The 61,273-nt window shown below is 37.0% G+C and overlaps 1 protein-coding gene, 1 long non-coding RNA gene and 1 pseudogene across 2 annotated transcripts; 1 reads left to right on the top strand and 2 right to left on the bottom strand.

Moving 5' to 3' along the window:
* Positions 1-2,342: 2,342 nt before the first annotated feature.
* On the bottom strand, positions 2,343-4,405 carry LOC126968510 (uncharacterized). The gene is made up of 2 exons (XR_007730216.1): positions 4,037-4,405; positions 2,343-2,761 (listed from the first exon to the last, which is right to left on the bottom strand). It is a non-coding gene; the product is annotated as an uncharacterized LOC126968510 (long non-coding RNA).
* A 179-nt stretch (positions 4,406-4,584) lies between these two features.
* LOC126968478 (uncharacterized) lies at positions 4,585-29,186 on the top strand. Its single transcript, XM_050813543.1, has 11 exons — positions 4,585-4,713; positions 6,860-6,923; positions 17,073-17,169; positions 18,219-18,312; positions 19,816-19,938; positions 21,748-21,873; positions 23,207-23,293; positions 23,811-23,890; positions 24,890-24,998; positions 27,173-27,311; positions 28,945-29,186. Exons 1-11 carry the CDS (start codon positions 4,674-4,676, stop codon positions 29,105-29,107), a joined length of 1,122 nt encoding a protein of 373 aa, XP_050669500.1. The 5' UTR covers positions 4,585-4,673; the 3' UTR covers positions 29,108-29,186.
* Positions 29,187-47,913: 18,727 nt separating this feature from the next.
* On the bottom strand, positions 47,914-50,754 carry LOC126968196 (uncharacterized; annotated as a pseudogene).
* Between the last annotated feature and the right edge of the window lie 10,519 nt (positions 50,755-61,273).

The following is a 61,273-nucleotide window of genomic DNA, read 5'->3' as shown; positions in this document are numbered from 1 at the left end:
GGTGAAACCGGGAACTGTAGCAATATCGATAATGACATCAGCGGCGGCGGTGAGCGTACTGACCCTAATATGTATTCTCCATTTATAAAACCCAACTACATAAGAATGTATCCAGAAAACTCCACAAATACAGAGTTCAAAGTATTTGTTGAAATTTCGAACAGGAATGAAAAATTGGGAAATAAAAGTCCAGTGTACCTACCTAAATCATCTTTTCTGCACTGGGGTAAAAGGTGTGACGGCTATTCGGCAATTGAACGCCAATAAAATTGCAGTAATATTCAAGCAATATAACACGGCCAATAACTTTATTACCAACACGGCTTTTCTGGATAAAAATGGCATGCGGGCCTATATTGCAACAACGCAAATTGAAAAGACCGGAGTCATGTCCCACACAATTTATCAAATAAAGAACTTTATACAGAATTATCTTCAATTTACGAAATAGTAGCAATACGTAGATTCACTAAGAAAGTTGGTCAAGAACGAGTGCCACTACAAACGGTGAGCATCACTTTTCTGTCCAATGTTTTACCGGATGATGTCCAATATGATTTATTTTCACTTCGAGTATTTGAATACGTACCTCCATTGCAACAATGTTTTAAATGTTTTAAATTTAATCATTCTGCCAAAGTCTGTAACGGTAAGCAACGCTGTTCAGTCTGTTCTGGTGAACACTTGTATAAGGATTGTGACAAACCCAATGATATAAGCTGTTGCAATTGCAGTGGCCCTCATCTTGCAATTTCAAAACTATGTCCCGTAAAAATAAATAAAATGAACGAAAAGAAAAACAAGATTTCTTATGCAAGTGTTACACAAACAATTACTAAAACTCCCAGATTCCCCCCACTACCACCGCCTCGCCCTGTGCGTGTTGTAAATAAACCTATAATTGTAAATAAGCCTGTGCCTCAGGCTGTAAATAAAGACGTCCCTCCTATGGACATCAAAGCCCAAATTGTCTCCAACAATGACGTACTTCTGGCCCTGATACGTTGCTTGGTGGAGCTGGGCAATAAAGGTGACGCTACTCCGGTTACTACTACATCCATAAAAGAAGTACTTATCAAACATTTGATATAATTATGGATTTGGACTCTCCTCGAACATCTGAGATACGTATTGCGCTGTATAATATTCAAAGTGCCAACAGTAAAAAACCCTTATTAATTAAATTTTTGAGAGAAAATAACATAGATATTTGCTTACTTAATGAAACTTGGTTTAAGGATAATAGTTTTAGAATACCTGGATATAACATGTTCAATAGAAATTCTAAAAACGTTCACAATGGCGTCGCTATACTTATTAGACCGTATTTAAAATACAGGGTTTTAAATACTACTTTTTTTGAGGACATACAAACTGTTGCTTTATCAGTATCCACTGGAAATGGTAACTTGAGTATTTTATGTGTGTACTGTCCGCCCTCTAGTGACCATATTTAATTAAATAGACTGCGCAATATTATTAGAGACCTTCCGAAGCCCATTTTTGTAAGTGGTGATTTTAACGCACACCACATAGCTTTCGGCTGTTTATCAACAAAAGGTAGGGGTCAGCATCTGTATGACGTGATTGATGTTTGCGAGCTCTGTATCTTAAATGATGGTTCTTTTACAACACTAAACTCACCTAGATGTCAGCCTTCTGCTATCGACGTTAGCTTTGCTAGTGCATGTCTAGGACCTCTATGTGACTGGTCAGTTCATGATGACTCTATGGGAAGTTACCATTATCCTACTATTACCAAAATTGTTATAGGGGTTGAAAAATATCAATTTAATTCACAAGTTGATAAGTTCTTGTAGGGTAGGGCTAACTGGGAAACAGAAACACTACTTAGTGGAATTGTGATAAATGTAAATGATCCCATCTCTTCATACTTAGAATTTTGTAACCGGCTTGATACACTTAAGCAATTGTGCATCCCTAAATTCACAAAACCTAATGGTTTTAGGAATAGACCTCCAACACCACGGTGAAATCAACTCTGTGAACAGAATGTAATAGCTTCTTATGATGCACTAAAATTGTATAGATCAGATCCTACTATGGAAAACTACATAAATTATAAAAAAATAGATGCACTGAAGAAGCAGACTATATCTCAGCAAAAGAAAGAGAGTTGGAATAATTTGTGTAGAAAATTCATTAGGACCACCCCTATAAGCAAGATTTGCAACTATATTAAAATGTTTAAGGGTGTCAAGTCTACTAATAAATCTTATAGTGATGAATTTTTGTTCCATTTTTAGACAAGTTAGCTGATAATAGTAATTTAGAGGAAATTGATGATTTGGACACTTACTTTGGAATTAATAACAACAAACGAAATTCAAAAAATTTATTAGATAACTTTACATGGACCGAATTTACAATGAGTTTGAGATCTAGGCGCAATTCTACTCCCGGCTTAGATGATTACCCATATATTTTGATTAAAAAACTACATGAATCAGTGCAGGCAGTGTTTTTAAATATTCTTAATGCTTTATGGGACAAGAAATTAATACCCAACTCATGGAAAACACAATGTGTTATTCCCATACTTAAGCCAGATAAATCTCCTGATTTAGCTAGCTCCTACTGTCCAATTTCTTTATCCTCATGTTTTGGCAAACTGTTTAAAAACATGATTAAAGCTCGTCTTGATTGGTTTGTTGACGCTAATGGTATCATTCCCAATGTACAATATGGCTTCCGTCGTGGGTGTAGTTGCATTGACAGTTTCATATCACTGATTACAGACCTGAAATGTTCCAAAACCATGAATTCACACACTGTTTGTATCTTCTTAGATGTTCAAGGAGCTTTTGATAATGTTGATCCCGGCATACTTGTAAAAATTTTAACCAACTTAGGTGTCCCTGGACAACTATGTAAGTGGCTTTACAGTTTTCTTCACAGTAGAGTCTTATATGTGAGACATAATAATATTCTTTATGGCCCAAGAATTACATCAAAGGTCACTATGCAAGGCGCCACTTTATCACCTTTGTTATATAATTTGTATGTTTGTGAGATATGTAAATATGTAAATACTACAAATGTAAATATCCTTCAGTTTGCAGATGATATTGTGCTATACTGCTCCAACCAAAATATCCAAATAGCAATAGATAACATTAATTTAGCTTTAAGCCAATTATCAAAATATTATAACAAATTACATTTAAATATTAATACATCCAAAGCAGTCTAAGATTTTTGGCAATGATGTACAAAATGGCAATGTTCTTTATAATGGTAAAGTCATTAATAGAGTCAGTTCAAAGAAATTTTTGGGTGTCATCATTGACCAGAAGATGACTTTTGAAGAACATATTAAATACACTAGCTGACCCGGCAAACGTTGTTTTGCCATATAAAGTATAATTCACGCGATAGTTTTATAAGTAATAAAATATTGCCTATATTATAGCCTGTACATCATTTTGTTCTATTGTGAATAGTTTTTGCAGTGCACGCAAAAATAGGTTTTCGATTTTACACCTTGTGTTACAAAATAGCAATTTTATTACAGATCCCTAATTTTGAAAAAAAAAAATAGCCTATAGCCTTCCTCGATAAATGGACTACCCAACACTGAAAGAATCATTCAAATCGGACCAGTAGTACCAGAGATTAGCGCGTTCAAACAAACAAACACTGCAGCTTTATAATATTAGTATAGATAACAAACAATGCTATGAAAGGTTTAAATATAATAAAATGTCTGGCAGGTGTGTCCTGGGGAGCTGACCCCAAAATTTTGTCCATGTTATTTAAATCAATAGTATGAAGTCATTTTGATTACAGCACTTTAGCTTACTTTGATAGTAAACATACAAAGAAACTAGACTTTGTGCAGAATAAAGCATTGAGACTAATATCTGGTGCTATGTGCTCTACTCCCATAAGGGCCATGGAAGTAGAGACCAAAATAATGCCTTTGATTCTGAGACGATTACTACTCATTGAGAGGTATTGTCTCAGACTTTTATCTTCTAATAATATGCAAATCATAAACAAAATTGTAACTCACCGTATTAATGTTTCTGGGCCTTTAACCACAGGATTTGCACTGTTGAATGGATATCCCCCAAATTTGTACAATATTTTCCTGGAAGTAGAAAAACAATATACCACCATTAATAGATTGCGTTTTGGCCATAATACTGCACCGTCACACCTAGCAAGACTTGGCATTATTCGAAATAGTGAATGTTCGCACTGTGGATGTAGCAACGCAGACATGAAACACCTGATTTTCGATTGTCAAAGGTTTTAATTGACAGATTAGTGCTTGCAAGTGAGTTGAGTGAAGTCAATGATTATGATCTTTCTTCCCGCCCGCCGCCGCTTGAAAAATTGTTAAGTGATGTACATAATTTCAAGCCTTTGTGCAAATACATTAAGAGTACAGTAAATAACATTTCGAAGTTAGTGAACAGTCGTGAAGTGCTCTCAAAGCGAAAGTGACCGAAAAAAGACATGGCTTAAAGGTCACGTTACCAGGCCATAAAATCCAAAAAAAAAAAAAAAAAAAAAAAAAGAAAAAAAAAAGGCCGCGCTTTTACAAAAGTAGTAAAACTTTACGATAGTAGGTACTTACTTAGAAACCTAATAATCTTTTGAATTAAGTATCAGAATAAAATTATAATTATTATTTAAAAATCGCCATGGATAAATATGTGACAAGAGAAAGACGATTGGATGCAGGTAAATTTTTATACTAATAAAATATCTACAAATTTTTACTACAAGATTTTTAAAAGAAAACTTTTTAAAATTATTAATAAACTTTTAATAATAAATTCCTTTGAACATTAGTTCAGTACCTATAATATCTAATTACAAAAAAGTATGATTAATTATTCCGAGGTTTTTTGTTTTCCGACCATGCAGTAGGTTTTCCGACCTACAGAACGATAGGCAATGATCGAAAGTCTTTTTGATGTAAGTCCACCAACTATTTAAAATGTATATGGTACATAGGTGTCTATTCACCTTAGAATGTGTGATTTGGCCTTCTCGGTAAAACATTCGCCAATAAGATGCCTCTAGCTGTTGTCCTCCACGAAAATAAATTTATTCGTGTATGCTTTGGTAATTCTCAGTTTAAACATTTGTCAATAAGGTAATTTTAGTCGCCCTCCACAACAATAAATTAATTCGTAAGTAATCGAGGGAGCAATTACTGTCTAATATGGCGCGGCCCCGAGTAAGTAGAACATGTTCTCTATTAGAACTCTTCCCACTCGCGTAAGTAATGTAAAGTATGAGGGTTAAAACAATTTTACTTTTTTTCATCCAACAACTTGTTACTTTTTTATTACATTTTGACCCGACTGAATCAGACTCCTTTCAGAAACGTTCTAGTTTATTAGTTCACTACCAGTCAGTAGGTATATTTAGGTCGGAAAATTGAGTGTTTTTTGTGTTATGTTTATATCGCTGGCATGTGACAAAAATTTCAGTGTATAGGTCAATAAAAAGTATTTTAGCGTAGGATTCTAAAGTACACTGACCTTAAACAATAGTACCTACAATGCTCTCTTTTAGAGTACGGTTATCTCACTTCCCATCAAGTGAACCTTATAAATCTAGGCTCATTCGTAGTTGGCTGATATTGCAAGATTTTTTTTTAAAGAACATAATCGTTATTACTAGCTTACATCTGTAAACAATTCGGCCCGTGTTTCGCCTCTACACGAGGCATCCTCAGGACGTGTTGTCTCGCCTAAATCTGGCACGAGGAGTCTCGTACACTAAAGAAAACTTAAATCATTTGTATAATTATGGATTTCCGCAAAGTAACGCCTATAAAATTTTCTCATTCCATTTCATTTCATCTCATAAATAATATACTATCTCCCTAGACAATAATAATACATTACGTATTGGTCTCCGCTGCGCTTCAACTAGATACCGCAGTACCTAAGAACAGTAGCTTTTTTATTACGGCAACTATTTAAATAACGTGGCATCTTGAGACTCAATGGCATCTTTAAAATTTTGTAACATACGCTTCGTGTTATTTTACATTTAAATTAATAAAAAACAAAATACTTACTGATGATATTACATGATACCAGTCTCTTTTTTATTTCTTGTAGTATTATTTTTACAAAGAATTACCACGCAACCCGGCATTTTAGTTTCAATTATTAACAAAGTATATCAGAACATGTGGCACGTCAACGTCACGCAGTGTTCAGTGTTAAATTCGAATAAATTGTCTGTTCAAAAAACAGCTCGCCGCGTTCTCCTAACGAGTCTACTAATCACACAAATACTCACCTTAACATTCATACAAACAATACGTTTGCACCTACTGTGATTGGGACCCAGGATCCATAGTGAGCTATTTTCCAGTGGGAGGCTCCTTTTCACAGGATGCCCGACTATTATGGTTATAACAACGGCGCCTATGTCTGCAGAAGTAGTAATGTGTAAACATTACTATGTTTGGGTCTGAAGGGCGCCGTAGCTAGTGAAATTACTGGGTAAATGTAACTAAACATCTTATGTCTCAAGGTGACGAGCACAATTGTAGTGCCGCTCAGAATTTTTAAGTTTTTCTAGAATCCTGAGCGGCACTGTATTGTAATGGGCATGGCGTTTCAATTACCATCAGCTGAACGTCCTGCTTGTCCCGTCCTTGTTTCGATTTTATTTTATGAAAATAAGTTCATTAAAAAAATGAAAGCATCATCAAGATCATCAAAAACTGGGCTAACAGACTTATCCTAATTGTACAACTGGTACTAATAATACGTTTGTTAAAAGCATCATAAACGGCTGTTTGTAAATTATATAAAAAGTAATATGAACAGTATTTGTATGATAAAATCCTCGTTTTCAGAGTACCCCAAGGGAAATCAGATGATTGCGTTTTCAGCAACTAGCGCAGGAAATAATATTACTATGTAAGTACCTGCGTATTGAGGCGGACTGATCCCGTCCCAGGAGATCTAGCTTAGTGTTATCTTTTATAATGTTATTTAAGGTTTTAGAATTATAAATTGTTATCTCTCATTATATTATTATCTTCTATTATATATATAAAATTGGAGGTGTGTGTCCCTATATTTCACCTTGCAGCCAAAACTACGCATCGCAGACCAAAAGTGTTTGTATGTGGCAATAGGTACAAGGTTCCCATTGTGCACTATGGTGGTTGCAAGTCGATAATTATAAGGGTGTAAAAGATACGGGGGTTGAAAGATGTTAACTTTGAAAATGTGACTATTATTGATCTAAAATGGTCTGGATTGTTCAGGAAATTTCTGGAATGTTCTAGAAAGCTTTAATATGTATACCAATGTTCTGATCGATCGAAAATGTTCTAGAAAATTCTAGAATGATCTAGAAAATTCTAGAATGATCTAGAAAATTCCAAAATGATCTGGGAAGTTCTAAAATGATATGGGAAGTTCTAAAATCGATGTTTAGATTCTGATCGAATGAGAATGTTCTAGAAAATTCTAGAATGATCCAGAAATGTTTAGAATGATCTGGGAAATTCTGGAATGATGTAGGGAGTTCTAAAATCTATGTTTAGATTCTGATTAAATAAGAATGTTCTAGAAAATTCTAAAATGATCTGGGAAGTTCTAAAATCTACATTTAGATTCTAATCGAATGAGAATGTTCTAGAAAATTCTAGAATGATCCAGAAATGTCTAGAATGATCTGGAAAATTCTAGAATTATATAAAGAGTTCTAAAATCTACGTTTAGATTCTGATTGAATAAAAATGATTTAGAAAATTCTAGAATGATCTAGAAATTTATCGAATAATCTAGAACATCCAAGAATAATTTGGATATCTTTGGAATGTATTCCAAGGCTCTGATTGATCAAATATATTTCAAATGTTCGAAAAAATTCTAGAATCACCTAGAAATTTCTAGAATGATCTAGAATATTCCAGAATGTTTTAGAAATGATTTATATGCCACGGTTTTGAACGATTAAGAATGTTCTAGATTGTATGCTAATTTTCTGATCAATATAGAATGTTCTGGAAATTCCTCCAATGATCTAGAAAGCTCCAAAATGTATCTCAACTTTTTGATAGATTAGAAATATGCTGGATCGTTCTAGAAACTTTTAAAATTTCTTGAGATACTTAAAAGTCGAAATTATTAGAACATTCCGGAAAATTTGGTCGGTAGTGGGGATAATTTTTGCGACTATATAAGCCGAAATGTCAAACCCGTGCTTCAGTCGATTTTTTATAAGAATTGTATAACGAAAAAATAAATATTAAAAATTAAATAATCATAAATAACGGCGTATAGTGTTTTTTAAAGTGAAGAATCAAAAGTTTTAACGTGCAGTGTAATACACAATATTGTTTCTTTTTTTTTTAGTTTTTTTATTTTAGTGCAGTGTGAAAAAGGTGAAAAAAAAAATTAAAATATTACTAACGATGCCGAAACGTAAATGCGTATTCTCTCGTTCTCCAATTGTATCGAAAAGGCAAAAAATGTCACGGAGAAATGAAACTACAGACGAAAGAGAACAACGTCTCACATTACTTCGAGAAAATTATCATCAAAGTCGAAATAATCAGACTGAAGAGCAGCTTAATGATTCTAAAGAAACGGACCGAATCAGAAAAAGATTGCAAAGAAAAAGAAAGACAAATGAACAGGCAGTAGATAGAAGAATACAAAATGCAAAAAGAATGCGTGATCTTCGACAAAATGAACAAATGGAGGCTCAAGTTTCTAAAACAACTGTATATTCTGTTCGTCAAAAACGTCGGGAAAAATACAGTCTTGAACTAGAGGCGTTTCATTATAATCCTACTAGAAATTATTTTGAACATTCAAGTATAGTGATCGGAAGAATGAATGAAGTATGCAAATTTTGTGAAGCTAAAAAATTCAAAGGAGAAACGCAAAGTATATGCTGTTCAAGTGGCAAAATTAAATTACCAGAGTTAAAATCACTGCCACCGGAATTTCTAGAATATATGAAAGGAGAAACACAAAATTCTAAAGAATTCTTACAACAAATTAGAAATTACAATGCATGCTTTCAAATGACTTCATTTGGAGCAACTGCAGTAATTGAAGAAAAAGGATTTAATCCAGTATTTAAAATACAGGGACAAGTATATCATAAAATTGGATCATTATTGTCACTCCCAAATAATACTCCGAAGTTTTTACAAATTTACTTTGTAGGAAATGAAGAAGACGAACTGGATCAAAGGCTTTCAAATTATACAGAATTGCGTCGAGATATTATTCTTCATTTACAGCGCTTTCTACATGAAAATAATGAGTTGATAAAGATATTTAAGACTGCGATGGAAAAAATGGTTTCGGATAATTATAAAATAATAATTCGGGCAGATAAAAAGCCAATTGGCGAACACGAAAGACGATTTAATGCACCTCAAGTAAATGAAATAGCCGTAGTTATGGTGGACAATGAAAGTAGTTATAGGGATATTGTGGTATAACGAAGAAGTAATAAGTTGGAACGCATCGCTGAAACTCATCACATATATGACGCCTTACAGTATCCACTAATATTTTGTCATGGTGAAAACGGTTACCATTTTAATATTCAGCATGTTGATCCACAAACAAATAGCCCTACAAACAAAAAAGTTTCTTACAAGGAATTTTACGCATATCGGATAATGGAGAGAGTGAATAAATACAATCATATACTCAATTGTCGGAAATTGTTTTTACAGTTTATTGTTGATATGCAAGCAAAAATAGAAGCAGAAAGATTGTTATTTATCCGTCTAAATCAAAATAAATTACGAACGGATGAATATATTCACTTACGAGATGCTGTAGCCAATGATGGGGATGTTGAAAATTTGGGACGAATAGTAATTTTGCCTTCTACATTCATTGGTAGCCCTAGGCATATGCTTCAATATGCACAAGACGCAATGGCGTATGTGAGAAAATATGGTCGTCCTGACTTATTCATAACGTTTACGTGCAATTCGTCATGGAAGGAAATTAAAGATGAGTTACAATTTGGACAAAAGTCACATGACAGACATGATTTAATTGCGCGCGTGTTTAAACAGAAACGAGTAAAATTCATTAATGCAATTGTGAAGAGTTGTATTTTCGGAAATGTTAATAGCTGGATGTTCTCCACTGAGTGGCAAAAGAGAGGGTTGCCACACTCACACAATTTAATTTGGCTGAAAGAAAAAATTCACTCAAATCAAATCGATGACGTTATTAAAGCAAAATTCCCAAATCCGGTTGAAGATCCTGTTCTATATGAAATAATCGTGAAACAAATGATACATGGACCTTGCGGGGCACTTAATATGCAATCACCCTGTATAAAAGATAATAAATGCTCAAAATGATATCCAAGATCATTTTTGAGTGAGACGCAAACGGGAGATGATGGATATCCGCAATACCGACGTCGACCACCGAGTGAAGGAGGATTTACAGCAAAAATTAGAGTACGGGGTGAAGAAATCGAAATTGATAATCGATGGGTTGTCCCTTATAATCCGTTATTATCGAAAATGTTTAATGCACATATAAATGTAGAATATTGCAGTTCAGTTCAGTCAATTAAATATGTGTGTAACTATATTAACAAAGGAAGTGATTTGGCTGTCTTTGAAATTACAAATGAAAATAGATATGATGAAATTTTAAGTTATCAAATGGGACGATATATAAATAGTAATGAGGCAGCTTGGCGTATATTGGGGTTTCCGATTCATGGCAGGGATCCAGCTGTTTTTCACTTAGCAGTTCACCTTGAGAATGGGCAACGGGTATATTTTACTAATCAAACAGCACAAAAAGTTGCAAACCAACCTGTTAATACTACGTTAACTGCATTTTTCGAATTGTGTCGAAGTGATCTGTTTGCTAGAACTCTTCTTTATGGAGATGTTCCCAGTTATTACACATGGGATTCATCGCGAAAAGTATTTAATCGACGAAAGAAAGGAGTTTCGGTTGAAGGATTTAAAGGTCTGTCTTCAAAGATAAAGATAAAGTATATACGGTACATCCAAAGAATGCTGAATGTTTCTATTTACGTCTACTACTTCATGAAGTACGTGGACCAACTTCTTTTGAAGATCTTCGAACAGTTGATGGTTACATTTGCGAAACGTATCGTGAAGCATGCCAGCGTCGTGGTTTATTAGAAAATGATAATCAATGGGAGCAGGCAATGAAAGAGGCAGCAGAAACAGAAACAGCGAATCAACTGCGAGAACTCTTTGCTATAATTCTAACATCGTGTAATCTTTCAAATTCGAATAGACTATGGCTGAAATATCGTGATAGTATGAGTGATGATATTCTAGCAAGACTACGTAGAGAAAATCAAGATATGAATATTACATTCAACGATAATATTTATAATGAAGCTTTGATAATTTTAGAAGATCAATGTTTCGCAATATGTAATCAAACTTTAGTTACTCTCGGAGTGCAATCTCCTAAAAGAAACGAATTAAGCGTGACTAATTCTGAATTATCAAAAGAACTTAATTATAATAAAGATGAATTGCAACGTTACATTGAAGAAAATGAACCAAAATTAACACGAACACAACGAATAGTATATAACACAATAATAAATCGTATTGAGACGAATGCAGGAGGAATAATCTTTTTAGATGCACCCGGAGGTACTGGAAAAACTTTCCTCATTAATTTGGTCCTAGCTACAATTCGGGTGAAAAATGAAATAGCATTAGCATTGGCATCCTCTGGAATTGCCGCGACATTAATGGAAGGTGGAAAAACGGCACATTCTGCACTAAATTTGCCATTAAATGTAGCTGAACAAGAATTCCCAGTCTGTAATATCACAAAATTTTCTGTACGTGGCCAAATTTTAATAAGATGCAAACTTATAATATGGGATGAGTGCACGATGGCTCATCGAAAATCACTGGAAGCGCTGGATAGAACATTACAGGATCTTCGGAAAAATACAAAACTAATGGGAAATGCTTTATTGCTAGTAGTATCAGGGGATTTTAGACAAACGTTACCAGTTATTCCAAAATCAACACCAGCTGACGAAATAAATGCATGTTTAAAGCGATCAATTTTTTGGAACAATGTTGAAAAGTTATCACTGACAGAAAATATGCGAGCGTTAATTACTGGAGATCCAAAAGCACAAGAGTTTGCCGACAATCTTTTGAAAATTGGGAATGGCACCTACCCACTAGATCCACAGTCTGGTAAAATAATTTTAACTGAAGAGATATGTCATGTGGTAGACACCGAAGAACACCTTATAGACAAAATTTATCCATCCATACAACAAAATTATTTAAATAAAACATGGTTGTCTGAGCGAACAATTTTGGTTACAAAAAATGATGCAGTAAAACGAATAAATGAAAAAATACAGGAAATGATACCGGGAGAGGAAAAACTCTATAAATCAATAGATACAATGATGAATCAAGATGAAAGTTTAAACTTTCCAACGGAATTTTTAAATTCATTAAACCCACCTGGTATGTCTTCTCATGAATTAAAGCTAAAAATTGGATCACCAGTCATATTAATGCGAAATCTTAATACGCCAAAATTGTGCAATGGTACAAGATTATGCGTAAAACAAATTTTGAACAACATCATTGAGGCAGAAGTTCTCACTGGCAAAGAAAAAGGAAACTTGGTTTTTATACCAAGAATTCCAATAATTTCGAATGATTTACCATTCTATTTTAAACGGTTACAATTTCCTGTACGACTAGCTTATAGTATGACTATCAATAAGGCGCAAGGTCAGACGTTCCGATTTTGTGGAGTTAATTTAAAAGAATCCTGTTTTTCACATGGTCAACTCTATGTAGCTTTTTCACGCGTAGGACAGAAAGAAAATTTATTTGTTTATGCACCAGAATGCAAAACTGTAAACGTAGTATATAAGAATGTATTTTAATAAAAATGTTTAGGATATCAGTTAATGTTAGATGATAAAAGATATTAATGTCAACTTAGTCGTAAGATTTTAATGTAAAAATAAGTAAGATCAATAAATTAATAAGAAAAAAGAAAATGTGTCTTTTATGTGAAAAAATTGTGAAGTAAGTAGTGATAGATTATTAACATTAACAAATAAGTATACAATTAAAAATGACCCAGCGAAGCGGGTATTCATAGCTAGTATCAATATAAAAATATAGGTACCTATCTATAATGACTACGCAAACTTTAAGCAAATGTTTTATTGGATATAGCACTATAGTTTTTATAAAAAAATGCAATGGTTTGATTTATGGAAGAGGAGGAGAAATTAGCTTACGAGTCTCTTGCAACAACAGAAGACTCACAGGAGCGTTGCCGGCCTATAAGAAAGGTGTACGCGCTTTTTTGAAGGTACCGATGTCGTATTGTCCCGAAAACACTGCACAAGGAAGCTCATTCCATATGGTGTGACGCGCTCATGTTGATGGTTGGATAGTATTTACTGCCTAGGCCTACGCATTATATGTATGAGTAATGACGACGTCGCCTGAGCCGTATCCAGCGATGGCGACTCTTGCCTCTTGTTTCTGGCGTGTGCTGGACCGTGGATAGTAAACACAATCTAAGTCTGGAACATTCGGTCACTTGTCGCGCATTACATCTAGTCTGTGCTATTCATATATATATTAATATTCATATTCACATGTGGATCTTGGGAGTTTGCTTTAGATCTAAGAAACTCCGAAAGTCGAGTATCCTCAACCATTGTTACGCCTTTGAGCTATATTTGAGCGCTAAATGGGTTGATTATGAGCTTCTTCCCATTTATCCGTTGGTATAGTGGTTGCATATTTAAGCAGGCAACGACAAATGATAATATTAAAGTATTTTTTCTTCACTTATCCGTCAGTCCTTTCCAGCTCACTTTCAAAATGTCTTGACTATTATATATTTTATACTTATCTTATAATAATAATAATATGTCATTTATTTCAGGCATTTTAAACCCATTACAGTAAATTGAATAAAATAGAATAAGATGTACTTTAAAATAAAATTGTATACATCACAGTACTTAATAATTAAGTAACTTAAAACTAAAATTGCCCCAAGGGGGGGTTCGTACAAAAAGTAATGTACTGATAATACTTTTTCCGGTTAATGTCACGATGTACCGAAAGCCAGTAATGGAGTATAGGATTCTCTGGGTGCTCAGAACATGCACTGAGCATTTCGTTTTCGGATTCGCGAATGCGAGACCAAAAAGCAGCAACTCGTGATCTTATCACTGTGAAATAATCGGGGACTGTGGCGTCGGCAAACATGCCTGACGCACTGCAATATTTGGGCAGTCTCATCAGAATACGATATGCATTATTATACTGCACTCTGATGCTGCTTCATGCAGTTTTAGTGCAGTTGACCCAAACTGACACGTGTAGAAGCATTGACAATATGCTCTAAACAGTGTCAGCTTCGCCTCAGGACTGCACCGTGCAAACCGGCGTGCGAGCATATTGCATCGAACAGCCAGAGCCCTCCGCTCGCTTTCTATATCTTTGCTATCACACAAATTCTCAGTTAGGATACGCCCCAAGTACCTGAATCGGTCCACTCTATCTATGGATACACCGTCTAAAAAGACCATCGGAATTTTCTCCAGACCTTTCTTAGCCGGAAACACCATCATTTGTGTTTTTTTACATTATATTTGAGGCCATGCTGCCCTGCATATTTTTCACAGGTAGCCAGCAGTTTCCTGAGGCCTCTGATTGAGGGACTTAGAAGCACCATATCGTTAGCGTAGCTGAAGTTATTCACGTACGTTTTCCCTATGTGACAGCCAACTACGGCATTTCTAAGTTCCACAATTAGATCATTGGCATAAAGGCTAAAGCGGTCCTCTCCTTGACGCACGCCGCACTCTAATCTAAAGTCATTAGAGATGGCGTCGCCCCATTTTACATAATTTTTTTGGTTTTCATACCAGTATCTCAACAAATCTACAGTTTTTTGCGGTACATTCGACAAGGTGAGTTTTTGCCATAGTAATTGATACTTTACCAGATCAATAGCTCGGCTCAGGTCTAAGAAGCATGCGTATACAGCGGTGTCGCTACATGTGTAGTATAAATATAGCAGATTCCGTTGAGAGACCGGGACGAAAACCAAACTGCGCATCATCAATCTTTAAATTACGGTTTACATCCGGGTAAATAAATCTCTCCAGTATTTTTCCTATAATAGTACCTAACGAAATTGGCCTATAGTTTTTGAGATTGGAGAGATCGACAGTTTTATTTTTAGGAATAGGAACCACCACAGTTTTCATGAGATTTTTTGGCAAGTAACCTGTATTTATGCAAATCGTAAAGACTATAAATTTTATCACCTGCATAAAGAATATGTTCCAGGCTTAATCCATCAAAACCTGGAGCCTTTCCCCTTTTCATTTTAGTGGTAACACTGGCTATATGGTGCGATGAATAACGAAGAGGTTTGCATTCAGTACTACTATCATCACCAGGCGATGAGGCATATTCTGCTTTACGAGTAGACAATGGGTCCACTTTGAAGTGGTGCGAAAATAAGTCGGCAATGAGTTTTGGTTCATGCTCTTTATCAACGCTCGCAGGTAAATTTGATCTATAGTTCAGACGTTTCGTGGCCTTCCAGAATTTTACGAAGTTTTTATCTGCCTAATGAGAGGCTAGAATATGCATCTTTATCTGGTCCTCGTTATCTATCTGTCAAATATAACATTCATTCATTTCACTTGTAGCTGTACCTACAACCAATAATATCAATTAATACAAATGTCTAATATTTAACTTGTAACGTAATACCTTCGTAGCATTATAGATCGTAGAAATTTTAATCGTGCATAATAACTGTAATAAGCATATGCCGAAAGATTCGTTCTGAAAAGAAAAATTTATTTTATATAACGTAATATTAGCTCTGATAAGAACCATTTCATAATGCTGTACATCAACTCATAGAATCATACAGATCACCAGTAGTCATCTCATCGAAGCATCGTCACGTTCTCCCGACGACCGCAGATATACTCACGTGATCAGTCATACGCTCCGCGTTACACAACCGCACAGCAAGGCCGAGCGTACTCGTCTGACGCATCGGGGCGTCGATCACTATTCATGCAATTTCAATCAATGAGCGACACAGTAGGTGCTAAATGCTCATTGACATCGTATGATCGAGGTTCGACGCGAGTTTACACAAGCCCGCGCTCGCTGGCCGGTTTACTGCGATAGCATTAGTTTTAGAGCGAGATAGAACACATAATATTAATCTCAATTCTTATTGAATGAAACGTTTTACTATTGGTCAAAATGTAAGCTTTAGTATTGGTGTGTATTTTCTAAACTTGTAAATATTTTTTAAGTAACAATTGTAATTGGTTAACTAGTTTTAAGGATTTTGTATATATATCATGCAACTTTCTAATAAATCATCTTCCACATATTCCTCACAGTCAAGCAGTTGTTTTATTTAATCTCCAAACGCTCAGTCTCTAAACACTCTTCTACTTCAACGACTTGCACACGACACCTCAACTACACAAGAACTAATTTATCTAATCCTGTTAAGACAGACGAAATATAAATCTTTAAGAAGATATCAATCTTTCTTTTGTTCATCGCGAACAGCACCAGTTTGCGGTTTACACCGTAGCCAATATTTGAAATAATATCTCGCTTTTTGGTGACTCTCACGAACGTGGTAGTTCTATCCCAAAACTTTCTTATGTCTTACGGGTACATCGTGACACACACTCTTTTTGGCAGCGTCTTGTAAAACCTTAACAATACTGTCATAATAGCGGTCTAATAAAAATAATTGGGCATTACATATTGCGAATTACATTATGCGAATAATATTACGAAAATGCGTTAAAGAATTAAAATCCATCAATTGAGAACAAATTACGATGCGATAGAAATATTTGCATCATTAGCCAGCTATTGAAATCTACGTAGACAGCCGCACGTTATTGCGTAAATAGTGTTCAAACCACTATGTAGTTTTGAACTACATACTTAGTTTATCATAGTATTATAATATACATATTACTTTGTAAAATTTCAGGTATCCAGTGCAAAACCCAGGACATCGTATTGCTCCCAATGTGCAACATTATTATGGTGCTCCTATAAATACGCCGATTGCAACATATGGGCAAAACGTAATTATATTTTTTTAAATACTACAATTATTTATGAAGTGAAAACTGAAAACTTTAGTGGCGTTGAGCACTTTTAATGAGATTGGTATAAAATATTAAATTCCGCGTCAGGGCACGTGACCCCATCGAAAATATATAAGACAGTCGTTGAAATAATGGATGAAAGTTAAATTTTTTTAGGTATATGAATTGTCATATTTGTGTACGATAAACGATATTGTATTTAACCACGTGAATGGTACTTTGATACTGATAAATAAAGCAATTCGTGCGAAATTATTCTCTAACCATTCCAAAATAATCAAAAATGCCAACCGTTAATGTTCAAGTTTTCATTTCTGCCGGCAATCCCGTAGTGCAACCCGTTATTTTTTTAAAGTGTTTTTCAAAGAGGCAAATCTTCAGAATGAAAGACCCATTTCAACGATATCATAGCTTTTCCTTTCAGATTTAAAGCAATGTACCCAATTTTCGTCACCGAGGTAAATATTATACGCAGCCAATGCATGTTCTCTGTTATATTTCTATTATTTTAACAGCACCACTATACACGGAGTCATTTCAGGACATCCATTAAATCCGTTATCCAGTATTCATGGAGTACATGTACACTTGGATCATACCAATATGCAAAACAGTACAAATTTTCGATAACAGCAGGAGCAATGAAAATCGACCACGTCTGAATTCACTGCACAAGGAATACATAAAGTTGGAGATGGAGCTTCTTACTAAATGCCAATTGAAATCTCTGACAACATTCTTGTTGGCACAAACTAAAGTGAAAATTATAAGAACCATGGCACCAATATTTTCATTTTACAATTAACGGCACTGCCACTTTTAAAACGACGCCGCATATTAAATACAAATGACAATAACACAAACTAATACAAATACTCTCGGAGTGCTAAATTTGCAAATTATGTAGTTGTTTTTAAATAGTTGGTCAGTACAGAATCTTTACAGTGCGGCCCATGTATAAACCTTGGTTAAATCGAGAAAAAAAATCAAAAGTGCAATACTTTATTCAGGCTTATAATTTTCAGGTTCATAATCAAGGACAATTTGTTTCTGGAATAGATCCAAATTATCTTGCAGCGTATAATGACAATAATGGACGTTATGTGGCAGCTGCACCGGGTAAGTTACTATTGTATCCCAGTACGAACATGGTACAGTTGCAAATATTGTGACGATTGAGATTTCCTTTAGAAAAAAAATACGTCTGAGTCTTTTAATCTCATCTTTTTCTAATTCTCGTCTTTCAAGAATTTCAAGTGGCTTATCATCTCTTCTTCATTCTTAAATATTTCAAAAATAAATTGCGGTACTACCGGTTACAAATAAAAGACATCTTTTAAAATTTAACTTATAAGCTTCTGTTGAAAAATAAAAACGTTAAATATTTTTTTACCTTACACCTACTACTTTGGAATCGTTTCTTTTGAGATTATAAATAGATAATATTATCCTTACTTATAACTGAAAATGTTAGTTAATTTGTTTATCACGGTGAAAGCGTGATAAACAAATTTTAAATATTATTATATTTTATTTTAAATAATTTTAAAAACCTTAAGTAATTACTCAACCGATCATAATGCATTTTTGCGCACAAGTTAGCAGATATACGGAAAAAGACATAGGATTATTCCGAATTATAACGTATGACAGCGAAAGAAAGCTATGAAAGGTCGCCGCACAAAATCCTCACTATTATATTATTAAAATTGTGACAACATAGGTATCGTTTCTAAGGTTCTCAGGGTTGTAGTGAACGAGTTTGGCATCAATTTTGAAATCCAAGATGGCGACCGAGCAAAATTATCATTATTGCACAAAAATGGATAATGTTTTCAAGGATCATTTTGTTAATCCAAAATCGCCGCTGCGCAATATAAGCATAGCAGCTATGTGGATATCGAGCAGTTCCGACTAAAATTCTTGAGTAAAAAACTATATTATATATTTATACCATGGTATTTATTATATATATATATATTATATATATGACCAATATACATCCCATGTTCGGATTGATTTGTATACAAGGCCTCTGTTTACAACCTAAATGCTTAAGCCATTTTAGGCACTTTTTGCAGTACTCTAGCACTCACCGAAACATGTACATATATCAAAGCAAAAGAGAGAGATAGATATTGAAGATTTTGATTTTATTTGAAAATAATTTAGGCATAAGCCTTAAAAGCAAGGTAAAAAGAGTCGAGATGTTTTCCATGGAAAAATTGTCACTATTGTTCCCTCTTAACCTCTTCAATCTTACAAGATGACGAGCGCATCTTAGTACTGCTCAGATTTATTTTTCAAAAATAATAAAGGCAGGATTAGGCCTTAATAAAATTTACTCGAACGTTTTCCTAGTCTCGTTAAGGTTGCCTTTAATTGTTTCCGTAGAATCATCATCATCATCAGCAGCTGGAAGACGTCCTGTAGACGACTGCTGGACAAAGGCCTCCCCCAAAGATTTCCACGAAGATCGGACCAGCGCTGCTCTCGTCCAACGTATTCCGGCGATCTTGACCAGATCGTAGTTCAATCTTGTGGGGGGCCTACGATTATTATTATCAGCATACGAGTAGTAAATTTGTTGTTAATGGTATTATATTTATTTAAAAAAAACAGGTAAGCAAAATCCATCAGAGATGAGCTCATATCGAGGGAGTGCGTTTCACGATTATCATAATCGTTATATCGACGATGAAAAGTTTGAAGCTTATAATCGGTCCCCCGCGGCAGTGCCGGCTGGTGAGTAAACAATATTTCAATAAGTATTTAACAGTATTTAACTTGTAAATATATTCTAAAATAGAGGATTTTAATCTATACGAGACAAAGCTAAAAATATACAATAGACATAAGTAGCTAGATAGCATAATAAAGAGTTAGAAAATATAATAAGTATAATAAGTTTCAGTTCGTAAAAAATTTTTTTTTTTATAATTTATTCATTTCATGTTTTCACCTTTTTTGTTATGAGTGAAAGGGCAACCGCCACAATATACCGTCATCTCAGAGTCATGTAGGTAATAAAAAAGCGTTAATGAATCAACGTTTATAGGCTCAGAATGCTTTTATTTCCTACATAAATAAAATGATAGAGGTTTTCATTACAACGCAGCCTAGCGAAACTCTAATAAAAAAGCAATTCACTCGATTGTATGAAACGTGCAGTCATTTATAGATGTACAGATGACGGCTATAATCTTGTAAAAAACGGAGATCACCGAAATCCACTACGTTTTAAGCAACTGTTTACCTTCAAATTTATCGCCTTAATGCAGTTACTACTATTTCAAACTTATGTTCAAACCACTGCACGTTTCATACTAAACAAAATTTCAATTTTTACTTAGGCAGTTCCGCCTATTATAACGTAGTATTTACATCCTCTTTAGTTTTCATTTGTGTGCACATCAGGGAAAAGCTACTGGATATCTTCATTTAATATAATGTTAATAAAGTTTTAAGAAACAACGATTTTAATAAGCATTACTTGTTCAGTTATCTGTGGACGCTGATGAAGTCATGAGTATCAGCTATTTCCTTAATATTATATCAACGCATTTGTTTAAATGACTTCAACGTTCGTGACTAGCCGCATTCTAATTGCGGCAAAGGTTCTCTTCATTACTCCGAATGTAACGAATTCGGCGAAAAAAAGTTAGTTAGCAAAACTGAAAGATTAGTAGTAGAGTAATGGGCGGGGATTTGCAAAGGATGGAAAAGCTAATCTTGTTTATAGCGCTTAGCATTGACCTGTCACTGACATGAAACTTTTAGTGGGTATCCGTCATATTATGCTATGTCACCTAGATAAAATGTTATAAAATAATTAATAAATAAAATCAACGTATCTCTTCAACTAATATGGTTACACTTGCAAGATGCGAACGAACTCGCGTTCATAAATATTGAATATGTCTATATAACTATTATTGTTAATATTTGTTGTATACTAACTTCACTGTCCGTCTGTTCGAAATAAACTCAAAAACTACTGCACCAATTTTCGTGCTGTTTTCCCGAGGAAGATTTTAATATATAATTTGTTGAGTTTTTGTATAAGTACATTGGCTAATATAGAACGATATTTGTTGGAGGTGTCGGAAAAAATAAGCCGTCCGGGAGTTTTCAACGAAGACGCTGTCTGCACAATTTGCGATATAACAAAATAATGTACTGTCGAACTATGTATCTTATATTGGCCTACAGAAAAGTCCACGATGACATATGTGTATCTCTTAAGGATAACATACTATATCCATTTTAATACTTTAAAAAAAATAGCAATTATAAAGCGCTAATGTAAAAGCTGTTTACACAAATACGACATTGATCCTAATCATTTTATTACTATATAATCAACTTAGATTACACATTCCCGATGGTTTTAGACTACATTATTCCCGAATTCTTACATCATTTTTTGTCTATTGACAGAACAGTGTCTGTCGGGTCAGCTAGTGAGTAAACAAAGAGGTTAATAAATATGTAAACACTATTTTGAAAATTATCATATAATTAATTGATTAATAATGCTATCGTTTTAATTAGGAATACAAAATAAACATAAACCAACAGAGACAAGTCCATATCCAGTGAATGCGTATAACGATTACCAGAATCGTTTTACCGACGATGCAAAATTCGAAGCTTATAGTAGCCCAACCGGTACGGCTGGTGAGTATAATATAACAGTATTTAATGAATGAATAAGCCTTTATTGGAAACAATGTATAAATTAGTATAATTATAATATTATAATCTACGTATTATCTACTAGGATTAATACTAGGTACTTACTTATATCCAACTTAGTCCCTAGAATTAAATTCACTTTTTGCATATCTACTATTTCGTACTATGTTATACACCAATAGCCAATTTAATATATCAATAATACTATTATTTTGTCTAATGAGTCTCAGTAATATTCTATTCTGAGTGATATTATTAATTCTCATCATCATCATCTTCCGACATAGGGCTCCTCCAGAATTTTCCATTGTGAAAATATGTCCAAAGCAGATAGTCTCCACGTTGGTCCAGTTACTTTTATAAAATCATCTTCCCATCTAATGGGTTGTCTTTCTTGATTCCTTTTCCCTTGTCTTGGATACCAATTTATAATATATTTTGTACATTTTTCTATATTGCTTGGTATGTTCTACCCATCGCTATCATCAATTCTTTTACAGTGTTATCTATCCTTCCTTTTGTTTTCTTTTCATTTTGTGTTTTTTTATGAAAATAAGGGACGAGACGAGCAGGACGTTCAGCTGATTATCAGCTGATTTATTAATCATTATTATTAAGTAAGTGATACGCTCTGTCAATTTATAATTAGCTAGCATTAGTAATTTCACAAGCTACGGCGCCCTTTAGACCGAAACACATACATTAATGCTTCACGGCAGGAATAGGCACCGTTGTGGTACCCATAATCTAGCCGGCAAACCTGTGCAAAGGAGTCTCCCACTAGTTTTGTTAGTGTTACCTTGTCTATCCTTTTGATATTTAACGCGCAAAGAAAAAAAAAGGAAATAATACTATTAATGATAAACTAAATTGGCCATAAGTGTCAGGAATATAACTTGGTACGAAATATTAGATATACAAAAAGTGAATTTAATTCTAGGGACTAAATTGTATACAAGTGCCTAACGCTGAAATTCAGAGTAATATACTTGTTTGACTTGACTTTTGACCAAATTAGAAAAGACTTGTGTAATTACAAATAAATAATTGTATAGATATCATTATGGTTAAGCTCTGTTTAGTCAGCTATTAGGTACTTTTAGCACGTTTATATTTTATGTATATAATTTGTACGTACCTTTCGTTGTTCCAAATTCAAGAGTCCTTATTAAGTAGGTTTTAGTTCCGGATAATAGTCAGTATCGTTAGAGAATAAGGATAATTACTATCACCAACATCCCAATTGTTAAGTCCACTGAGACGACGTCTCGTATGAAATAAAACTTTTTACTATCTTCTTAAAATTCTGTCACAGGTATGAATGTTCCTGAAATATCAAAGAAAGTAAGTTATGAGGACATTAATATACGTGACAACAGGCCTCAAAATACCAATGCCAAGGGTGAGTTGACATAATATTTAAAATTAAAATATGAACCTTTTATAATAATCATACAAACACTTCTAAAAACAGTAGAAAATTGCATTCAATTTCTTGGGCGTAGGTCGTATATTCGTAAATGCATTTTGTAGTACTTCTAATAATTGTATCAAAGTATCATCATCATCACCATGATGATACTTTCATCATCAGCCGGAAGACGTGCCCTGCTGGACAAAGGCCTTCCCCATAAATGTAATAAAGTTTATAGTATTTTTTAATTTAATTTTTACTTTGTTGATTATCTATAGATATCTACTTCAATAGATTACTTATTGCAAAAACCATTGACTTATTATTTACTTAAGTTTCAGATTATTTATGTATTTTAAGAATGCTATGATTTTAAAACATGTCAAACACGACTCATCTCCGTGAGTTTCCACACCAAGCAGAGCTCGGTCATAAATCTAATTGTTTCTCTGCTTCGACGTGTTGTGCTTGAGACATTTAATGTCAACTGTTAATAATTTTACAGTGATGACTAAGCCAAAAGATCAGCATGAAAAGTTGAATACAACATCTATTCTTATTAAATCTCGATCTGAAAAACTTAAGGTAAGATTCAACAAAATTGATTATTAAGAAAAATACCAATCGAATTGAGAATCTCCTCCTTTTCGTAGTCGATTAAAAAAATAAGTAATTAATTACTATGTGATACATCAAAACTGTATCCTTTACTGTCTAAATACATTGGACCTGGTAAAATTAAAATTTTTCGAATTAATTAATTAACATTCAAAGTTTGATTACAACATGTTATATGTGGTTATATGCCATTTCCAGTAAAGGATATCGCAATACGACGTACCATTTCTGTTTGAAATAAATATACAATAATTATATTAAACGCCGACGACCTTAACTATTTTCAACTAAGTATGTATTTTTCGAAAAATAGTATTTTTATTTTTTAGTTTTTATATTCATCATGTAAACGAAGAGATAAGTGTAATTTCAGCTTTTAAAAATAAGTGGCTGCATATTATATTTGGCTTGTATTTTTCTGGATTATTCAAATTTTATATTTTGTTGCGTATTAGGAATCTTCAAGGTTCGGCCATACTCCTATTTCTCCTCCGGCCGGCAATGCATTTCTTGACCTCTAGTATTGTGGATTTCCATGTGTGGCTGGTTTTTACCTTACATCATATATCTCATTGCCCTCTCTAAGAGTCTTCAGACTTTTTTTTTGTAATTTGGAACAACAATCTATGCTTAAATGTCGGTCTCAGTGAGTCTTACATCTTTTGGTGTCAAGACACTTGGCCCGTGGGCCCCAGAGGTGCAGAGAATGTACGAAGTACCATCCTTCTCGCCTCAAAAGGGCTACTGGCAACCCAAGCGCTGGCAGCTGTTTCGGTCAACGGATCAGCCTAGCTGTCCAACGTGGAAATGCTGCCAGCATTCTTGGAACGCTTCCCCGTAATAATAGTTTTAATGTAAATTAATCATAGTATTGTGAATATAGTTATTAGATTTGTTTTGTTTGAATAAATGTAAATCTACTCGTATACTTCCCCTATTTATTCAACCTGTATTTCCTACTTCTAGGAACTTCATAAGAGTGGGCCACGGGTATTTTCTGGGCCGGTCGAAAAGGTTATGAAGTGGCACAAGTCATTACAAGATATAGGAATTCTTGTACTCTATGAAGTTGTTGGTAAGATATAGAAGTATATCAATATTGCCTGCATTTTAATTTAATAATACACACACATACACCTACACACTCACGCCTCTTTCACGTCGTGGTAGGCAGTGACAACAGAATGCCGCTTGCTTCTGTCATTACAAATCTCACGCGCTTCCTCTACATTCATTACTCTTTTATATTATACAAGCTTGCCGATTTCAGGTGCTTCGGACCTTTCCTTTTTTCAAAACGTTCCCAATTTGGTCCAATATTTACAAATGTAAATAAAATTTACATTTGTAAATTTGTAATATCATTTATATTAATTAATTTCTAAGCCTTTATTCACTCAAAGTGCATAGGTATGTCAACTTTTTTGTTATTGATGACATGCTGGCTGGTTGTAAAAAAAATCGATTATGTTTTGTTTTTTTCATAAAATTAAATGAAAGAGAATTTGTTTGAATTTAAGTGCGTTTTTATTACTACGTTTTAGTCTTGATTTTATAATTTTTCTAACCATTTAAATAAAGTTAGCGACAAAATTGAAGTGTTAGATATTCTTTACGTCATGGAGCTGTAGGGATGTTGCAAGCGGGAAGTCAATCTTAGGTATCTCGGCATTTTGGCATTCATAGAAGTGTTATTTGTCGTCTTCGGCAGCGCTACAATAATACAAGGGAACCCGCTGAACAGTATTCAGGTCGTAAAAGGAGTACAACCACTCGGCAAGACCGGTACATACAACTGACTGCAAGACGCCAGCCGATGTTAACCGCTCGAAAGATAAGTTTGAGGCTACAAAATTCAAGTGGTGTTGATGTAAGTCCCCAAACTGTGCGAAATCGACTGCATGAGTACGGCCTACCAATTAGGTGCCCACCGATACGTCACGGGAATCGCGCTCGTCGAAATGAATGGTATAGAGAAAGCAGAACATAGACCCAGGAACAATGGGATAAAATTATGTTTTCCGATGAGTCGCGATTCGGGTTTAGGCCTGATACAAGAAGGGTGCGAGTGTACCGTCGGCCCGGAAATACTGAAAGGCTCAGTTGAATTCAGGAAGTTCATCCATACAGCGGCTCAACAGTTATGGTATGGGCGGGTATTATGAAAAACAGGCGAACTGAGCTCGTTTTTTTAATGGAAACATGAACGCTGAAAATTACGTTGATGATATTCTCAGACCTTATGTCCATTTGCACAAACCTTTGGCTCCGATTTTACGTTAATGCATGACAATACGCGTTCACATACAGCTCGGCGAACCAGTCAATACTTGGCAACGGAGAACGTCCAGGTATTGCCCTGGCCTGCACAATCGCCAGACCTCCACCCCATCGAGCACGCATGGGACATGCACCATAGGCGTGTTTTGAAGGACTTGGACGGAGTGACAACAACCCAACTGCTGAAGGATTTGCTACAATTCCATTGGGAGCGAATATCGCAATATGACATAAACTGTCTCATTAATTCAATGAATAATCATTGCCGATAAGTTCTGAATAGCAGAGGCCATACTTTAAATTATCCTATTCTTTCACAGTAAATTCATTTTCTTTAGAAATTTCATTTTGTTAAAAAAATGTTTAGTTGCTTATGTACCTTAGTTTCTGCAGTATATTCTAATATTGTTAATTTCTGTTATTAAAAGAATTTATAAAGCCAACAGCTGTAATTTTTACTTCATAGGACCCTAAAAATATTATTTTAAATATAAAATACAATGTTATAATGTGAAAAACCATCCTAACATTTAAATTAGTACATGTTGATTAGACTTTTTTGATGTGTGTTTATTTGATTTGTCATTCTTTCTTTACTCATTCATTAAAAATTCATAATTTGATAATACTACTTACTATTGTAATATTCCATTAAAATATTAATATTTATATCAAAAGATCTCAAGCACAAAATATTTCCAGATTGTTTTAGTGCAATAACACGTTACTACCATGACTTCTTAATAAACCAGAACTTAACTTTTATAAAAGTAAAAAATTAATCATTACGTTCTACGATGAAATATTATTAATAAAAATATGCATTCAATATACAATCTTGGCCTAAACTTGTAAACGAAACTCCGAATCTTTATTAGTTGATCTACCTGCTGAAAACAACTCCTACAATAAAATTTGAAGATATAAGATATTCGTACAAAATTAATTCCTTTATTTTACATACTGTAGCCAAATGTGTATCCGTAAGAAGCGGGGAGTCCTGTTCTAAAAACTTGGTTATTAGAGATGATAACGGTCCAGCCATGCAAGTGGTTTACTACGAAATAGACTATCTCATGCCAGAACTGAAGCCACCGTGCACCGTTCGGTTTGTATATTTCACGAAACATTTATAAAGTTTGCCACTCGAAATTTAAAATAATTTTAATTTTATTCCTATGTTGTTGAATGTGAACAACGCGTGTGGAAATATGTTTACAGAAAAAAGATACATAGATAATATCATAAAATGATAATTCTGTTGTATCTATTCAATAAATATAAAAAAAAACATATAATAGGTGGTGTACCTATGCGATGCCAATTAATTATTTTTATAATTATCCTTTGTTTTTACTGAACTGTCGCTGTACTGGGTGGGTCAAGTTCATGTAGTAGGTCATATTTTAGTTTTTATTTCATCCCAATCAAATGAAAAAGAAAAGTAAATTTAAATGATATGACAAAATCCACGCGAGGTTGCGGGCGCCTGCTCGTAATATTAATAATGTATTTGGTTTTAATTAAATTATATCCCACCATCGTGCATCGGTCGAAATTAAATTATCTCCCAGTTGTCATATAGAGTTGTTGCCACGTGGTTTCCACTATAATCCTTGTATTCCCTCCACGAAGTGATACTCTTTCAATATATTATTATATTGTTTTTACGACAGCGCTGCTTCCAATAGCTACAATAAAGTCATTATTATGCAGCATGCGAATAGCATAATATTTTGTGTTTGCCAATTTGAAAGCGGAATAGTTTTAAAAATTGGCAAAGCGTGCATCAGTAAGCGTTTTCGATAAATTGCTGTGATTCAGCAATTGTGCCTCATAACTGTCCTTAATATTCAGTTTCGGCACTAAATTGCACTCGATGCGATTAAATCGTTATTTATAACAGCCCAATCAAACGGGTAAATTATAATTATTAAAATATATGCTTTTGTGTCCTTTATGCAATTTTGTTATTTTAACGAACTTTATGGTGATGCCATCTATCTAATACTGATACTCTGTGCCAAGACTTTCTCATTGGATTTCTACTGTGTTTGTTCTTATACTGCTATATGCCAAACATTTAAGATTCTAGATTGAAAAATGTATTGCAGCCTACATTTCTTGGGCTTATTATATCATTAGCAATTTAAAAGGATTTACTATAATCTTGTGATGCAATAAATGTAATTACTATTGGAATTACTAGTCATCTAAGAGTTGCAGCATTAAATCTCACACTATATTTCGTATTTTATTTAAAGTGATTATAATATTAAATGAAGTTTAGTTCACTAATAACCACGGATCATTTAGGACAACCTTTTTTTAAGTGACAATAACCTGTGACAATAACGCATGAGACGAGCTGGATGTTCAGCTGATAATAATTGATATGCTATGCCCATTACAATGCAGTGCCGGTCTGCATTCTTGAAAAACCCAAAAATTCCAAGCGGCAGTACAATTGCGCTCGTCATCTTGAGACATAAGATGTCAAGTGTCATTTGCCCAGCAACTTCACTAGCTACGACCTTTAGACCGAAACACAATAATGCTGTTGTGGTAACCATTATCTAGCTTGCATCCTGTGCAAAGGAGCCTCCCACAGGTAAATATGCCCTTAGTCGTTGCTTAGGACTCCATTGGGAGTTCCCTATTATTTTCATGCCCCGGGGGCAGTTTGTCTTGTTACTACATATTATTTTATTTCTTGTCTTCCACCGTTCTAACTTTGGCAGTGTAATCGGACGTATGCTAGCTGGTACCAATAGATTGCATGCTTTCAACGTGCGAATGGCGACTGGTGACGATGTGGCTACGTTGCCGAGACGTGCTGCGGTTGGAGCTCATCATGTCGCAAAACTGTGTAAAGAATACGGACCTGCTAATGAAAAGGCCTAATTTTATTTTATTATTACAGCTTTTGTCCAAATTTATTCTGATTTGTAACTCAAATAATAAAGATGTGTTCAATTGAAAACTTTGTTTTTATGTAAGATATAATTTTATACAAATGCTAACTACATGGCTACACTTTCGTATTACAAACACCGAGAACGTGTTACAAAAATAACCACATTACTATGGGCCGCAAGTTTCTTAGAATGGATGTATGATTAATTCTTCTACTGCATAAACAAACGTCCAAAATTACTCATTGTAACGTGTGCTAGTAGTGCTTTCTGCAACATTCTTAAGATAGCTGATAATTATTGAAATTTAATTTTAATTTATTGAGAGTTACAATGACGACGAATAATCTGCACTTGAACGGTAAAAAAACAAAGTGTTTACGGTTCATTACACTAAACACAGCGGAGGTACAAACCAACGTACTTATAAGTGACCAGAGATTGGAACTTGTGGACACTACGGTCTTCTTGGGTATCACGTTAGATAAAAAGATTCAGTGGGGTCCACATATTGCCCATCTAGCAGATAGACTCAGCTCTGCGGCATATGCCGTTAGAAAGATTATAGAGAGTACACGAATGTTGCGACCGCTAGATTAGAGTACTTCAGATATTTTCACAGCATCATGACGTACGGTATTTTACTATGGGGGTCATGCTGCTAACATTGATATAGTGTTTGCTCTGCAAAAGAGAGCTGTTCGTGCTATATATCAGCTTAGTTATAGACAGTCTCTCAAAGAAAAATTTAAAGAAATTAATATTATGACTGTTCACAAAAATCGTCACCTTTTTGCTCTTTATAGTAATTTTCATTATTATAACACTAGAAATAAGGGATTGCTTGTAACTTATTCGAGTAGGCTTCATAAGATACATAATAGCTTTAAGGGTAAATGTATACACTTCTATAATAAAGTCCCAGCCACTGTTCACTGCTCTGTCGTAAATCCTACTACTCCACAGCTGAATATCTGAGTGATCGGACAGCCTGGGACTAGATTATGATTGTTTTATAGCGATAGAAATGACTGTACAATATTATATATTTTTATTGAAAAGAGCGCTAAAAAAGAATGCTGGGAGAGTTTCTTGCGCCGCTTCTTCTCTCTCAGAGCGTCATTTGTTTCCGAAGCGGTAGTAGTATCTAGTATATTAGAAATGACATCAAAAATAATTCTAAAGGAATCAATTTTGAGAAAATAAATGCCTTTTTCATGAATTAAGTTTAAAAGTCATTTTATTGGTAAAATGCTCATATTATACTCTCATTTATATACAGTGTGTGTAGGTTGATGATACCATTCATAACTTTTAAGCTTTTTTGTGATTGATTTATCTTTTTATTGTACATATTGTATCAATATATTGAAGCTATAAATATTTATTCAATATCATTGCAATTTGTGTCTTGCCACTTCTAGCTCAACTTTTCTGAACTCGGTTAATGGTAAAATGTATAATTTGAAATTGATGGGTGTAATTTTTGTTTCTCAATAAATGAGATAATTCAAGTAAAATTCTCAGATAGTTCCACTGATTTGGGAACAACGCATAACACTTCAGGTGCAAATCCGATTGGGCTTGTTAGCGTTGCGAGTACGAGAGTTGCATTCATTACTTCTTGTCCATCGTATTTGCTTTACAACTTGTATACTGGATACTGAATTGAGTAAACTTTGGAATTCTACATGAATCCAATATAATTTGATGCCTTGATATTGTTGCGTAGCAACCCTTCGAAGTATATGACGAGAGTTGTCAGACTTCAAAACATTGTTAATTTCAACAGCTCCGTCAGCAATACTCGTAGCTCAGTGGAAAAGTGTTTACTTTTGACGCTGTAGACCCGGGTTCGATACACCTACCAGTGTATGGATTTTTTGGGTTTTGTAAAGTTAAAGGAAATTTCTAGTAAGTTCAGGATCAAATCGAACAGAAAAAAAGGGATGGAAAATGTGTAAGCAGGATAAAAATAGTTAAAAGAATTTTCTAGTACAATTTAAATTTAAAGATGGAATGGGAGAATCATTTTGTAAATAGAACGGATCCGGGGGTATATAAGCCGTACTAAGCGTGGCCTACGGCAGTTCTAGTTCTGACTCGAAAGTGTAATGAAGAAGAAGAAGAAAAGAAGAAGTAGTGAAAAGTGGAAGTGTTCCAAGAGGAAGAAGATAGAAGAGACTTGACGCGTTGAAGGTACCGCCGCCCACAAGAGGAACAGCGGCAGACCGGCGAAGTGCAAGTTCAGAAAAAGTGAACGCAAATAAAGACTCGTTCCTATAAGCGGAGTATTATTTGCAATCCCTGACCCACTCCCGTGTCAATTGGTGTCAGAAGTGGGATTGGAAAGATGCCATTAGTGCCCAGGAACGAGAAGGGAGTGACCACGCGAGCGGGAGCAGCTGCAGCGGCATAGGACGAGTCACAACAAGCATCCGGCTCTGGACTCAGAGCGACCGTGTCAGCACCGCAGGCTCCTGCCGTAGACATCAGCGCGTTCATGCAGCAGATGGCCGCCATGATGCAAAAGCAAGCGCGCCGACAGGAGGAGCAGCTGCGGGGCTTGCAAGAGGAACAAGCGCGCCGACAGGAGGAGCAAGTGCGCCGACAGGAAGAGCAAGCGCGCCGACAGGAGGAGCAAGCGCGCCGACAGGAGGAGCAGCTACGGGGCTTTCAAGAGGAACAAGCGCGCCGACAGGAGGAGCAAGTGCGCCGACAGGAAGAGCAAGCGCGCCGACAGGAAAGCAAGCGCGCCGACAGGAGGAGCAGCTGCGGAAGAGAAAGCACGTCGACAGGAGGAGCAGCTACGAAGTCTGCTGAAGGCCTCTCCAAGGCAATTTTATCAGTGATGCAGAAAAACTCCGCCCGGATTTACACTGTAGAAAATGAGATCGCCCGGATTGACACTGTAGAAAAGGAGATCGCCCGGATTGACACTGTGGAAAGGAATATGGGGGAGATGGAAGCAACTATTCATCAGCTCAATAGGAAGGTCGTGTGTGGAGGTCCTTCAGCCAACCCAGGAGTCACCTGCGGAATCACATCGACCTGAAGTTTGAAAGTACCCCCCTACGACGGCAAGTCTTCCTGGGCCGCCTTCAAGCTATAATTAGAGACGGTCAGAAGAGCAAGTGGTTGGAGTGACCAAGAAGCACACCCTGCCCTCACACTAGCGCTCCGTGATGAAGCACTTTCCGTATTGGAAGCACTCGGTGGGAAGGAGGAAGTAACCTATACGGACCTTCTTGACGCGTTGGAGGCACGTTATGGCGATAAACACCTTGAGCATGTGTATCGGGCGCAGCTTAAGGACCGCAGTCAAAGGGCCAACGAAACGCTGCAGCAGTGGTCCGTCGAAGCTGAGAAGCTAGTGCGTAAAGCATATCAGTCGTCGCCAGCTGCAATAGAAGAAATGTTGCTCCAAGTGTTCATCGATGGAATACGGGACGCCGAAGTAAGAGCAGCCGTACGACTGAACCATCATGGTAGCTTGAAGGAAGCGGTGGCACATGCGTTGGAAGTCGAAGCGGTTCATACGATTCTCGGGCGTTAAGACTCCGCAAAATTGTACCAGCAGATTCCAGCCGAAGGCAAGCCTATAGCCCAGTATGCTATGGGTGTGGGGAGCGAGGACACATTAGGAGCACTTGCCCCAGGCGTGAGAGCATAACGCAAGGTAGGAACGATGCGGCGGTCTCAACATCACCGCTGGAGCAGCAGGAAAACTAGAAAAGGCCAGGGCAGTGGGGGAAACACTTTAGTTATAGAGGGAATGATAAATGGAAAATCTTGCCGTTTCACATTGGATACGGGAGCCTCACGTACAGTCGTTAGCCAAAGAAGACTAGAGAGATTTGAAAGACGACATATCCGAGAAAATGCAAACTTAACACTCACAACAGCTACGGGCCAGCGCATACCAGTCCAGGGAGAGAAGATCGTGGCCATGAAAAATGAAAATCGGCAATACGTTGTACTGGCAAAAAGTGGTAATCGCGGATATCATGATGACTGCATCATTGGGTTTTCTTTGAAATCATCAGTGTACGATCAACACGAAATATGGTGTATTGAAGCATGGAGGTGAAGAAATTCCAATAAAAGGCGGAACTTTTGGGAAAGTGTTGTGCTTACGAGACACTACTTTAAATCCGAGATCGCAGACCCTAGTCCCGGTAGTCCTGCCATGAGATGACAGAGGAAGACCTTGTAAATGCGCTTTAATAGAAAAAGAGACATCGGACACGAAATGGATCCCAGCCAGGACTGTTTTGGGAAACTCCCAAATTGCGATGGTTCCCGTGTTTAATCCTCATGAGGACAAGCAAATCATTAGGAAAGGAACAGTGATAGGAGGTTGTGAGGAGATAGCTTGGTTAAGAAAGTGTGAAGAAGGGAGGAAGACCGAAGCTGCAAACCAGGATGTGAACATACAGAAACTTCTGGATGGCTGTAAGGACAATCTTACCAAGCTACAGTTAATAAAAGCGAGAAATTTCCTGCTACGCTACTCCGGGATTTTCTCAAAGAACGACGGGGACATCGGAAGAACTGGATTGGTGAAACACAAGATCGACACAGGAGACACTGTTCCGATACGGCAAAGACCAAGACGTATTCCGTTTGCACGCGAACAAGAAGTGGAAGACATGATTCGGGATATGAAAGAAAATGGTGTGATAGAACCGTCATCGAGTCCATGGTGTTCTCCAGTGGTTCTGGTGAAGAAGAAGGATGGATCAACTAGATTTTGTGTGGACTATCGGCGTTTGAACGATGTAACTAAGAAAGACAGTTATCCATTGCCAAGAATCGATGACACATTAGATTCACTTTGTGGCATGACGTGGTTCTCTACTCTTGATTTGAAAAGTGGCTACTGGCAAGTCGATCTGGACCCTAAAGACAAGGAGAAGACGGCTTTTTCAACCGGAAAAGGGTTATGGCAGTTCAAAACAATGCCCTTCGGATTATGCAATGCCCCAGCTACTTTCGAAAGGTTGATAAGCATGTGCTGGCAGGTATGTTGGGAGAAACCTGCCTTGTCTACTTTGATGACATAATCATTATGGGACGAAGTTTTGAAGATCATCTTAAGAAGCTCGAAAAAGTCTTCACAAAACTGCAGGGTGCCAACTTGAAGTTGAGTCCAAAGAAATGTTCCTTCTTTCAACGTTAGGTGAATTACTTGGGGCACGTTATCTCGGAGCAAGGCGTTGCGACGGATCCTGCCAAGATAAGTGCTGTCAAAGACTGGCCGACGCCGACAGAAAAGACACATGTGAGAGCATTTCTAGGACTATGCTATTATTATCGACGCTTTGTGAAAGGGTTTTCTGATGTTGCTAAGCCCTTACATCGACTGACGGAGGAGAAAAGAGCCTTTTCCTGGGATGAAGAATGCGAACAAGCTTTCTTAGAATTGAAGAAAAGACTATGTGAATCACCTATCCTCGGATATCCTGACACAGAGGGAAGATTCATAGTGGATGCTGATGCTAGCAACACCGGAATTGGTGGAGTACTATCTCAGAAGAGAGGAGATCAAGAAGTTGTAATTGCATACTTTAGCAAATCTTTATCAAAGCCGGAGAGAAACTACTGCGTAACTCGTAGGGAGTTACTGGCCGTGGTAAAGACATTACAACATTTCAAAAAGTACTTGTTGGGTCGCAAATTCCTTGTAAGGGCTGATCATGCCGCCTTGAAGTGGTTACTAGAATTCAAGAATCCGGAAGGACAAGTGGCCAGATGGATTGAGCAACTTCAAGAGTATGACTTTGTAATCGAGCATCGAGGAGGAAAAAGTCATGGAAATGCAGATGCGTTATCTAGAAGACCTTGTCCGATGGAATGCAAACATTGCATTCGTCAGGAGGAGAAAGACAATTTTATGATCCGGCTGATCAGAACAGATTCGATCGACGAGAACTGGAGCAACGATGCAATGAGGAGAGCTCAGGAAAATGATAAGGATCTGCAACCACTTTTACATTGGCTAGCAAGTGGATCACTTAAACCAAAATGGTCTGAAGTGGCTAGACACAGTACGGCTACCAAGAGTCTCTGGGCACAATGGAACAGTTTGGTGATGCATCACGGATTGCTCTGCCGTAAATGGGAAACCCCGCAAGGAAAGGATTGCCATCTGCAATTGGTCGTTCCCAGGGAGAAGGTGAACGAGATCCTGAGAGCTTATCACGATGGTTCTTCAGGTGGGCATTTGGGAATAAGAAGAACTCTAATAAAAATTAAAGAACGATTTTACTGGTTGCATTGCCGTGATGATGTGGAAGACTGGTGCCGTAAATGCAAGAGTTGTGCAGCTGTCAAAGGACCTCAGACCCGGAGCAGAGGAGCTATGAAGTTGTACAATGTTGGGGCTCCGTGGGAAAGAGTAGCTCTGGATATAGCGGACCGTTCCCAGTCACCAAATCTGGAAACCGTTACATAATGGTGGTGATGGATTATTTCACGAAGTGGCCGGAAGCATTTGCTCTACCGAATCAAGAAGCAGTTACCGTTGCGACGAAGCTGGTGAATGAAGTTTTCTGCAGATTTGGTGTGCCTTTGGAGTTGCACAGTGACCAAGGGCGGAACTTGGAGTCACAAGTATTTCAAGAAGTTTGCAAGATCTTGGGAATCCATAAGACCAGAACTACGCCATATCATCCACAGTCGGACGGGATGGTGGAGAGGTTTAACCAAACATTGGAGCGGTATCTGGCAAAAGTAGTGGACAGTCATCAGGATAACTGGGATGAGTACATTCCACTGTTTCTTATGTCGTATAGAAGCGCAATACACGAGACGACAACGGTGACTCCTGCGTACGCCAATTTTGGAAGGGAATTGAAATTGCCAGCTGATTTACTCTCAGGTTGTCCACCGGATACTCCGAAAAGTATAACAGAATATGTGGATGAGTTACGGAAAAAGATGGTTGACATCTACGAGGAAATTAGAACAACTGGGCTTACGGCAAGTGAACGGATAAAAACCCGCTACGATCGAAGAGCTAATATTCCTAGTTTTGAAGAGGGAACCCTGATTTGGTTACACAATCCTGTAAGGCGAAAGGGGAAGTCTCCGAAGCTCCAACCAAGTTGGGAGGGACCATACAAAGTAATCACAAGGATAAATGATGTGACTCTCAGGATCCAGCGTACCCCTCGAAGTCCCCCGAAAATCGTACATGTCGATCGGGTGGCTAAGTACTATGGAAGCAACGATGATCGGGACGATCATGTCTTGGGAGGGGGCAGTGTTGCGTAGCAACCCTTCGAAGTATATGACGAGAGTTGTCAGACTTCAAGGCATTGTTAATTTCAACAGCTCCGGCAATACTCGTAGCTCAGCGGAAAAGTGTTTACTTTAGACGCTGTACACCTGGACTCGATACACCTACCAGTGTATGGATTTTTTTGGGTTTTGTAAAGTTAAAGGAAATTTCTAGTAAGTTCAGGATCAAATCGAACAGAAAAAAAGGGATGGAAAATGTGTAAGCAGGATAAAAATAGTTAAAAGAATTTTCTAGTACAATTTAAATTTAAAGATGGAATGGGAGAATCATTTTGAAAATAGAACGGATCCGGGAGTATATAAGCCGTACTAAGCGTGGCCTACGGCAGTGAAAAGTGGAAGTGTTCCAAGAGGAAGAAGATAGAAGAGACTTAGTGTTCGGTGCGGTGTGACGCGTTTAAGGTACCGCCGCCCACAAGAGGAACAGCGGCAGACCGGCGACGTGCAAGTTCAGAAAAAGTGAACGCAAATAAAGACTCGTTCCTATAAGCGGAGTATTATTTCCAATCCCTGACCCACTCCCGTGTCAATATTAAGAAAATATAAATAAGTATACACTCAAGACGCTGACAGTAAAATGAGAAATCCGATTCAGGTTTTTGTATATCTTAATTTTTCAGTATCAAGGTCTCCAACTCATGCTCGACCCATCTTCATAAATTTATCATATCAATTAAAATATCAACTTCTCTACGGTATGAAGACATACCTATTCTTGTTACCACCGAAAAAAAATATTTTTAAAGTTAGAAGAAAAAAGGACGACAAACGAGCGTGTACGGGTCACCAGGTATTTAGTGATCACCGCCGCCCACATTCTCTTTCAACACCAGAGGACTTTAAGGATAGTGTGCGCGCTTTTTTTGAAGGTATTCGTATCGTCCCGGAAACACCACACAAGGAAACTCATTCCACAGCTTTGTGTTGGAAAAAAATCGTCAATCTTACACTTGCACATTCATACTTTCAATTATTATGTAGTTTATCTTTTATACTCAATAATTTTTTTCGTTAATAGTGATCAATGAATGATGATTACTCTTTAAGTTGATAGCATAGTCGAACAAAGCATAGTCGACGACGTGGTAAAATGAATTGTGCACCCGAATTGGGGGACGGGAGAGGGTTTGGGGAAGGGGGGGGGGGCGTTTATCTCCTGACTATTATTACTATTTGTTTCTTCTGTCTTGCAGCTCTATTTTTTTAGTGGTGGAAGCGCGTTAATTTACAAAAAAAAATCCATTTTATGAATATTTTAAATATTATTTAAAGTAGGCGTTCATAAAAACTTTTTTGCAATATATTTAATAAAATTGACAGCATAATAAGAAAACATTTTTTCGTAACCTTAAATATTTGTCTCGTAATAGCGTAGCATATTATTGTGATCTGTGCTCATAATTTTTAAAGCTTTCATAATAAATATAGAGTCTTCAAGGATCAAATATTTATTATAATGACCACTAGAATGAATTTAACAACAGTAAATGACGAAGACGATGATGAAGAAGAGATCGATGAGGATCAAAATATTTGCTGGAGTAATCTTTTGTTCTTGCCATTTCACCCGGTTTTCAAGGGCATTGTGCTTTGTGTCGTTATTCTAAAAACTTTGCTGGTAAGTTTTATTTGAATTTGCAATCATTTACAATTTCACCTTGAAATTGTCCTAGTATGAGCTAAGAAAGGTCCGAAGAATTTGACTTGGTTTGGACTGTTCCTAAAAAGCAACTTAATAATAACAGTACTAAATTCAAATTCAAATATTTTTATTCAAAATAGGATATAAAATCACTAATTGAAATTCAAAAACTACCAACCATTCCAAAAGGTATGCCTCAGACCTGAGAAGAACGGGCGCAACAAACTCAGCCTTCTTTTACATACATAATATTATCAAGAATATATTAAGAAGCAACAGTCAATACTTATGTTTATTTATTTAAAATTTTCTCTCAAGTTTGAACATGTACGTTAAATATTCTTAAAGAGAAATTTACCCCCCTCACTGGATAAGTTATCGACCAATTAGAGAAATAAACTTAAATGATTTCAATAAAAGTCTTGAAGGAACTGATCTGGATTTTATATATAATTATGATAATATACGGTAACTGCTCTGACATTCTTTATTGTATCTTTATTCGACGTTTATGCTCCTAACAAGAAAGTTCTTATCAAAGATTAAAATTACCCATGGATTACGTATAATATTAAATTAATGATGAGGAGGCGTGACGAGGCTCTAATCAAAGCACGTCGTGATAAACAGCACGGGGGGGGGGGGGGGGGGGCGAGAAAGTATTATGAAGATTTAAAAAAATATGAAAAAATGCATACTTTAAAGAATATATTAATTCGAATATTAGCAAGCCACGTGTTCTATGGCGGCATATAAAGGAGCAGGTACGTATTAACCCACAGAAAAACTTAGTTCTTCCAGTACATTTAAATGACCCCGATAGTATAAATATGCATTTTCTCAATGTTCCCGGAAATAATGATGTTCAGCAAGCAAATTTGGACTCCTATCAGGAGAACCGATTTTGTTCTGCTGCTTTCAACCTAAAAACTGTAAATGAAGAAATAGTAACTCGAACTATTCGTAGTCTCAATAAATCCCAGGCTTTTGGAGTTGACGGTATTTCACTATATATGGTGGAACTTTGGCAACAGGCAATAGTACGACCAATACAGAAAAATAACACCGTATTAAACTATAAAGACCTTCGCCCGGTTAGTATTCTTCCATGTTTATCCAAGGTGTTGGAGAAAATAGTATATAACCAACTTATTGAATACTTGGAAGTAAATAATATTCTGCCAGAATTTCAATCGGGATTTCGCAAAAATAGAGGCATAAATACTGACTGATGTTGTTGACAATGTTTTGATGTCTCAGGACTTAGGAAAAGCTACGATTTTAGTTTTACTTGACTATTCACGGGCTTTTGATACTTTGAATGTCCAACTTCTGTTAAAAACTCGCATACTATGGATTCAGTGACACGGTCGTGCAGTAGTTCACCAGCTACCTAGACGAACGGATTCAAGCTGTTGCAGTTGTACAGGAGGACGGAACCACGACTTTTTCTCAGTTTTGTTTTCTTTCCAGAGGTATACCGCAAGGTTCAATTTTAGGTCCACTGCTATATATTCTGTACAGTGCGGATGTAGTACAGAACATACAATACTGCCGCTACCATATGTATGCTGATGACCTTCAATTATACATTTCGTTCCATCCCGATCACGCACACTTGGCTATAGAGCAATTAAACAACGATCCTAATAGTATAGCAGAATGGTCAGAAAGAAATGCATTGGTACTGAACCCTGAGAAAACGAAATACATGCTACTGGGGACGCCTTCTCAATTAGAAAAAACTGAGCGCCTAAATCTCCATATTAAAATTGGAAATAAAAGTATAGAACGTGTTTCTGTGGCTCGTAATCTAGGCATCATTTTTGATGAGAGTTTGAGGTTCGAAAAATATGTGAATAAAACTATAGCTAACTGTTACTATCGACTTAAAACACTTTATCGTATAAGAAATTACATTAGTACTCGGTTACGTCTTAGATTATGCGATTCACTTATTTTGTCAAAACTGAATTTCGGAGAACACCGCACAAGGAAGTTCATTCCACAGCTTTGTTGTACGTGGAAGAAAGCTCCTTGTAAACCGCACTGTGGAGGACCGCCACACATCCAGATGGTGAGGATGATATCCTAACTTGTGGCGTGTCGTGCGAAGGTGGAATTCGGCGATAGGAATTAGGTGAAACAGCTCTTCCAGCCGTTCACAGAGTACTGGGTCCCCGACAATTCGAGCTGCTCTGCGTTGCACGCGGTCAAATGGATTGAGCTGATACTGGGGTGCGCCAGACCAGAGATGACAGCAATACTCCATGTGTGGCCGGACCTGCGCTTTGTACAGCGCTAGAATGTGGGCCGGCTTGAAGTATTGCCGTGCTCTATTAATGACGCCCAGTTTCTTTGAAGCCAATTTGGCTTTGCCCTCCAGATGGCCACGGAATTGGCAATCGCTCGAGATTTCGAGACCCAGTATTCCGATACTAGGCGAGGCTTTGAGGGAAGTGTTGTCGAAGAGCGGTGATGCGACAAATGCGGTTTTTTTAGTGGTAAGTGGTTTAGGGGGTTAAATTGGACAAGGTTCAATTTACCCCATTCCGCGACCTTCTCAAGAGAGGACTTGATAGAAGACACAAGTTTCTCCCAGCACTGGTCGACGATTTCCCGAGAGAGACCTGCATGGCCCGTGTATACGGCATCACCAGTGCTGTCATCTGCATAGCAATGAATGTTGGAGGTGTGCAACATATCATTGGTATGCAGAAGAAACAGCGTAGGAGATAGCACACAGCCTTGGGGCACTCCAGCATTCACGGGCTTCGGGTTCGAGCAATGTCCGTCGACAACGACCTGTATGCTGCGCCCAGTGAGGAAGCTGGAGGTCCACTTGCACAAGCTCTCAGGAAGCCCAAATGATGGAAGTTTAGAGAGGAACGCCTTGTGCCATACACGATCAAAGGCCTTCGCTATATCCAGGCTAACTGCCAGGCCTTCCCCCTTGCTTTCAATAGCCGCAGCCCATCTATATGTTAGGTATACCAGAAGATCACCTGCCGACCGACCATGGCGAAAGCCGTATTGTCGGTCGTTGATCAACTGGTGACCCTCTAGGTATACCAAGAGCTGACGGCTAATTATGCTCTCCATGATTTTGGAGAGCAGGGAGGTAATAGCAATAGGCCTGTAGTTTGCCGGATCCGAACTGTCTCCTTTTTTTTGGATCGGATGGACAGGGGCTGACTTCCATGAGTCAGGGACTACGCCTTTGAAATAAGAGTGCCGGAATAAACGCGTTAGCACCGGCGTCAACTCAGGGCCACACGTTCTAAGCACGATTGGAGAAATGCCATCCGGCCCGCTCGACTTCCTGACGTCCAACGAAAACAGAGCTCGCCTAACAGTTTTCTGTCTGAACTGTACTTCAGGCATAGAGCTCTGACACCGCGGGATGGTCGGCGGTGTTTTTCCGTTGTCGTCAAGAGTCGAGTTGTTTTTCGGTGTAATAAAATCCAAAGCACCATACTACCTTTACAGTAAATTGTCTTGGCTAGGGGATCTCAACGTTACTTATTTAACAAGAGCCTCGTAATATGGACTGGCTGTCTTAAAACACCATAGTGCTGCATTTAGAGGAAGTTTTCACTACAATGCAACCAAATGCTGGAATAATCTTCCACCTCCTCTTCGTGAATTACGAACCGTCGAAAATTTTCGCCGGGAATGTAAGTCACGATTCTTGGAACGACAAAAACAATATCAGCTTTGGGAGCATTGGTGGTGAAAATATAGGTGTTCACCAGTATTATAGATATATGTTTGTTGATAGAGATTTCTTTTAATAGCAGTATTAGTATTAGTTTATTTTAAAACATCTAAATATTTTATTATCGACTATTTTGTGTTGAATTTTATGTATATATTATTATTAGGAATTATTTACTATATATCGAGCGCACTGTATCTCCAAAGTTAAACGGGCACCGCTGAAAATCAGTGCTGTATCATAGCCACGGCCGTGTCACAGATAATCCTGAGTCGGTGACCCATTTCCTGCACTGCACAGGAACTCTCCAACATTAAATCTATTACTATTTAAATACGTTGATTTTTGGTTTGTTTTGTACTTTTATCTTTTTATATTAAGTGTATCCTGTGAGTGTTTTGTGAAATAAATGTTTTTCTTTCTTTCAATAATTTTTTAGGACCTAGGTTATAAATAGCGCGAATAGCCCTCTTCTACAGCACAAAGATGGTATTGATATTGGCAGCATTGCCCCACAGCAATATACCATAGGACTATGAAAATAACTAAAGTAAACTACGTCGGTTAATTGTCTAATCTGTTTAACCGCGCATGCTGCAGAACTAGGTCTATTAGCCAATCCTTCAATATTGTAATTATTGTATGTATTGTAATTTTCGAATGATTTGACTTAGTTTATACTATACAGATTCCATTTACTGCAATAAAAATATCTTCGCATATAATTTTATAATTAGTTTCTGCAAAACTAGAGCAAGTCTATAAACAAAATCTCATTTGGTTGAAATTTTTCAATTTTGTTCGTTTATTTTAGGGACCCATACAAGCCGTATACCCAATTGTTCATTGCTGGAATACTATGGATCGGATATTGTACCCTGTGAAAATAGCATATATATACATATGTGATCCAATTTACAGTCTGGATACTTTGCTCCATATTTTACACAAGTACCTAATTGTTTTTGATTAGTGAAATGCTTACTTAGTGGAAATTGATTTAGCTATAAAAATTAACATAAGTTATCTTACGTAGATTGTTTCTTAATATTAATTGTTAATGTATTTATTAAATTATTATTTCCTAATATTAATTTTAGGCAAATTACCGATGAAGCTGTAAAACGTGAATATTTACCAAAATCAGGATTTCTGATCTGCCTAGATATAATATCTTTAATACCTTTCTACGGTCTTCAGTCAAATTCTGTATGTAATACGGTGGCGTTATATCCAAACATTCTGGCTTTTACAGAATTTGTTATGTGAGTTTTTATTTCTATTTTCTATTGCTGGTTGTTAAGTATTGATGATTAAAAGTGATAATGTTGACATCGATAGGGAACGTAGGTCGATGGCTGTTCGCTGTAACATGCCACCTCGCAGGTTTGCACGGTGTATGAAATCAGTAAAGATTACACTATTTAAAGCATATTGCCAACCTTTCTACACCTGCAGCCTGTGGGTTTATTACACCCAGATACAGTGATCTACGTGTGCAATATAACGATGCACTCACGGTACTGCTGGGGCTGCCGTGGCGTTGCAGTACTTCAGGGGTGTTCACGGAGGCGTCCATTGATGGTTTCGCCGCAATGATAAAAAAAATCTCCACTCGCTTGAGTCCGCGGCAGCAATTATAGTATCTTGAGTGTCGTCGCTGATCGGTGTGAGTTCACCCGTTTTACAGTGGGGAATGTGGATTCAAACCAATATACAATAATTCTCACATACCTACTAATGACGATATGGATCTGGTCGGAAACAAATGTTTTATTCTTATTAACTTTCACATTCCAATGCGATCGCCCCTGAGATACATGCAAAAACTCAAAATAACACTCACATAGCCGTCGCTAAATACTCAGTCCAGCATACTAGACGAACGCTAACAGTCTCCCCAAATGTAGCTCCACTCAACGCACCAGTCGGTAGCAGACTGCTCCTGTAGCAAACTCTTTACAGTCTGAGAAACAGTCATACAAATAGGTAGGGATGAAACAAAGTCAGTACATACAAAGACAACATTCAGTAAAACGAATTCATATTTTTAAATATTATTCAAAGTTTGGTAATGACATCCTAAAATAAATTAATATTAATATACCTACATATCAGCCAAATTTGCCTCTAAAAAGCTTGGTGTATTTCGTAAGGCGAGACAGTATTTCACTTCAAGCCACAATCTGCAACTATATAAAGCGCAAATTCGGCTTCACATGGAGTAGGACTCTCTCTCAGTTCTCACCTCTGGGCGGGCGCTCCCGAGTACCAGCTTCTATATTTGACCGCAGACAACGAAGAACGGCTCGAATCATCGACGATCAAGTGATCTCCGATCGATTTGATTCTTTGGCATAGTTTAGAGATGTGGCTGTGATATAATTAAGATGTCTTTTCTATTTATAAATGATTTAACAAATTCTACATCATGAAAACGCATGCGTTTCGCGGAAGACGTTCCTCTTCTAATGCCTGACCTTCAACCATCAATAAATCGTGACGAAATTGTAAAAGATGAAATGTTAACAATCATAAACTCGATCGAAACAAATTACAAATTAAAATAATTCAATTTTGTAACAAAAACACGAATCATAATATATTTTAGAGTAAAAGTTATCAAGGTAAACCTATTGAAGAAGTCCCTACTTTAAAATTCCTTGGTATCAGTATAGATAAAAATTTAGACTAAAGAATACATAAAGGAGACATTTTTTTTTGTTCGACGAATGGGCCCACCACGAAATGCGTTGTATATTATTCAAACATTTTTTTTATGGAATAGGAGGGCAAATGAGCGTACGGGTCACCTGTTGTTAAGTGATCACCGCCGCCCACAATCTCTTGCAACACCAGGAGTATCACAGGAGCGTTGCCGGCCTTTAAGGAAGGTGTACGCACTTTTTTTTTAAGGTACCCATGTTGTATCGTCCCGGAAACACCGCACAAGGAAGCTTATTCCACAGATTTGTAGTACGTAGAAGAAAGCTCCTTGAAAACCGCACTGTGGAGGACCGCAACACATCCAGATGGTGAGGATGATATCCTAACTTGTGGCGTGTCGTGCGAAGGTGGAATTCGGCGGCAGGAATCAGGTTTAACAGCTCTTCGGTACACTCCCCGTGATAAATGCGGTAGCAGCCACACAATGAAGCGACGTCTCTACGAAACGCCAAGTGATCCAACCGTTCACAGAGCACTGGGTCCCCGACAATTCGAGCTGCTCTGCGTTGCACGCGGTCAAATGGATCGAGCTGATACTGGGGTGCGCCAGACCAGAGATGACAGCAATACTCCATGTGCGGCCGGACCTGCGCTTTGTAGAGGGCTAGTATGTGGGCCGGCTTGAAGTATTGCCGTGCTCTATTAATGACGCCCAGTTTCTTTGAAGCCAATTTGGCTTTGCCTTCCAGATGACCATGAAATTGGCAATCGCTCGAGATTTCGAGACCCAGTATTCCGATACTAGGCGAGGCTTTGAGGGAAGTGTTGTCGAAGAGCGGTGATACGACAAATGGGGTTTATTTAGTGGTAAACGCGCAAACTTGAGTCTTCTGGGGGTTAAATTGGACAAGGTACAACATTCCCCATTCCGCGACCTTCTCAAGAGAGGACTCGATAGAAGACACAAGTTTCTCCCAGCACTGGTCGACGATTTCCCGAGAGAGACCTGCATGGCCCGTGTATACGGCATCACCAGTGCTGTCGTCTGCATAGCAATGAATGTTGGAGGTGTCCAACATATCATTGATATGCAGAAGAAACAGCGTGGGAGATAGCACACAGCCTTGGGGCACTCCAGCATTACGGGTTTTGGGTTCGAGCAATATCAGTCGACAACGACCTGTATGCTGCGCCCAATGAGGAAGCTGGAGGTCCTCTTGCACAAGCTCTCGGGAAGCCCAAATGATGGAAGTTTGGAGAGGAGCGCCTTGTGCCATACACGATCAAAGGCCTTCGCTATATCCAGGCTAACTGCCAGGTCTTCCCCCTTGCTTTCAATAGCCGCAGCCCATCTATGTGTTAGGTATACCAGAAGATCACCTGCCGACCGACCATGGCGAAACCCGTATTGTCGGTCGTTGATCAACTGGTGATCCTCTAGGTATACCAAGAGCTGACGGCTAATTATGCTCTCCATGATTTTGGAGAGCAGGGAGGTAATAGCAATAGGCCTGTAGTTTGCCGGATCCGAACTGTCTCCTTTTTTTTGAATCGGATGGACAAGGGCTGACTTCCATGAGTCAGGGACTACGCCTTTAGAATAAGAGTGCCGAAATAAACGCGTTAGCACCGGCGTCAACTCAGGGGCACACGTTCTAAGCACGATTGGAGAAATGCCATCCGGCCCGCTCGACTTCCTGACGTCCAACGAAAACAGAGCTCGCCTAACAGTTTTCTGTCTGAACTGTACTTCAGGCATAGAGCTCTGACACCACGGGTTGGTCGGCGGTGTTTTTCCGTTGTCGTCAAGAGTCGAGTTGGAGGCGAAAAGAGCGCACAAGAGATCGGCTTTCTCTTTTGCCGTATGGGCCAGGGTGTCATTCCTCATGTACAACGGCGGCATGGACAGCTGGCTGAAGTTACCAAGAGCAGTTTTCGACAATGACCAGAACTTGCGTGTTCCGGTCGGGTAACTGGAAAGCTGCTCGCCGATTTTGACGACGTGTTTTGACTTTGCACGGGCGATTTGCCGCTTAAAAAATGTGGAGGCACGGTTGTATTTCCTCTTAAGAACTATGCTGTTCGGATCCTTTGTGCCCAGCGCCGCAACCCAAGCTCGATACGCCTGGTTTTTGCAGTCAGATGCTGCTTTAACTGACGCTTCGAACCAGGGCTGTGATCTGCCACCGATCGGTACTACAGAGTTTGGTATAAAAATATCCATACCCTGTAGTATCACATCGGCTGCTGCAACGGCGCAGGCACTAGGATCATCCGAAGGGAAACAAACCCTGCCCCAAGGGTAGGATGAAAAAAAGGAACGCATTCTATTCTCAATCTGCTGACTTGTAGTGCCAAACACGGCGGGTAGCTGGTGGTCTGCGACGTTGGCGTCGGATAGGTACTACACTCCTGACCAGGCAATGGTCGGACGTTCCGAGAGGGGTGTCGACAAAGACCTGGTAACCATCGGGATGTGTAGTCAGCAGAAGATCTAATAAGGACGGCATGTGGCTATTCACATCCGGGAGCCGCGTTGGCGACTCAACCAATTGGGACAGACCATACGCCAATGCAAAATTATACACAGATCGCCCTACGTATTCTGTGGTACGTGATCCAAGCCATTCGGCATTGTGTAAGTTGAAATCACCCAAGATTACGATTTCAGCGGAGGGGATCTGTGCAAGCACTTCGTCAATTGCCGCTTGAACGCAGCCCATGAGATGATCGGTTTCTGCGTTACCACTATGGGACCTGTAGACACACGCATAGATGCGGACGCGGTCCTCTAAATCTACGCGGAGCAAGAGAGTGGACAGGTCCCTACCCTCAAAATTTGCCGAGACGGCGACAGCAGATATTCTCCCTAACGTACACACATACCCCGGCATGAGGCAAATGGCCACCGGTCCTCGACACTAACCTATGCGAAACATAGCGGCACAAGGCCGCTACTTCACGCCATTATTCTGTGCGAGTGTATTTAGTTTTAAATGATCTAACCGGAATACTGAGAAATACGACAAGAAAGTGAACGTCAAAATAACCTAAAAAACATTAAGTATATTGTTTTTTTTTAATATCAAGCTTATAATAAAGGCATTTGTCTTTTTGGTACCTGCTTTTATTTTAATGCGATTTGTACTTTTTGAATAGTGGAAATCGCAATTGCAATCTTAACGAACAAAAATGTTCATCACACAAGAATTAATAGTCCCAGGTGTGTGTACACCCGAATACTTCAGTTCAGCAGTCAGGGCACCATAACCACTAAACCAGAAACCTTGCTAAAAATACTTAACAACCATCATTATAATTTCAGTTGTGTCTTAAAATAAGTATTTCATATAAATACTAGGTAAGGTCTTGTACACTTGTCATAGGAAGAAAAACTCATTGTATATATAAAGGGTGGTCCAACCTAAACACATGAGGTTAATTGTAAATAAAACAAAAAGAGAATTATCTTTATATTTTTCTTATTTTTTTTATTTACAATGGGGCGCATAAAATGAGTAATCAATCAGTAATCTTTCTTTTAGTATTACAGGTACTAAGAGTCGAGAAACATTTTCACATAATCTAAAAATACAGTGATGGGAAGTTGAAGCAGCACACTTGTAATTAGACATATTAATTGTTGGTGCTACTCTGGAAATAGGCATAACAAGTTCAGGCATAGGTGGTGGTTGTGAGATAGTACTATTCACAACTTCAGCACTCATTGTTTGAACTTCTATGTCTCTGTTACTATCATGTTGCCTGAGCCAATGAATCACTCTGGTTGCTTTCAGCCAGCAAGCCATACAGACTTGCTGTAAATATTCCACCTGAAAAAAAAATAAGATTAGTAACATTAGTTAACATTAGTTAACATTAGTAACATATATAACAAAAAAACACTGAGTTATCTACTCATAGATTATTATTTAAAATATTGTTCTCATGTAAGAGACAGTTTGTATGTTTAATATAAGAATAAATGTTCTTTAAACTTAAATACATATTACATTGCTCTTTTTATTACTATAATAGCTTAAGAGATGGTTAACCTGGTGTGAGGGTATCCACTGCAAAATAATACTCCTTTCTGCAGAGTCTATAGGTACAGTATGACTTTGATATGCTCTTAATATTGAAGCCCCACATGGAATACAAATATTCCTGTACCCAAATCTTCTTGTTGACTGACCAGTTTGATTACTATCTTGTAATATCAATAAGCATTTTTCACACACTGAGTCTAGTAGGTTTAACTGAAAAAAAATTTGTAGTTATTTAAAACATACTTTAAATAAATAGGTGTATTGACCCCTATACTAAGAACTTCAGACAAGGTATTTTTTAAGGTGCACAGGCTGTATATAGGTCTTTGCTTTATGTACAATACTAATTTATTCATAAATCATAATTTCTTTATTTAGGTAAAGAACACTCATACAATGCGAACAAGATAAATATAAAAATATATAAACATACTCTTTAATCCCATTTAAGTTACACTTACAACAATTTATCGTAACGTAAATATTATACGTATTGAATTTCTATAGCTAAATAACTCTCACCTCACGAAAAATCCATGCATGGATGAGTTGGCGTAAGTCTCCAGCTATCTCAGACACATTTTTGCACATTACGTTGAAATCGTACAGCACAAATTACACAACGACTCTGGAGTAGAATATGTTGTAGATGCCATATTAAAATCTTTGAAATATAGGTACTAAAGAATTACAATTATGCAAAATAAACTGTCACGCAACTAAAAAGAAACGAAAAATACAGAATTCTGTTTTGAAAAATCAAAATGACAGATGCACTGATCACAGATATAGATTTTGTCTATGATACTTTTTCCATTGCACGGTTATATTATACCATGTACATAATGCTAAAGTAGTTTAACCTCTAAAACAATAATTAAAATGAGGTTCATGGATCCAATAGATATTTGTTACTTTTCAAAAGCTGATAATTACTGTTAAAAGCACATTTTGCAGTAATATTTGTAATTTCTCGCATGAATGTTACAAATGTTTCATCATACGCATGCTGACCATAACTGGATACAGGAAATGTATCAAGTATTTGCCTTTTTATTATAATTTCATGAACCTGGTTAGATTTTACAATAAAATATAGCCTGTTGACAATAATAAATTAATTACATTTCTACTAGCACAATACAATGGGCGCAAGAAACTCAGCGAGCTTTTTTTTAATAAAAAATATGGATTACGATGTGATATCGTACAATAAACATTTATAATTAAGGAGCCTGAGGGTGTTCGCTTCATTCCCAGTCTCTGGTGTCATTAAGGAAATCGTATATGCAATAGTAACCTTTCCCACACAAACGTTTTTCAACAATTCTTTTAATTTTCGTAACACATTTGTTTTGTACATTTTCAGGGATCATATTGTTGAAGCATATACATCGCCCAACAAAAGACTTACTAACTCGACCAAACCGAGTAGTATTGTAACATTGTATGTATTATAGGCATCACAAGTTTATATTTGTTCCTCGTGTTAACATTATGAATGTCACAGTTTCTAGAAAATTCCTCAATGTTCTTATGAACATACAGATCATTATCAAAAATGTATTGAGAAGCAACAGTCAAAATATTTATTTCTTTAAATTTTTTCTTTTTGATTCTTTAGGACCTAGGTTATAAATCGCGCGAATAGCCCTCTTCTGCAGCACAAAGGTGGTATTAATATCGGCCTCATTGCCCCATAACAATATACGATAGGAAATAATACTATGAAAATAACTAAAGTGTACTAATCGCGCCGTATCTATGTCAGTTAACCGTCTAATTATCTTAACCGCATATGCTGCAGAACTAAGCCTATTCGGCAATCCTTCAATATGGGGGCCCCACTGCAATTTGGAATCAAGAGTAATGCCAAGAAATACAGCAGATTCCACTGGTTTTACCACCTCTCCATGTAATAAAATATTCGCATCTACATTTTTGACATTTGGCGCGGTGAATTTAATATATTTGGTTTTATGATTATTTAACAATAAGTTATTGGCGCTAAACCAGTACACGATGTCAGATAGAGCATTGTTTACTTCGTCATATAAAATTTGGCTTAGTTTCACTTTGAATATAAGTGAATAGTCATCCGCAAATAATACCACCTTTTTTTTTTTTCTACAAGGTTAGGTAGATCATTTATATAAATTAGGAAGAGGAAGGGTCCAAGAATAGACCCTTGTGGTACGAATAATAAAAAATGCGATAGGCATTTGGTCGCATTTGACTTACCAGTATGTTGCCATTCAATACCATAATAATTTTCAATTGCGATGACGATTAAAATTAATTATTCACTGTAATTTAACAGAATCTATAGAGTGGCGGATACAATGTCTTTAGGAACGAATCACAATAGCTGTGTGCTTATTATTGGATTTACAATCATCCTTATGATAAGCGTTAATTGCGTTACATCTTTCTTCCTTCTATTAACCAAACTCGGCTTTTGTAAACAATGCCGCACTGGAGTGTATGATTGGCGAAAATTTATCTTGTATAAGGTAAAAAACTATTGTATTATTTTGTTACAGTACCGTGAAATTATGGATGAAAGTTGATTTTTCTGAGAGATTAACTGTTTAATGTAAAATAATCGTAAAAGATTTGAAGTGTTAATTTTTTATGTAATATAAATTGTCCTTTTTGTGTACGATAGCGCAATAAATGAATATTGTATTTAACTACATGAATGTTAGTACTTTTATACTGATAAATAAATAAATTCATGCGAATTTATTCCCTAACCATTCCAAAATATTCAAAAATGCACAACGTTCAAGTTTTCACTTCTGCTAGCACTCCCAGTTTGCAACCCGTATTTTTTTTATTTGTATAAATGCTTTTTAACTTCTTATCCGAGAAATTCATGATATATTATTAAAATCAGTAAATATTACTAATAATATTTACAAAGGTTTATATACCTTTATTTTAATACTTATTTTGCAAATTTTAATACAATGCAATCTTATTTATATTATATTATTAAATTATTTATTATTTCTGATGTATGTTGATTCATGCATATTTTTCAGCTGAACGAAACTGATGTGTCGTATACAACATATATTTATGGTTCTTCTTTCATTTTCTCTTTAATTTTCAATGACGAATTTCATGAAACAAAGCCAACAACCTATTTGGAATTCATTGTTATAGCCATAATGATGCTAATTGCATATCTATTTACCACGTTCATAATTATTCCGAAAGGTGTCGCAGAATCAATACTTCATTTAAGAAGAATTTGTTCGTTTTATCCCAGGGTTCAAAGAATCGTAGAGGAAACCCGCCGCAGAAACATTTCAGAACGAGCACATTTAGACGTGAAAAAATTCTATTCCTTAATATGGAAGAAGCGCAGTGGTATTACAAATATACCCGAGGTTATTTCAGAATTACCACGATACTTACGGTTACAAATAAGACAAGATCTTGTCTGGCAAATCTTTTATCATAGTCCAACATTCCGTAGAACTTCTATACCTTATAGACGGTGGCTGTGTGAAACTGTTCGTGTAGATTATAAATTACCCGGTGAACATTTTTATGCTGGACCTAATTCTAGTACACATTTATACTACCTCAAATCTGGTAAAGTGCAATTGATATCACAAGATGATGGAGTAACTCCATTAATATATTTTACTGGCGGAACTGTTTTAGGGGATATAAGCTTTTTTGTTCCAATTGCAAGAAGGAATGTCATTGTAAAATGTGTAACTTACTGCGAAGTACTGTACATTACACGTTGTGATATTTTATGGTCACTTCATAAACATCCTGAAGATCGTCATATAATAATCGAAGAAGCCAAGGAGAGGATTAAACATGCACGAACATTATACGCATGCAAACAACATGTTAGAGGCCTAGATAGGTCTGAAGATGAAGGCATTTCTTGGGTTAAACGACGTTGGTGGGAGATTTCTGAGTCTATACAAAATTGGAAAAAACTGAACGCACGTGGAGAATATTTTAGGTGTTCACTACCGACTGAAGAAAGTCTTTATCATTGCTCTAAATATATAGGGCAATTAGTGCTCTGCACGCAAGATCAACTCTCCATTAAATCAACTTTTGCATATACCAAATTTCCCTGGATATTTGTCCCTCATTCAACCTTTGTATTACTTTGGAATAGGATAGTAAATTTGACAGTATTAATGGTACTTGTTTTATATCCACCTAATCTAACAAGGAAAAGTGTACCCGTTTGGTTTAATTTTTTTCAAATTTGGACAGATGCCGTGTATTTATGTGATATTTTCATTACACTCTTAACAGCCATGGAAGGACAAGATGTTGTAACAAGCAATTATTTTGATGTTATATTTGCTCGTTCGAAAAGTACCAAGTTCCTGGTTGATGTAGTAGCGTCTATATGGATTGAGAGTTTTGCCTCAATAAGTGGCTTCGGGCAATTGTACTACCCACTCCAATTTAATAGACTTATTAAAATATACATGCTATGCCCAAAAAGAAATTTAAAGACCGATCCTGCCTTCTATGTGAATTATAAAACGGTTCTTATATTTTTATCATTTGGCTATATCGTTAGCTATATTGTATTTATGTTGCTTCAAAGCTTTAAGAATGTGACTGTTTTTTACTTTTTCGGAGAAATATTTTGTGGTCCGACGCCTAATGATGAACTTAATTGTGATAAATACGACAGTGTGCATCCTTTGATGATCCCATTGGCTTGGCTGTTAGAATATTTATTTTTTGAATATTTACCAATCACAATCTTCGATATTTACATAAGCCTTACTACAAGTTACTTTGCCTTTATGATGTACATTTATTGCAAAACAAATATAATAGCCACCTTATATCTAAGACTAAGACAAGTTGTCAATTACCAATACTTTGTACTTAACATGAAGCATCATTACGAACATAACAAGATTCATCCTGATTTACTATTAAGACTAAATAGATATATGATATGTCACTGGAAGTACTACAAGGGTGTCGAAGTTTTACATCCAAACATGTTGATGAATGAACCGTATGATATATTTTGGAAACTGCACGGGGAAGTGGCTGAGGAAATAATAAAAGGAAGCCCACCATTCGCACAAGCAGATTCAGCATTCGTAAAGGAACTAGCCCATAAAGTTAAATTCCTTATATTACCAAGAAACAGTACACTGTCCGTTTTCGGCGTCCACACCAAGACCATAACGTGGATAGTACATGTATGTTAAATTTACCTGTACACATCTTTTTGTTTATTTAGACAAATTATTTTACTGAATCATCTATTACTTTTATGATACAGGGTTGTCTGAAGTCTAATTATCATAACCTAAAAGGTGAGCCACATAGCAAAATCTTCAGACCTGGTGACTTTGTATCGTCTTGTGCAGTATTTTTGGGTAAGCCGTCATTGAGAACCATTACTGCAATAACGGAGGCTGAGGTACGATCATGATTATCGAACTTAAATTCTAAATTATTTATTTTATTTTTATTTTATTTTATTTATTTATAAAGGCTTACCAACTAAATACAATTTATTAACTTATGCACTAAGAATTAAACAAATATACTTAATAAAATAGTTTAAATGTACTTAAATTATAGTTAGGCACAACATTACTTTAAGAAATACATGTGATATTTTAAAATCTAAAATCTATAAATTTTGGAGAGCAATATAAATTTGTTTTTTAAAATTAAGAAAGTTTGAAAGGAAGATATCAGTGTTTTCATCTATATTAAAATACAATTATATAATTGTAACATTAGCTGTAGAGGATAGTTTAAGCCATAATTACTGTGGTGGAATTTAATGTGCATTGGGGAAAAAGTACTAAGCCGACAATTGAAGGCAGGCACATGCAAACCGATTTGTGATAAAAGCGAAGGACAGTCCATATCATAGCTTAAAAGTTTATGTAAACACAGCAATTGTGAAGCATTTCTACGTATTCGCAGAGACCTCATTTGAAATGTATTTATTCTATTCTCATAGCTATCATTATGGATATATTTATTTGCAAAAAAACTTAACTTTGAAAGAAACTTTTTTTGTACAGATTCTATTCGTGATATGGGCACCAAACAGCTGAGTTATATTCTAGATTAGATCTGACAACAGAGTTGAAAAGTATCTTGAGTGGTAAAATACTTCTAAAATCTTTCGTATTACGGAAAATAAAACCTAGCATTTTAAAACTCTTACGAACAATGTGATCTATATGTTTGTTAAATCTTAGTTTACTATCTAATATAATGCCTAAATTTTTAAAATATTTTTTTTCAGCAATGAACACGTCATTTACCTTGTAACTAGTTTTAAGTTTAATATGTTTTCTGGAAAATTTTAAAAAGTTGCATTTGCCCTCGTTCAGTTCCATACTATTATTTTGACACCATAAGTAGATATAGACGATATCATCTTGAAGCATTTTTTGGTCCTGAAAACATTTTACCATCCTGTATAATTTTAGGTCATCTGCGTGTAGTTCATATTCAGATTTTATTAATTTAGTGATATCATTTATGTATAAGGTAAAATGTAAAAATAAGGGGCCTAAGTGTGAGCCGTGTGGTACCCCGGATAGCTGATAAAAATCCCGAGAATGATAACCACTAACCTTAACCATAAGTGGTCGAGAAGCCAAATAAGATGTTAACCATGTCAGTAATTCATCCGATATGCCATAGATGTCCCTAAGTTTCTTTATTAGTAGGAAATGGTCCACTTTATCGAATGCTTTACTGAAGTCGGTATAAATGACGTCAACTTCATGATTATTACTCATTTCATTTATAATTCTATTAGTGAAGTTTAACAAGTTTGACGTCGTAGATCTTTTTTTTATAAAGCCATGTTGTTTGTCAGATAAAAAGTGCTTAGTTTGCCAAAACAAGTGAGGATATAAAATTGATTCAAAGATCTTTGCAGGAGTTGATAAAATACTTATCGGTCTATAATTAACAACATCACATTTATTACCTTTTTTAAAAATAGGCACTATTATGCCTTTTTTCCATTCCCTCGGAAATAACCCGTTACTTATTGAGGCGTTATAGATGTAACTTAGTGGATATAACAATTCTTTAGCACAGTACTTATAAAATATTGGAGGAATTTCATCGCATCCTGCACCTTTATTTTTATTGAGTGATTTTAACTTCAGTTCAACGTCCTTTACCGTAAAAAATTGCGTGTTTTGATTAGTGTTTGATTTATTTACTGACTCCGTGTTATTTGTATGAAGTGGCTTATTATAAACCGAAGAGAAATAATCCGCAAATAGATTACTAATTTCGAAACCTCCATTGGCTGAATTATGATGTAACTGCATCGTGGATGGAATGGTACTAGTGTTGTTACGTTTAGATTTGATTATGTCCAGAAAGATCTAGGGTTGCTTTTAATGTTTTCTTGTATTTTTTCAATATAGCCCGAATAAGATTTATCTATAATTTTACGTGTTCTTTTTTTTAAAATATTGTATTGTATTTTGTCCATTCTATTATTATATTTTTTATAACGTATTCGATATTTTTCTTTTTCATTCAATACTTGTATAAGTTTATTATTAAACCAAGGAGGGTAATTATTATTTCGTTTGTATTTTTTAGGAATATGTTGTTTAATCAGGTCTTTTAAAATTGTGTAGTATTCGAAAACCATGTCATCGACATCTTGACATGTACCTAAAATATCTGACCAATTAATTGAAGATAGTGTCTGTTTTATCGCTTCGTAATTACCATTATAAAAATTAAATATCTTGTTTACTGGTTCCCTATTTTCTTTTAAATAACTGTAACGCATAAAGTTCAAAGAGATATTTAAAGGTGGATGATATTTATCGGCACTCGCGATAGGTTCCGAAGATTCACAGACTGTCACGTCCTCCATATTTTATAGTACTAAGTCCAATATTCTGTTTTTGCAATTGATCACAGAGTTAAATTGCATGCTATTACAAAGAGCCATAAAATCTATAAATGGAACTATCAGGAGCCGTAGGTGTTAAAAACTTATTATTATATTCTCTTGTCCAAATAATATTACTCATATTAAAATCCCCCAGTTTAAGATGGTTCCCCGAGTCATTAACTATATTTGAGGCGTTTGTCATGAACGATTCAAGTATCACTGTGTTTATTGGAGGTGGTATATAAACAGCACATAGTTTTATGTTTTGAGATCGACCTTTAAAGTTAGAGTACTCTAGCTCCACCCACAAATCTTCGGCTTTGCTTTCGAATTTTGGAACCCTGTGCGATTTTATAGATTTATGCACGGCGATCAAAACACCTCCCCCCTCCTTGTGGCCAAGCAATGGATTGGACTGTCTATCCCTTCTATAGACTTCGTAGCGGATATCAAAAATCTCTCCATCTAATATGTTATCATTGAGCCAGGTTTCAACCAGCACAATAATCTTGTAATTTTGTGTTAAAACATTTTTATTAATATAGTCGAGCTTAGTTCTCATTCCCCTAATATTTTGGTAATATAGCATATTCTCATAGCTATGAACTCATTTCATTATTAGTTTGTTTTTTTTTTTATTTTTTTATTTTATGGAATAGGAGGACAAACGAGCGTACGGGTCACCTGGTGTTAAGTGATCACCGCCGCCCACACTCTCCTGCAACACCAGAGGAATCACAAGAGCGTTGCCGGCCTTTAAGGAAGGTGTACGCGCTTTTCTTGAAGGTACCCATGTCGTATCGTCCCGGAAACACCGCACAAGGAAGCTCATTCCACAGCTTCGTGGTACGAGGATAAAAGCTCCTTGAAAACCGCACTGTGGAGGACCGCCACACATCCAGATGGTGGGGATGATATCGTAACTTGTGGCGTGTCGTGCGAAGGTGAAATTCGGCGGCAGGAATCAGGTTGAACAGCTCTTCGGAACACTCCCCGTGATAAATGCGGTAGAAGACACACAATGAAGCGACGTCTCTACGCAACGCCAAGTGATCCAGCCGTTCACAGAGTACTGGGTCCCCGACAATTCGAGCTGCTCTGCGTTGCACGCGGTCAAATGGATCGAGCTGATACTGGGGTGCGCCAGACCAGAGATGACAGCAATACTCCATGTGAGGCCGGACTTGCGCTTTGTAGAGCGCTAGAATGTGGGCCGGCTTGAAGTATTGCCGTGCTCTATTTATGACGCCCAGTTTCTTTGAAGCCAGTTTGGCTTTGCCCTCCAGATGGCCACGGAATTGGCAATTGCTCGAGATTTCGAGACCCAGTATTCCGATACTAGGCGAGGCTTTAAGGGAAGTGTTCTCGAAGAGCGGTGATACGGCAAATGGGGTTTTTTTAGTGGTAAACGCGCAAACTTGAGTCTTCTGGGGGTTAAATTGGACAAGGTTCAACTTACCCCATTCCGCGACCTTCTCGAGAGAGGACTCGATAGAAGACACAAGTTTCTCCCGGCACTGGTCGACGTTTTCCCGAGAGAGACCTGCATGGCCCGTGTATACGGCATCACCAGTGCTGTCGTCTGCATAGCAATGCATGTTGGCGGTGTCCAACATATCATTGATATGCAGAAGAAACAGCGTGGGAGATAGCACACAGCCTTGGGGCACTCCAGCGTTCACGGGCTTGGGATTCGAGCAATAACCGTCGATAGCTACCTGTATGCTGCGCCCAGTGAGGAAGCTGGAGGTCCACTTGCATAAGCTCTCGGGAAGCCCAAATGATGGAAGTTTTGCGAGGAGCGATTTGTGCCATACACGATCAAAGGCCTTCGCTATATCCAGACCAACTGCCAGGCCTTCCCCCTTGCTTTCAATAGCCGCCGCCCATCTATGTGTTAGGTATACCAGAAGATCGCCAGTCGACCGACCATGGCGAAAGCCGTACTGCCGGTCGTTGATCAACTGGTGACCCTCAAGGTATACCAAGAGCTGGCGGTTAATTATGCTCTCCATGATTTTGGAGAGTAGGGAGGTAATAGCAATAGGCCTGTAGTTTGCCGGATCCGAACTGTCTCCTTTTTTTGGGATCGGATGGACAAGGGCTGACTTCCATGAATCAGGGACTACGCCTTTTGAATAACAGTGCCGGAATAAACGCGTTAGCACCGGCGTCAACTCAGGGGCACACATTCTAAGCACGATTGGAGAAATCGGCTTTCTCTTTTGCCGTATGGGCCAGGGTGTCGTTCCTCATGTGCAACGGCGGCATGGACGGCTGGTTGAAGTTACCAAGAGCAGCTTTCGACAACGACCAGAACTTGCGTGTTCCGGTCGGGTAACTGGAAAGCTGCTCGCCAATTTTGACGACGTGCTTCGATTTCGCACGGGCGATTTGCCGCTTAAAGAATCTGGAGGCACGGTTATATTTCCTCTTCAGAACTTTGCAGTTCGGATCCTTTGAGCCCAGCGCCGCAACCCAAGTTCGATACGCCTGTTTTTTGCAGTCAGATGCTGCTTTAACTGACGCATCGAACCAGGGCTGTGATCTGCCACCGATCGGTACTACAGAGCTTGGTATAAAAATATCCATGCCCTGCAGTATCACATCGGCTACTGCAACGGCGCAGGCACTAGGATTATCCGAAGGGAAACAAACCCTGCCCCAAAGGTAGGATGCAAAAAAGGAACGCATCCTATCCCAATCTGCTGACTTGTAGTGCCAAACGCGGCGGGTCGCTGGTGGTCTGCGACGTTGGCGTCGGATAGGCACTACACTCCTGACCAGGCAATGGTCGGACGTTCCGAGAGGGGCGTCTACAGAGACCTGGTAACCATCGGGATGTGTAGTCAGCAGAAGAAAAACTCATAAAAAGAATAAGATGGAACAGAAAAAATAGAGAAAAATTAAAATAATTAAAATCTAAATACTATAATATATGAGTTCTATTATAGTTATTGTTGCTTAAATAATTGATGTAGATGTTCAGAGCTCAATATGTTCTTAGCAGGACTTGTCTCCTCTTTTCTAACAAAATTTTTGCCACTTCTTACCCAAACAAACTTATAGCCGTTAGTTTTGGCTAATTTACGTGTTTCAGCATGTAGTGATTTGTTCGCGGGGGTTAAGTGTTCATTAACATAAACTGGAACTGAAGAGCCCGTGATTCCAAGGAGTGATGAGGAAAGCTTATTATCCTTGTGCGATTTATTATAGTTTATGATAGCTGCAAGAAAATTATCACGTACTAACTTGTTCGAAAATTGGCAGACTAAATTTCTCGGTCTCTTTGATTCCCGATTAATTTTAGCGGCCCTTGTGGTGAATATAATATCCTGCGGTGATGGAAGATTTAGTCTTCCGACCACGTTACAAATTTCTTTAATAATTTTATTTGTATCCTGGTTCCGGTGTTCTGGAATTCCAACTATTTCAACGTTACTTTGCCTATTATCAACGTTACTTTGCCTATTTATCATATTATTTAAATTTCTATCAATGTTTCAGTTATTTTATAACTATTTTAGGTGATTTATATGAAAGTAATAGATTTTTTTCATATTATGGAGCGTTTTCCATATACACACAGACACTTCGAAAAATGCCTGAATGAGATTGGACCGCAGTATAATATAATGGTCGAAGAATATGTGAAAAAATACAAAGAAGTGAGTTGTTGAATTAATCTACAAAGTAATTTTTTTTATGAAAATACTGGACGAGACATCATTCAGCTGATGGTAATTGATACACCCTGCCCATTACAATGCAGTGCCGCTCAGGATTATTGAAAAGCCCAAAAATTTTGAGCGGCACTACAATTGCGCTCGTGACCTTGAGAAATAAGATGTTAAGTCTCGTATGCCCTGTAATTTCAATAGCTACGGCACCCTTCAGATAAATCAATCAACAATAATGATTACACATTACTGCTTCATGTCAGAAATAGGCGCCGTTGTGGTACCCATAATCTAGCCGGCATCCTGTGCAAAGGAGCCTCCTACTGGTAAAATTTTAATTATTTAAATTAATACAATTCGGACTTTGATTTACTGGCCTAAAGTATGTTCTGTTTCATCTGTCTCCTGAACTGTCTGATTTTGAACGATGTAAATTGGACTTTGGTTCTTCATATAATTTGAGATTTCGACTTGAGACCTTGGGCGATACTCCGTTAGAAGTGTATTTCTCTATTATTGTGAAGTCTACCTCAATATTAGCTATAGATATAAAATATCGCGGTATTGTGCATTTTCTACCACATTAATCACGGCGAAATGTATTTAACTAATTTCAGAACTTGAATTCCAAATTAATTTTTTTAATGTTTCGTACAACAAATGCAGAGGAGCTGAGTATATTGAGGATCACACGCATGGAAGTTTTTTTGTACGATAATCAGATATAATCCATATATTAAAACAAATTGATTGCCAGCTTTTTCTCTGTAAAGCCAAAAATTAGATCTGGCGTCAAAGATAGATGGCGTAAAAATGATTTTTTTTTGGAGAGGAGGAAAATTCATTTACGTATTGAAGACCCATATGTAGGGGATCAGGTGTTAACACCCCCTACCGACTACAAATCTCCTCTGTGCTGATAGCCCTAAAGGCTTTTACAGCAAAGCCGGCAGGGATGTAAAAATGATGACGTTTCAAAGGCTTATGAAAAATATAATTTGAATAAATAATACTTGATATCTACATTCAAAACGAATGTAACTAAGCCAGCGGGTCTTTGAATAAAAGGCATATATTTTTCAATTGACACTTTAATTTTCAGTACCGGAAAAAAATGCTTCAACGTAACTCCATGTCCAATTTACGACACTCAGTAGCGTTTCAAAAGAGGCCAGT

Source organism: Leptidea sinapis, chromosome 15, assembly GCF_905404315.1.
Source record: "Leptidea sinapis chromosome 15, ilLepSina1.1, whole genome shotgun sequence".
NCBI classification, from domain to species: Eukaryota; Metazoa; Arthropoda; class Insecta; order Lepidoptera; family Pieridae; genus Leptidea; species Leptidea sinapis.
This window is presented reverse-complemented; position numbering and strand designations above follow the sequence as displayed.

Coding starts and splice junctions, on each gene's coding strand:
- LOC126968478 (XM_050813543.1), top strand. CDS start 4,674: ATGGATAAATATGTGACAAGAGAAAGACGATTGGATGCAG. Junction 4,714..6,859: donor AGAAAGACGATTGGATGCAG/GTAAATTTTTAT, acceptor CCTCGTTTTCAG/AGTACCCCAAGGGAAATCAG. Junction 6,924..17,072: donor GCAGGAAATAATATTACTAT/GTAAGTACCTGC, acceptor GTAAAATTTCAG/GTATCCAGTGCAAAACCCAG.